The following is a 71,637-nucleotide window of genomic DNA, read 5'->3' as shown; positions in this document are numbered from 1 at the left end:
TGTGTTAGTCCAAATGCCAGAGTTTGATGCTTGATTTGGATTTAGGCTCATGGAAAGGGGAATTTATACTTCCATGTGTTGATACAAGCACACAAATGTGCAATTTGGGAGTCTAACTGAGGCCCTGTTGTTTTCAAATGAGATCTCTTAATTTGGACTAGGACTTGTCTGGAACTATCTTGCCCTAGCCCTTGTACATTCCTTTTGTGTTTGTGTGTGAGGCCCCATCACAGCTGAAGCCCCTCTGAGGGGGGAAAAGAAATCTGTGTTAGAAGAGCCACAGGGAAGCCCATGACTCAGGGAAGCAAAGTGGACTCTAACTTCATCATTTTAGATTCTGTATGTAAATCTGTTTAAATATAAGCAAATCAACCAATACTGACATCTTAATGGGAACATCATAGATATGGGGGAATATACATAACCAGCAGAAATGGGCTGCAAAACTAAAGGGATGATAGAAGTTGCTTCATTTCTTGCACATACAGAATTGAACTGGGGCCCTCCAGGTGTAGAGAGGCCTACACAGAATGAGTGTAGAACAGCTGGCCGGCACAAGCCACCCTGCACAGCATGGGGAGGTTTTTGTACTAGCCTGTATTGCTGTGAGAGGATAGCAGTTATACTGCTGACCGTAATAATCTACAGCATCTTCAACTTCAACTTTGTTGTTCACTGCCATTGAGCCAGGCTGAGACACCATTAGGCTGAGAAGAAGCTTCCTAGATAATGGGTTTTGGAGCTTTTCCAGATTTCTGATGGTACCAGACTGTGTCATCGGTAATCCCCGAATGGGCCCTACAACTGATAGTAATGCTTTCTCCTACACCGACTGGTAGGGGCGCTGGAGACTGTCCTCAGAATCTCAGTCATCACAATCTCTGCACTGGTGTCTAGGAATGTCACTTCTGTGGAGTCTTTAAATCAGCTGCTCTGTCTCTACATCCAGGGTGCAATTTAAAGCTGACACTCCCTGTCTTCCTCCTTTCATTTTTCTCTCCTTGTTTTCCCTGCAGCTGTCTCTGCAATACCCACTCTATGAACATACCAGGGCATTTGAAAGTGTATGGACTCAATTCTGGAATCAGACGTTGTTTCAGGCCCTTAGAAAAGAGCCCATCTTACTTCCCTGCACCACTTTAATATTTTTACCATCAATTGTATCAAACGTGCTGCACTTTTATGTAGAACTCAAAAAAGAACTGAGGTTCTAGCTCTCGTCTCTGAACTGTTGGACTCTAGTCCACTAGTATGATGCCGAAGCAAGAGGAACAGATGATTGGATGATTCCAGATACCAAACATGTTTTAATGAGCACAACTAACTGACCTGAAGGGGCTGGATCAGATAGTGTCTTTTACTCTGAGCACAGTTTGTTTGAATTAGACTGTTGCAGTTTTCCAGTGTGGCTGCTTTAGAAAGGCGAGGGGTAGTTCTCCCTCTATTTCATCAGTTCAGTAGAAAGGTGCCTGGATTGTAACCTTCTGGCAGTAGGAAGTTGGATGCAGCCCATAAGAGCAAATGTATGTTAGTGGTCAGGGAGCAATTGCTGAGTAAAGAGTGCTGAACCCCTGGTGTGAGCTCCTGAAGGGACCGGAAGTTCTTGAGAGTGGACAGAGGTGACCGAAGTCTGACTCACTCAGCCACCCCACTGCAGGGCAGCAAAGGCAACGATGTAAGGATGCTGCACAGGAAGCAGCTGAAGCATTGAGTGAGAGTCTGAAATGAAACAGAGCAGGGAGGTTTTTGTGCTGGTCTGTATCACTGTGAGAGGGGAGCTGTTATACTGCTGACAGTAATAATCTCCAGCATCGTCTGCTTCAACGCGGCTGATTGTGAATGTGAAATCAGTGCCAGACCCACTGCCGCTGAACCGGTCTGGGACCCCAGAGGGACGGGAGGAAGTACCATAGAACAGGAGCTTAGGAGCTTGTCCTGATTTCTGTTGGTACCAGGCCACCCATCTGCTAGCACTAGAACTGGCTTTGCAGTTGATGGTGACTCTGTCTCCTGGAGACACCAACAGGGATTCTGGAGTCTGGGTCATCACAATCTGCCCACTGGCATCTGCATGTGAGATTAAAGCATAAATCCACGTTTCTGTGTTAGTACATGATAGTGTAAGGATTTAAATTGTCATAGCATGAGTATCAACCAGGATTTTATTTAATATGAAACCATTTCAATTCTGCTGCTTATATAGACAGAGCATATGGAGACATATAAATAAGAATTGACATCTATTTGACATATCATTCCTCATTTTTGTTCTGATGATATTCTATAGCTTATTGTCCATCTCTTTATACATTTTTTTACAATTCTAATCAAATGCACTTACCCTTCATAAAGAAAACTAGCACCCAGATGAGCAGAGCGTGTGACTTCATCTTGAGAGCTCCGGACTGACAGCTGCTGCTCAATGCACCATGATCTGTGACATGGAGCCATTATAACTCCTCTGAGCTACAGGGAAATGCCACTCATGCATGGATATGCAAAATAACCATAGCTATGCAAACTTCCCCTCCGTGTGGCCCACTAGCTGGATTTGGGTGCTTGAAAGCACTGATGTGTGTGGTATTACATTTATCATGAGGGCAGATTCTGATTTTCTTGCCATGGATAGGGTCCTACTCCTCAAACAGTCCTATTGAAATCACTGGGACTGTTCAAAGAATAGCTCACTACTCAATGTGAGTCAAGTTGTCAGAATCTGGCCGTAATTGAGGACTGTTTTCAGGCTCCGTAGTGGGGATGTGGAGACATTTCTCACTGGACATAAAAGGAATCACGCTTGAAAAGATTCTTTAAGGAAAGTGACATTTACAGTTAACAAGTCAGTTTGAATAAATGAGTCTCATTTTTTCCTCCCTGAGCCACCTGCATGGAGCCCTGTGTACTCCGTGGTAAGGTCGACCTGAATTCTGAGGCAGATCCGTGGATTCTGTGGCCAGTGGAAATTCCGTGGCAGATGAAATAAAAAATTTTTAATGTATTAAAAATAAAAATGAATAATGCAGGCAGGACAGTAGCCCCTGGATTAGTTCCCTGGGGGCAGGAACTTGGCTATAAAGGTCTATATAAATAACAGAATAATGGGCCAAATCATGAGTCCGTTTTGGAGAATGGGAGTTTGCCTGAATGAGGACTGAGTAAAAACCTGAATAATGAATAATGTAAACTGTGAGTCAAATCTAAAAGCATCAAATTGGTTTGGCTGTAATTTCTCTAGTCATTTAATCGGTTGCATGTCAAAATCCAGATGGGTGCTGAGTGTTCATGGAAATGTTCACAAATCCTGAAAGTTTCATAGACTTTTAGCATGAAAATTGGCTCATGTAAGTGCCTTATTTCTCAGGGGCTGATCATCACTTGTCATTCACTAATCTCTTATTCGAAGGATACAGCCATCTGTACAGCAAGCAGAGAAAATAGCCCATGATTCACATGACCACTCACCATGAAAAAAGTAGTGCAGGGGAACAGTTTTGTATGATCCATAGGCTAAAACTTGTTTGCAGAAATCATTTGGAAGACTCAAGAACAATGAATAACTCACAAAAGCCAGCACAGGAATAAATGAACAGGCTCTGGGTGAAATTCACCCTGAGCTGGGGTCCAGCCCAAGGCCTATGAGCCATTACACCTTCACTTAAGCCCTGAAAATGCTGCTTATGTTGCATTGTGCCTGGGAGAATTTTACCCCAAATTTGCAATAAATAATATTCACCATGAATAATGTGAATAGCTCTCGTAAATGCCGGGGAAGAAAGGATCTAAGGAGTTATTCCAGCAGTAGGAAGTGTATGAGAAATTCTTACAAACAGCTCAGCTATAATACTTTGCTGTGGGCTGTAATAGTTTGATCTCATTTGGTTGTTGGTTTAGTGTGTGGGTGCTGGGTGGGTGTCAGACTGGATTATTTGGTGGTCCCTTCTTGCCTTAAACTCTGACTATGACAGCTGTATCTACACACACAGCAGGCCAGGCTGCTGTAGGACTTTACTTTGCCCTTGTTCCCATTGAGCAGTGACACTGTTCAGAGAGCATGTCATGCTTTTTCGCTCTTTTTAATTGCGGAATCAGTCAGTGACCTTCCTGTTTTGATTTGCCATGAAGGTGGCAATGGCTGGACACCTGGTTGTGACACATACAGTGGTGAGCCCAAAGCGCTCCATGGAGAATAGGGAAGTTATCGTATTCATCTGTATCACTGTGACAGTGGCCAGTCCAAGCTTTGCTGACATTAAATGATCTCCATCACTGACCGCTTCAACAGCGCTTACTGTGAGTGGGAAATTACTCCCAGACCCACTGCCACTAAGCTGGGGGAGGCCAGGGGCGCTGGAACAATTTGTATAGTGGGGATAGTGAGAGCCATTGAACCAAACTTTAAGCCCTGTATATGATAGAACCACTCCAAGCCAGGGGATGCGGCAGCATCCCACCTCCCCCAGTTCCAGCACCTATGGGGGAAGCTGCAGCTTGGGGACATGTCTGTAGGGTCTAACACCCATTGATGTCAGTGGCAACACACCATTCATGTCTCTAGGCCTCAGATCAGTCTCAAAGAAGCAGATTTTCAAAAAAGCTCAGCTCCCATTTGGGCACCTAAATATGGGCCACCCAGCCACTCCTATTGAGACAGGTATGGACAGGCTTCCAACAGACCTCGACATCCAACCTGCTGAGCTCTGTGGAATATTTATTTTGTGCCTAAATGGGAGATGATTTCTTTGGAAAAAACTGCCTTGTATTTCTTAATCACTGTCACCTTAATTAGCTTTCTTCAGGGAGGCCCTCCCAGCTGGGATGCTGAAAGCCTGGTGAGGATTTATTTCCTCAACTCCTAAAAGTACCCCCAAACCAACCCACAACACAGCAAAACCAAACCATGCTGTGGCTGACTGAGCAAAGCCCCCTCCTATGGGAATGGTGGGGATGGGTTGCTGCAGATCTGAATGAACACTTGAAGGGGGCACCAAGTCACTTGGATTTGATCCTGATCTCAGCTGTTTCTGTACTTTCAGGGAACTCTGCTCTGCAAGGATCAGCCCAGCTAGACATGTGGGGCCAAATCCCTCCTTGGTGTAACTACAGTGAAGTGAGCAGTTACCTCAGGGATGAAATTGATCTATATTGTGTGTTTGTGTGACTTCCTTTTGTTGGCTCTAAGCAGCTGTCAGGCGCCTCCTTGGGCGTTTAGATCATGTGGAGATGGCTGCTGGTGAGGGTACAGGAGAGATGAGGTTAATTAGAGCTCCAGCTCTGAGGAATCTGATAGGTGAGAATTTTCAGAGGGGAGAGACCGGGGAGCAGCAGGGCCGGTGGATGCTCAGGGTTGGCTGAGGTGGTTTCTGCAGGTTTTCATTAGGGTAGAGCTCAGTGTGGGCTGAATGGTGGCTTTGGAAATACAAGGTGACCCCACCCAGTGCAGGCTGACGGAGTCTAACAAACGGTAACCATTGTGGGTTGTAAGAGGATGCATCTCGCCCTTCAGACAACACAGGAGAGATCTGCAGAGTCTCAGGCCTTCCAACTTGGAAGCTTCTCAACTTGGGCCCCGCTCTAGTTATAATTAGTTGTAATATCTTTGTGATTCAGATACTCCTCTACCTGGGTTGGGGCTTATGATAAGGAGGTATGTCTTCTGGTATTCTTCATCTGTCGATAGCCATTGAAAGTCACTTTGATGCTTTGATTAGTTTCATTTAATTCTAATGATTTCTGAGAAGCCTTCAATACAGAATGATCCAAAGGGCTCATTGAAATCAATGGAGAGTTTAAAGTTCCTCTCTGACTGTGTTTAGACAGAACAATGTCACGGGGGTTGAAGAAAGGATGGGAAGCAGATAGTTGGTGTGGTTTGTGATATAACTAAAGACTGTTCTGTCTCTGCAAAAAGAACAGAAGTACTTGTGGCACCTTAGAGACTAACTAATTTATTTGAGCATGAGCTTTCTTAGGCTACAGCCTACTTCATCAGATGCATAGAATGGAACACACAGGAAGAAGATATTTATACATACAGAGAACATGAAAAGGTGGGAGTAGCCATACCAACTGTAAGAGGCCAATCAATTGAGATGAGCTATCATCAGCAGGAGAGAGAAATACCTTATCACATCATCCACTCCAAAGAGAAACTGCTGAACTTGAATTAATATGCAAATTAGATACAATTAACTTAGGTTTGAACAGAGACTGGGAATGGTTGGGTCATTACACTAATTGAATCTATTTCCTCATCTTAAAATATGTTAAAATATCGTCACACCTTCTATGGGTCATCTCGATTATCACTTTACTTTGTGCTCTTCAGAGACGATACAAATAATGTTAATGTTCCTCCACCTGCAGCCATTAGAAGTGATAATCAAGATGACCCATAGAAGATCTCTATCAAGCATTCTTAAATGGGGTCCAGAGAAGAGCAACAAGAATGATTAAAGGTCTTGAATCAGAGGGGTAGCCATGTTAGTCTGAATCTGTAAAAAGCAACAGAGGGTTCTGTGGCACCTTTAAGACTAACAGAAGTATTGGAGCATAAGCTTTCGTGGGTGAATGCTCACTTCATCAGATGCAAGCTTATGCTCCGATACTTCTGTTAGTCTTAAAGGTGCCACAGGACCCTCTGTTGCTTTTTAAAGGTCTTGAGAAAATGACCTATGAAGGAAGGCTGAAAAAATTGGGTTTGTTTAGTTTGGAAAAGAGAAGACTGAGAGGGGACATGATAGCAGTTTTCAGGTATCTAAAAGGGTGTCATAAGGAAGAGGGAGAAAACTTGTTCACCTTAGCCTCTAAGGATAGAACAAGAACAAGATAGAACAAGAAGCAATGGGCTTAAACTGCAGCAAGGGAGGTTTAGGTTGGACATTAGGAAAAAGTTCCTAACTGTCAGGGTGGTTAAACACTGGAATCAACTGCCTAGGGAGGTTGTGGAAATCTCCATCTCTGGAGATATTTAAGAGTAGATTAGATAAATGTCTACCAGGGATGGTCTAGAAAGTATTTGGTCCTGCCATGCGGGCTGGGGGCTGGACTCGATGACCTCTCGAGGTCCCTTCTAGTCCTAGAACCTATGAATCTATGAAAAACTACAATATGATGGTTTGGGGATGTTTGGTGCTGTATAAAATGTCAGGTGTATTTTGAGTTACTTCCTCTTTTTCATTTGCATTAAATGATACAATGCACCATCTTGGTCACAGCTGTGACAAACAAGCACCTGCGTGCTCTGTGCACAGGGAGGTTTTCGTAATGGTCTGTATCACGATGATAGGGAAGCTGTTGGGATGCATTGCCGGCAGGCAGGCAGGGTATTGCAGTAGAGTCCAGACTGATTTCTTTCACAAGGGCACTGCTATCGGCCACTTATGGAAAGCTGCCCTCAGAATTTCTGGAACTGATAACGTGTATTACTGTCCTAACCCCCATCACCATTGCTTCAATCTGAGTCCCCAAAGCACTTACTGTACGGGACTTGAGTGTTTCCATGTGTATCATTCCAGATATGCTATTTCATGTCCCGGAGAAACAAAAAATGACTTCAAATTACGGTTGCTCATTCATTCCCCGACTTACACACCAGCTGTGAAAGAACGCGGGAGCTAAAACCTGAAGGGCCTGATCTCAAAGCTCATTGAAGTCTATGGGAGATTTTCCTCTGACTCCAGTGGGCTTTGGCTCAGGCCCATAATTCATAAAACTGTGGAGACTCTCAGTTAAGATTGTCAACGAACATGAACTCTCATTACCTGATGGTTAATTAGTAGGTGCCCTAACTGAACAGAGACTCTGTGGAACACTTGTGTATTCACTGCGAATTAGAGCACTTTGATGATCTTTGGAGATCCTCCGTTTGCCATGGATTGCAATTAAGTGGCTGTTGTGGACGCCCCATTGACGATGTGTCTGTGACTTCTTTTGTTTGAACTAGGGCTGTGCTGCAATTCAGTTGTCAGATCTTGATATTTGGCTACTTCCCAGTAACTCTTCCAGCATCTGTCAGAAGTGGATGGTTAGGAGGTGGCACCTGCCTGTCCCTGGGATAGCTGTGGCATGGCCAGTGTGGTCACTGTCTTTCACTTCTTCCTCCTGGCCTGACCTTGTGGTAGCCCAGCCCGCACTGGAGAAGGATGGGAATTTACAAGAAGGCTCCTCTTCTTTCTGGTCTGTCCCTGTGACACCAGCTTCTTCTTGTTCTCCAGGCTCTCCTCCTTGTGGGCTGTTTTATTCACACCCTTTCCCAGCTGTTCAATTGTTACCTGCCTCTCCAGTAACTAACCAGCCACTTGCTCCTGCGTGAACCCAAGACCCCTGGAACATGGTAGCTTGTTGGAGAGCCTGTAGGGGGTCCAATCCTACACCCATAGACGTCAGTGGGAACACTCCTGTTAACTTCACTGGGGCTAGGGTCGGCTCCAAGACACAGATTTTTCAAAAGAGCTCAGTTCCCATTTAGGCATCTAAATATTGGCTACTCAGCTGCTTCTGTTAAGATACGTATGGGCAGATTTTTAACAGACCTCAATACAGATGCCCCCCGACCTACGTAATTGTTCCATTCCGGAAAGCCTTGCGTGACTTGAATTTTGCGTAATTCGGAAACGTATACCCGTACGTTGCGCACAAATTTCCGCAACTTGAAAATCCTATTTCTGGTTTATGGAACTTTTTCCGTACGTGCGAATTTGCATATGTCGGGACTTGCATAACCCAGGGAGCGTCTGTATACAACTTTCTGAGCTCTGTGGAACATTTAGCTTGTTCCCAAATAGGAGACGATCTCTTTGGAAACACTGGCCCATATTTGTTAATTATTATCATTGTTATTTGTATTGCTGTTGTGCCTAAGGGCTCCCGTGATGGATCCATTATGCTAGGTGCTGCACAAGAATTGCTTTTCTCGTTCCTCCCTCTTGCATTTTTTTCTTTTAAAAGGATCGCTCCGCCTTTATCAACAAACTTACTTAACAGAGCCATGCAGCCTTAGGTTTTCCCTGAGCTCTCTGCATGGACAGTGGAAATGACAGTGAGAGGAGTTTGCTGCGTTGTTGTGGTAGACAGTGATTTCCTAACTTCCTGTTTCTTGTTTGTTATGAAATCTGTGAAGCTGACTGTCCTCATGCACTGTGAGAAATGCTCAGCACTATGCACTCAGGCAGAGAGGTTTTTGTATTGGGCTGTATCACTGTGAGAGGCCAGCTGTTACCCTGCTGGCAGTAATAATCTCCAGCATCTTCAGCTTCAACCCTGCTGATCGTGAGAGTGAAATCAGTCCCGGACCCACTGCCACTGAACCGGTCTGGGACGCCTGATTGCAGGGTGGTAGCACCATAGATAAGGAGCTTAGGAGCTTGTCCTGATTTCTGTTGGTGCCAAGCCAGGTGGGTGCTAACACTTTCACTGGCTCTGCATTTGATAGTGACTGTGTCTCCTGGAGAAACCGATAGAGATTCTGGCGTCTGAGTCAGTATTTTCTGTCCAATGGAATCTAGAAGTAAAAAGGAAATGGAAGAATTTGTAACACACGGATCAAAGAGTTATAGCTTTATTTTGCAACACATTTTTAACTCGCTATCTTATTAAACAGAATTAAATAAAATATCGTATTATCTGTTACAACAATGAATAGATTATATTTACATTGTCATTGATGATATTGTTCATTAAAGCTGAGTCTATTGTTTTTTCTTACCCTGAATCCAAAACACTAGTATCCAGAGAAGCTGAGTGTGGAAGATCATTGTGGCAGTTCTGAGCCAGCAATGCTAACCCGGGCACTGTGCAGTGCAAACAGCTCCATTTATACGAGCTCAGCAGGGCAGGAGGGGAGTGTCGCTCATGTGTGAATTTGCAAAAGGAACAAGCCATGTAAATTCACTTCATGTGAGTGGTTGGGGCAGGATTCTGAACAATTGTGTGTCTGGTTTATAAGACTGGAGCAGCAAGATGGTGCAGATGACACCATATGTGCTGCAGCTGGATATGAGTGGCTAAACCATCCACCCATTATCTAGGTTTTTAACAGCAGTTTGAAGAGCCCAGCTTGTTTCCTTTTTCTAGTTCAATTTTTCTCCTGCCACATGGAAATATAATTGAATTACCCAGGATTTCCTTCTGCAGGAGATAACTGGGTTGGATGCCCTTCAATTACCCGTGGCAAGTAACCACTTTCCTTTCACACTAAGCCAGCAGAATACAGCAAACTAGTAACAGGATCTACTGCACTGGAAACCAACCCTGGTAACAGTGACATGACTGCATGTCAGAGCTGGGCTCACACTGTGTTCCTGGCCAGCATACTCAGCCCTAGGCACTGAAGCGTGTTTCAGAACCTCACCCTGTGTCTATTGTGGGTGAGAAAGGGATCTGGGCAGAAACTAGAACGGGGAGAGATTTTGAGTAACTGGGAGTCGCTCGTATTGCAGACCTTAAACACCACTGGTCCCACTGATGCGCCCGGTGTGTCTTTTGGCTGGAAGGGAGGATATAAAAACTTCTCAGCAGAGGCTGTTTATGGCATTTTAAACACTTTGATGTTGAACTTTAATCTAGATTAATGAATTCTATGTGGGAATAAGGCCATCGTAGACCCACTGTTCAAATTTTATTTCTTATTTATTCTCTGCCGATAAGAAAACAGATTTTAATTTGTTTTTTGTGCTAAAGATTTTCTGCTCTACTCTTTATACTGTTTGCTTCCTAAGCAACATGATCATGGCTTTTCTGTTGCCAGCATTCCCTGCTCTGGCTTGTGAAGAGAGAACCTCTCTCTCTACTTCTCATGAGAACAACTAGCTCCTGTTTAAGGGCTTGATCCATATAGACTGTCTGCACCTTGATTACCTTTCCTCAGCAAGGCCCTCCCAGCTGGGGTACAGAAAGTATGGTGGGGATTTACTGCCTGCCAACCCCTAAATACCCCCAAACCAACCCGCAACAAAACCAAACCGTGCTGTGGCTGATGATGCAGCAGGGCCCCTTCCTTTGGGAATGGTGGGGATGGGTTGCTCCAGATTTGCATCAACACCTGTAAGGGGCACCAAATTCATTGTCCTCCATCATGATGTCATCTTTACCTCCATGGAACCCTATTCTGCAAAGAGCAGCCCAGCTAGACAAATGTGGCTAAAGGCATCTTTTCTGTAACTACAGTGAATTGAGCAGAGTTGCCTCAGGGATGAATTTAATCTATATTGTGCCAGAGGTTTTGATCTTTATTGTGTGACTTCCTTTTGTTGGCTCTAAGCAGCTGTCAGACGCCTCCTTGGGCGTTTAGATCATGTGGAGATGGCTGCTGGTGAGGGTACAGGAGAGATGAGGGTAATTACAGCTCCAGCTCTGTGAGGAATCCCATAGGCCAGAATTTTCAGAGGGGTGAGGCAGGAGAGCAGTGGGGCCGGTGGATGCTCAGGGTTGGCTGAGATGGTTTCTGCAGGGTTTCGTCGGGGTAGAGCTCAGTGAGGGCTGACTGGTGGCTTTGGAAATACAAGGTGACCCCACCCAGTGCAGGCTGATGGGGTCTAGCATACGGTGGCTGGTGTAGGGTGACCAGATAGCAAATGTGAAAAATCGGGACAGGGGGTGGCGGGTTAATAGGTGACCATATAAGAAAAAGCCCTGAATATCGGGACTGTCCCTATAAAATCAGGACATCTGATCACTCTAGGCTGGTGTGGGTTGTAAGAGGACGCACCACAGCCTTCGGACAAAACAGGAGAGCTCTGCAGAGTCTCAGGCCTTCCACTAGTACAGAAACACAGACAGGAAATCATCCGGACGGACAGCAGAGAATTCAGTGGGAAGATTCCAGCCTTGACTCCCTTTCTTACCACAGTTCAGTTGTTACTCTCAAATAACAGGTTCTTGCTCAGAGTGTGTGAGACTCAGTTCTTCTTCGAGTGCTTGCTCATATCCATTCCATTAGGTGTGCGCGCGCCGCGTGCACGATCGTCGGAAGATTTTTACCCTAGCAACACCGGCGGGTCGGCTGTGGAGCCCCCTAGAGTGGCGCCTTCATGGCGCTGAATATATACCCCAGCCGACCCGGCGCCCCCTCAGTTCCTTCTTACCGCCCCTGACGGTCGTTGGAACTGTGGAGCGCGGCATAGCTGTCCTCCACTCTCCCTAGCTTACTTAGTCATTCAAAGTTATAGTTATAGTTGTAGTTCTAGTGTTTATAGTTAAATAGTTTTAAAGTTGTTATAGTTGTTATTGTAGTTCAGGGGGTTAAGGGGGTCGTCTCCCCCTTTCTCCCCCGGCCGCGGGCCCGGGCTCATGCCCAACGCTCCCGGCTTCAAGCAGTGCGCCTCCTGCGCTAAGCCTATGCCAACGAGCGACCCGCACGACTCCTGTTTGAAGTGCCTGGGAGAGTCCCACCAAACAGACAAATGCAAGATCTGTAAGGCCTTCAAACCAAGAACCAAGAAGGAGCGGGACTTTCGGCTCAGGCAACTCCTAATGGAGGCGGCACTTAGCCCGGACACTCCTTCCACGGGCCAGACTCCGACGCCTAGCACTTCGGTGCGCAGTGCCCCGGCGGCACCGGCTATGACGACCACGCGAGTGGCGTCAGACAAGCCTCCCCGGCACCGGACCTCGTCGGCACCGCAAACACAGCAAGTGCCGCGGCGCCGGTCATTATCCCCAGGGCATAAAAAAGCCCATAAGACGGGGACGTCCGTGCCGAAGACGCCGGCTCCCCCAGTGCCGGGGGTAGAGCCGCGTCCGCCGGTGGAGCAACGGAAACAGGCGCCTCCAGCACCGTCGACTCCGGCGCCGAGGCCGTCGAGTCCGGTACAAATAGCGTCTCCACCGAGGCCGGCGGTGATACAGTGTCTCCCGTCGACTCCAGAGACCTTCGCGGCGGCGAGAGACTTGATAGCTCTCACGGAGCCGGCACCGCCTCAACCACCGGCACCGACTGTACCGTTGACTCGCCCGGTACAGTCAAGAGGGAAACCTGCCTTGATGCGCCCTCCATCACAAGGGCTGGAACCTCGGCGCCGATCCAGGTCCCGAAGCAGGTCCCCACGCCGCTCGCAGTCCCGGCACCGAATATCGTCTCGGCACCGGTCGTACTCGCGGCCAAGATCTTCGTCGCGGCACCGGTCTACGTCTCGGCACCGCTATGATCGTCGGCACCGATCAACGTCGAGACGTAGTTCTCGGCACCGCCACGCTCGACGCTCGACGTCGAGAGGCCGCTCCCGGCACCGGGCATACTCTAGGTCCTCGTCGAGGTCCAGATCTGACTCCCGGCACCGACGAGGTCATCGGCACCGGTCGCGGTCCCGGCACCGATCGCCGGCACCGCACAGAGATAGATCATCTCCGGACCGGCACCGTGCGGCACCGCAGACCACGGGGATCGTTTCATCTTTCGCGGCACCGCCATGGCCGTCAAGATCGGCGTCTCGCTCCTCGGAGGACCTGTCGAGATCGGCATACCCCCCTCAGGGGCAGGCCGAGGAACGAGACTTGGGCCATTGGCAGGAGAGGGCAGAGGACCACTCTCATGGACCATCTCACTGGTCGTTTTGGACCCCGTGGGCGTATCACCAGGAGCAAGGGGCTTCATTACCATCGACCTCTCGCTCGGGTCACTCGGTCAGAAGGGCCCCAGAATCCACCATCTCTCGGCCTCCGCCTGGAGGCGTGGAGGCTTCTGTGTCCACACCACCCGACACCGTGGACCCAAGTGCAGGTGACGCTCCGACCCAAGACCAGGGGGACCGGGACCCCCCCTTGGATCCACTACCACCGGAGGCGTCCTCCTCCTCCTCTCCGGATGAGGCAGTGGCGGGCACTTCATGCACGGGTCCCCCTCCGATAGATCTTCGGGCTCACCAGGATCTCCTGCGCAGGATGGCCCGTAATATGGACCTGCAGACGGAGGAGATAGTGGAGGTGCACGACCCGATCGTGAATATCCTTGGATCGGATGCCCCATCGAGGGTGGCGTTACCCTTGATCCGCACGATCCAAACGAACGCGGATACGATATGGCAGACTCCTGCCTCCATTCCACCCACAGCGAGAGGGGTGGAAAGGAAATACTTTGTCCCATCTAAGGACTATGGATACTTGTACACACACCCCCAACCGTGTTCACTGGTGGTGGAATCAGTGAATGCACGAGAGCGCCACGGCCAGCAGGCTGCAGCGCCAAAATCAAAAGAGGCTAAGCGGCTTGATCTGTTTGGCCGTAAGGTTTACTCAGCCGGAGGGCTACAACTTAGAGCGGCGAATCAACAGGCGCTACTGAGCCGCTACAATTTCAACTCCTGGAACTCTATGGGGAAGTTTAAGGAGTTGATTCCCCAAGAGTCCAGGGAAGAGTTTGGAGCCATGGTTGAGGAGGGTAAGAAGGTGGCTCGGACCTCCTTACAGGCCTCCCTGGACATAGCGGACTCGGCCGCAAGGACCCTGGCCGCAGGTATCGCTATGCGCAGGACCTCCTGGCTCCAAGTTTCGGGTTTGCCCCCTGAATTACAGCAGACCCTACAGGATTTGCCCTTTGAAGGACAGGGGCTGTTCTCGGAGAAGACGGACTCTCGATTGCAGAGCCTCAAAGACTCCAGGACAATCATGCGCTCCTTGGGGATGCATGTTGCGGGTCCCCAGCGCAGACCATTTAGGCCGCAGCCTCAACGTTTTTACCCCCCTCCACCTCGTCAGAGACAGGACCCTGCCAGAAGGCGAGGGCGAGGTGGTAGGAGAAGATGGGCTGGCCCTCAACCCGGTCAGAACCAAGGGCCACCAAGACCACCTTCAGGTCCTAGACAGAACTTTTGAAGGTGCGGTCGAGGACGGCGCCCCAGTCATCCCCCAGGATCCAGCTCCCTCCTTTCGGGATCGCCTCTCCCACTTCCACCGTGCTTGGTCCCTTATAACTTCGGACCGTTGGGTCCTCCGCACGGTGGAGAGGGGATACGCTATCCAGTTTTCTTCTATCCCCCCCTCCCACCCCCTTTCCCCGTCCCTCTTCAGGGACCCTTCTCACGAGCAACTTCTTATACAGGAGGTTTCTACGCTCCTGGCCATGGGGGCCATAGAGGAGGTTCCGATAGACTTAAGGGGCAGGGGATTTTATTCCCGTTACTTCCTGATCCCCAAGTCCAAAGGAGGTCTGCGGCCCATCTTGGACTTGCGCGGACTCAACAAATTCGTAGTAAAGTTGAAGTTCCGCATGGTCTCTTTGGGGGCCATTATCCCTTCCCTCGATCCTGGAGACTGGTTCGCCGCCCTCGACATGAAAGACGCATACTTTCACATCTCAATTTACCCACCTCACAGACGCTTCCTGCGATTCGTGGTAAACACGGTGCACTACCAATTTACAGTCCTTCCCTTCGGCCTATCCTCGGCCCCAAGGGTGTTCACGAAATGTATGGCTGTCGTGGCAGCGTACCTTCGTCGGCAAGGGATACAGGTGTTCCCGTACCTAGACGACTGGCTGGTGCGCGGTCGCACCAAGGAGCAAGTTCAAGCTCACGTCCACAGAATAGTGCACACATTCAACAAGTTGGGCATCCTACTCAACAAGGACAAATCCACTCTAGAACCTACCCAGAGAATAGAATTCATCGGCGCAGTTCTAGACTCCAGACGTGCACAAGCCATCCTGCCAGACAACCGATTTGGCACCATCACGAACCTCATTCAAGGGCTCAAGGCCTTCCCAACTACCACGGTGAGGTCGTGCCTTACCCTGCTGGGTCACATGGCTTCCTGCACGTACGTAACCAGGCATGCCAGACTTCGACTTCACCCGCTTCAAACCTGGGTGTCATCAATATACCGTCCACATCGGGACAGCCTGAACATGGTGGTCACGGTCCCGAACTCGGTCCTGGCCTCCCTCACCTGGTGGCTAGATCACACTGTAGTCTGCGAGGGGATGCCATTTCACGCCCCACAACCCTCCCTGCACCTGGTCACAGACGCGTCATCTCTGGGGTGGGGCGCCCATCTCAACGAACACCATACCCAGGGCCTGTGGACTGCATCCCAGTTAGCCCTACACATCAATGTTCGGGAACTGATGGCGGTACGCCTGGTGTGCCAGGCATTCCTCAATCTCCTACGTGGCCGCTGTGTGTTAGTTCTCATCGACAACACCACGGCCATGTTCTACATCAACAAGCAAGGAGGAGCACGTTCGTCAATTCTATGCCAAGAGGCCATTCGCCTGTGGGGCTTCTGCATCGCCCACTCAATCCATCTCACGGCATCGTTCCTCCCTGGAGTCCAGAACACTCTAGCGGACCGACTCAGCAGGTCCTTCCAAACGCACGAGTGGTCTATCCATCCGGACATTATACATTCCATCTTCCAGAGGTGGGGGTTTCCCCAGATAGACCTGTTTGCATCTCGAGACAACAGGAAGTGCCACGTGTTCTGCTCCCTACAAGGTCGAGCTCCGGGCTCCCTCTCGGACGCCTTTCTGCTTCCCTGGAAAGACCACCTGTTTTATGCCTTCCCTCCGTTTCCTCTGGTCCACAAGGTACTGCTCAAACTGCGCAGAGACCAGGCACAGGTAATTCTGATCGCTCCTGCGTGGCCAAGACAACATTGGTACACCACACTGTTGGAGCTCTCGGTTCAGACACCGATCCCGCTTCCGTTGGATCCGGATCTCATCTCTCAGGACCACGGCCGGTTGCGTCACCCCGACCTCCAATCACTCCACCTCACGGCGTGGCTGCTCCATGGTTCACCCAGGCAGAGCAGCAATGCTCGCACTCTGTACAACAGATTCTACTGAGCAGTAGGAAGCCCTCAACACGGACCACGTACCTGGCCAAATGGAAGCGGTTCTCCTGTTGGTGCGAACAACGAGCCACATCCCCGTTGCAGGCACCCATTCCCCTTATTTTGGAATATCTCCTCTCCCTAAAACAGCAGGGGGTGGCGATATCTTCAATTAGAGTTCACCTGGCCGCTATATCGGCCTTTCACCCAGGGGAACTCGCGTCCTCGGTATTCTCTAACCCGATGGTCGTTAGATTCCTCAAGGGCTTAGACCGGATGTACCCACAACAACGTCAGCCCGTTCAGACGTGGGACCTCAACCTGGTTCTCTCCAAGCTCACAGGTCCTCCATTCGAGCCACTGGCCACCTGTTCTCTTTTGTACCTATCCTGGAAGATAGCCTTCCTTGTAGCCATCACCTCAGCAAGGCGCGTTTCTGAACTCAGGGCGCTTACATCCGAGCCCCCTTATACAGTTTTCCATAAGGATAAAGTGCAGCTTCGTCCACATCCTGCCTTTCTCCCTAAGGTGGTTTCTCCTTTTCATATCAACCAGGACATCTTTCTCCCGGTCTTTCATCCCAAACCACATGCCACTCGCCAGGATCAACGTTTGCATTCCCTGGACGTACGAAGGGCCCTGGCCTTCTATATTGACCGCACAAAGCACTTTAGAAAGACGACGCAACTCTTCGTTGCAGTGGCCGACCGAATGAAAGGCTCACCGGTCTCCTCACAACGCCTATCCTCCTGGATTACGTCTTGCATCCGGACTTGCTATGACCTGGCAGGTGTCTCAGCACCGCACCTCACCGCTCACTCCACGAGGGCCCAGGCTTCCTCGACGGCTTTCCTGGCACAAGTTCCGATTCAGGACATTTGTAGAGCAGCGGTTTGGTCATCAGTCCACACATTTACAGCTCACTATGCACTAGTGCAGCAGTCCAGAGACGATGCTGCTTTCGGATCAGCGGTTTTGCACACAGCAATGTCTCACTCCGACCCCACCACCTAAGTTGGGCTTGGGAGTCACCTAATGGAATGGATATGAGCAAGCACTCGAAGAAGAAAAGACGGTTACTCACCGTTGTAACTGTTGTTCTTCGAGATGTGTTGCTCATATCCATTCCAAACCCGCCCCCCGTCCCCACTGTCGGAGTAGCCGGCAAGAAGGAACTGAGGGGGCGCCGGGTCGGCTGGGGTATATATTCAGCGCCATGAAGGCGCCACTCTAGGGGGCTCCACAGCCGACCCGCCGGTGTTGCTAGGGTAAAAATCTTCCGACGATCGTGCACGCGGCGCGCGCACACCTAATGGAATGGATATGAGCAACACATCTCGAAGAACAACAGTTACAACGGTGAGTAACCGTCTTTTTTCGTTTCCAAAAGTGATTGATGGTTTATAAAGGTCCAGCCACTGCACCCACCCCCTACCGGATAACCCTTTGCCATCCAGGAGGCTGTATCAGGAGCTCATTTTACAGCTAGGCCTTTGGGAAGTAAGAAATGTCATATTGTTCATGGAATGAGCTGAGAAGGTCTGGCGGCCCGTATCACGTGTGACTAGCGACTGTAACCTAGGCGAACTTTGTTCACACAGCTGTAACAAAGTCCTGGTTTTACAGGTCTGTCCTGCTTTGACTCCCCGAACCACCTGTCCTGGTTGAAGTGGTTCCTCTCCCGCATCACTGGCGGGGCTTAGTTCCTTGCTCTGGCCATGCAGATACAGGTTCTAGTACCATGTGCTGTCCTAGCTGGACCAGGGATACGTCTGGTAAGTAACTGAATGGGAGACTGTCTGGGAAAATGGAAATGGTGCTGATGGTTTAGTAGGAGGCATTCATCCCTCTGAGTCTGTACTGAATCGACAATGTCCTGTGTTATGAGGGGGCTGCACTGCAGGGGCTGGTCTTTTGGATGAGATACCAAACTAGAGCCAGGATCACTTGGGGTCTTCAGACATCCCAAGCAAGTTTTGCAATAGCAGGGCTCAGGATTAGTACCAGTGTTGTGGAAGAATATAAATGCGGCCCAATGAAACTACTCCTGGAAGTTCTAATGGTGTACAGTGAACTTTGCATTCAAGTATCTGGTGTTACTCCTTCCACCCCCGTGGAGCTGGGTTTCAGTGGAGGGTGAACTGATCCCTGTACTTTGTTTGTTGATGACTTTGGGATCATTGCTGCTATAAAAGTGTCAGGTGTATTTTGAGTTACTTCCTCTCTTTTATTTGCATGAAATCATAAAATTCACCCTTCTGGTCGCAGCTGTAACAAATGGTAAGCATCAGCTCTCTCTGTGCACAGGGAGGTTTGTGTAATGGACTGTATCACTATGAGAGGGAGGCTCAGGCGTTGCTGACAGTAATAATCTCCAGCATCTTCAGCTTCAACGCTGCTGATTGTGAGAGTGAAATCAGTCCCAGACCCACTGCCGCTGAACCGGTCTGGGATCCCAGAGACACGGTTGGTAGAATCAGAGATAAGGAGCTTAGGCGCTTGTCCTGGTTTCTGTTGGTACCAGCCTAAGTAGTTGCTAATGCTGGTACCGGCTTTGCAGTTGATGGTGACTCTCTGTCCAGGAGACACTGACAGGGATTCTGGAGTCTGAGTCAGAACAATTTGGCCATAGGAGTCTAGATATGGAAAGAAAATTCAGGCAATCATGGCACTTTATCAAAAGTAATTAAAACTGGATATTTAAATACATTTTGCTTTGAATCATTTATTTAACACTAGTTGCTAAATAAATAACAAAGTATTATTTAAAACCCAACTTGCATTTTATCGCCTATGAAGTTCCCTGTTGATATAATGCTCACCCCGAATCCAAAGCACTAGTATCCAGAGAAGCTGGGCCTGGGAGAGCATCTTGACAGGTCTCCGTGGGGAAATTTGAACAGCTCATCAGGCAGTGCAAACGGGACCATTTATGAACGCTCAGCAGCCCAGCCAGGGAACGTCCTTCCTGAGTGAACATGCAAATGACCCATGGCATATATACGTGCCATGTTTTAGTTACGGGGCATTTCCTGTTGCTCTTGTGCAGTGTTGGTCTCTGTAACCTGGTGACAGCGACGTATGAGGTAAAAATGCAAGACTGGAGGTTTAATAAATGGAATAACAGACGGTGCTCTATGCAGAGGGCACCAGAAATATTGCATGTGACCTGGAATTTTAGCAGTTAAAATCTTCCAGACATTTTTACAGCATTTTTCGCATCCGTTTACCTCAATTTACCTTTGCATTATTCTCCCTGCCATGAAAATATTCATAGATTCTCCCTAGTGTCCTTGTCCATGGAGATAGTTGGGCTCAGGGCTGGCTCCAAGTTTTTTGCTGTCCCAAGCAAAAAAATTTTCCCACGCTCCGTCCCCCCAGCCCTCCCCAACTCCGCCCCTTCCCCGCCCCATTCCAAGCCCTTCCCCAAATCCCCGGCCCCGCCTACTTCCCCGGGCACGCTGCATTTCCCCTCCTACCTGGGAGGGAAGGGGGAGGAGCCAGGGGCGGGCTCAGGGGAGCAGGCGGAGGTGGAGCAGTGGTGAGCCAGGGAGAGGGGGAACGGTTCCTCGCCCCCCCCTCCAGGTTTACCTTCTGTGGCCCTCCCCGCGACCCCACCACTGCAGCTCACCTCCACTCAGGGCCGGCTCCCGGCTTTTTGCGCCACAAGGAAAAAAAAAAAAAAGGAGCCGGAATTATTGCCTCTTGGAAAGTGCCGCCCCAAACACATGCTTGGAGCACTGGTGCCTAGAGCCGGCCCTGGTTGGGCTGATGCCCAGTCTAGATTCTATTTACCGTAAGGCCCTTCCTTCGGGACAGAGGTTACTGGTGTCTCCATGGGTGTGCAAGGATGGGGGTGTGCTAGGAGCCCTCCCATATAGGGGCTAGACACATTGCAGTCCTTGCACTCACACAAACCCAAGGGATGTCTGGAGCTAGCACCGCTAACCACCCCAGAAGTGACTGCACCAGCCATAGAGATGGCCAGCTGTAGAAGGGAGGGTGTATGCAGCGCCCTCTTCAGGAGCAGAACAGCAGCTGCATTCCCCCTGCTTGTCAAGCAGCTCAGAAGAACGCTGATTATTTCCTTGTGAAGCTGCTTCTTCTTGGCCGTGCTCCCAGTACAGATCTGTGCAAACTGGCTTGTGTGGGCCCTTTCACTGGAGAAAGCAGGATAGAGTGTAGACCTCACTAGAGAGTGTGGATCTTTGTCCCCCTCCATTGACTCTGTAAGAGATTTGTGTTCTTGAGTCCCACTATGCCATAAAAATGCTTAACTCCCTTTGATTTCAGTGGGAGTTAGGTGTGTAAATAGCTTTGCGGATCTGGATCTAAGTGCCAAAATCATGTCTGAAAATGAGAAACTTAAGTCAGTTAGATGTTGGAAAATTGAGAGGAACCACACCTAAATATCCTTAAAAATCTGAGCTCCAGTGCTCTGGTAAAGTCACAGCTGAGAACAGTAATCCCCTAGCTCCACAAATAGTTTCATCTTGATCAAGGTTCTCTTTCTGTTTTGAACGGTTGCTTTGCGCTCTAATGAATGCTGACTTCCCCCCAGACGAGGATGCCTGGTGATGTTGCAGCCGTTTCTTAAGTTTATTGAGAGCTTTGCAATCTGTGGCTGAAAGGTGTTTTTGTTTGGCATGAAAGTTTTATATCTCTCTGCCTCACTCTCATTTACTATTTTTTTAAAATGTCATGCTTATATTACAGACAGCGCCATCCAGTGGCTCCAGTCAGGACCCATTGTGCTTGGTGCTGTACAACCAGAGAGGAAAACACAGTCCCTGCCCTGAGGAGTTTACACACTAAGGATCTGATCCTACCAACCCCTGCAGACATATGTAACTTTACTGATGTGAGCAGCTCCATAGACATCAATGGGAGAAGTGCTGTGAATGATGCGATGTGTGTGTGTAAAGGTTTGCAGGTCTAGGTCTATTTAATTACCATATGCAACAAGTGAATATTTGGAAATTACAATAGGAGAGTAAGGTGGGAGAAGCCAAAGATAACAGTGAAAAGATCGCGCAGTTACATAGGCTGACAGGCATGGCACACTCTGTGCAGCACCGAAAGGGTTTTGCATTGGCCTGTGTCACTGGGAGAGGCCGGTCAGTGTACAGCTCATAATAATAATCCCCAGCATCATCAGCTTCCGCACTGCTGACAGTGAGAGTGTAATCAGTGTCTCCATTGCCAGCACCACTAGAACTGAACCAGGCTGGGAGCCGAGAGGCCAGGGTAAGAGCACTATGAATGAGACGCTCCGGAGCTTGTCCTGGTTGCTTTGGGTATGAGGCTAAGTTGTTGCTGGGCTCACCCTGGCTTTGCAGTTGATAGTGGCTGTGTCCCCTGCAAACACTGACAGGGTTCTGGAGTCTGAGTCAGCACTTTCTGCCCAATGGAATCTAGATATAGAAAAAAGAGAGGCAGAGAGAGGATGGGGTAAGCAGGATGACAGCATCACAATCATTCAAAATTTACACTGAAAAACTGTTTACATTTCACTTAAAGAGTAGAAATTAACTTGCCATACAATAGATTCAATACATGAATGCAATGACTGTTACATTTGTATCATTTCTAACCTTGAAGCCAGACATCACATAGCATCCAGGAAGGGGAGTCTGAGAGTCTACTTTGCTTATCTATTATGGGAAATGCTTGTCAATAAGCACAATTTCCAGGGAGTGGAATTCAACACATTTATAAGTGCTCAGAAAAGGAAAATCACTCTAGTGTGAATACACAAAAGGGTCAAATGCTGGAGGTCAACAGGATAATAGCCCCAGGAGAACTGTTGTGAAATATTTGAATTGTCTGTCTGATCCTGCCGTTACGTGTTATAACTATTCGTATTACTCACTGTTCCGGTGTTCAGGTGCCCAGACTGAGGCTTACATGGCATAAGGCGGGTATGGTGGTGGATTTATTATTTAATGAGGAGACTCTACCAATGGGTAGCAGAACAGGCTGCAGATGTCCATTCATTTCCCAATTTCCATACAGTTAAACACAAGCCCATCTATACCTATTTTTAGTGATTTAGGGTGAAGTCTTCAGCCTGTTACTCACAGGTAGGGTTACCATACGTCTGGATTTTCCCAGACATGTCCGGCTTTTGGGGGCTCAAATCCCCGTCCGGGGGGAAATCCCTAAAAGCCGGGCATGTCCGGGAAAATCGGGAGGCTCGGCCGGGGCCTCTTTGTCCGGGGCCGGGGGCATGGTGCCGGGCCGGGCTGGGCGCGGGGCCGGACCCGCGGGGCCGGGAGCCGGGGTCGGGGAGTGAGCCGGGGGGTGTGTCGGGCCGGGAGCCGGGGTCGGGGAGTGAGCCGGGGGGTGCGCCGGGCCGGGAGCCGGGGTCGGGGAGTGAGCCGGGCCGGGAGCCGGGGTCGGGGAGTGAGCCAGGGGGTGCGCCGGGCCGGGAGCCGGGGTCGGGGAGTGAGCCGGGGGGTGCGCCGGGCCGGGAGCCGGGGTCGGGGAGTGAGCCGGGGGGTGCGCCGGGCCGGGAGCCGGGGTCGGGGAGTGAGCCGGGGGGTGTGCCGGGCCGGGAGCCGGGGTCGGGGAGTGAGCCGGGGGGTGCGCTGGGGTCGGGGGGTGCGCCGGGCTTGGAGCCGGGGTCGGGGGGTGCGCCGGGCTGGGAGCCGGGGTCGGGAGCCGGGGTCGGGGAGCCGGGGGGTGCGCTGGGCCGGGAGCCGGGCCCGTGGGGCTGGGAGCCGGGAGCCGGGCCCGCGGGGGGTGGTCGGTCGGGGCCGGCACCCCAGGGCCCGAGCCGACCCAGGCTGGAGCCGCCGGGGGGCCAGCCTGGGCCACGCCTCGTCCCCCCCGCCCCCCTTACCTGCTTCAGGCTTCCCGCGAATTAAATGTTCGTGGGAAGCAGGGGAGGGGGCGGAGACTTTGGGAGGGGGCGGAGTTGGGGCGGGGGCGTGGGTGGGGCTGGGGGCGGGGCCGGGGCCCCGGGGAGTGTCCTCCATTTGGAGGCACAAAATATGGTAACCCTACTCACAGGTAATCCCATTCATTTCACTGGGAGTGCTTGTGTGAGTGCTCAGCTGTGGGGATAAGGGCTCCCAGTCTGGCTTTAAAGCTGTTTTTTTTTCAGTATTATGCTCAGGGAAACACAGTTACTCATTCATTCTCCTTCCTCTGAATCAGATCCTACCAGTGAATCCCTCAGAGTCCAAATAGCCTGTTTGGCCTGAAAACTCCAGCTCTGCAATGTTGTGTCATGATACTGTCACCTAGTGAGCAATGAAGAGTTGTTCACAGAATTGAGAGCATGAACAGCCTGCATAAGCAGATGTTGGAGTGTTCCCCAGGGAGTGTGGTGCTACAAGGCCTGATGCTTCTTTCCCTTTTCATATCTGTGTCCCCTTTTTGCCCCCCAGTCACATGTTTCAAGCTGTGCTTGATGTTGTGGAGATAGTTTCCAAACATGAGGCCTTTTAGATTATGGCAGTACGGCCAGGCCTGGCGATATTTACACCGCGGCCAGAGTTCAGGCTAGGGCGGCATTTATATCTTCTGTGTTATCACTGTAACCCTGAGGTATTCTCTCATCAGACACCAGGAGACCCGTCTAGTGTACAGATAGCACATGAGCTCTTATTAAGGAAGGAAGGGCTTGTTATTAAGACACTGGATCGGTGATGAAGAGATCCAATGTCTCCCTTGTGTGACACAGGACACTTAGTCACATAATCTCGCTGTGTCTCAATTCCCCATTTGTTACATGGGGAACCTAGGCCACCCAGTGAATAGTTTCATGCTTTGAGTCAAGACCATCCTAGAGATGTTCCCTGGCACTCTTGGATCAGGTCTCCCTGCAGTGCACCTTCATTGCAAAGCATAGTTGCGGAAGCAGCGCTATAGGAAACCTTTCGAGCACAGCTGCTAATGCTGGTATGCAGCCATGAAATCATTCAAGAGCATAGACAGTGGGACTCAGGGAGTGGGCTCTCCCTGTTTCTTTCACACAGCACAGGTCTCACTAATAGCCCCCTGAACCAAGAAGTCAGTTACAAATAAAGGGCCAGATTTACCAGGACATTTTGGCTCCTCTGGTGATGCAAACTGGCTGGTTGCTCTGCCTGCCTTGAAGGACAAGTAAATCTATCCTCAGAAATCAAGACTGCAGAGCTTTCTAGATAATATGCTATTGCTCAAACAAAAGTTCTCGGCTTGATGCAGAACGTATTAGGTAGGTTTTATAGCTGGTATTATTCAGGAGATAAGATTAGATCATCATGATGGTCCCTTCTGGTCTATGAATTTAAATAAAATAAAATAAAGACATAAGGTAGATATTACATATCTTCATATCATTAGTATTGTTGTATAGTGGCATTCTCTTTGGGTTTGTGTTAGTTCTTGTGTATGACATTTTGAGAGAGAGTGTGTGTGTTAAGGTTGTTTGGGTGCCTTAAAAGTACTTTTTTATGTTAAAGTGTTCAGGTTTTTGTAAAAAGTGTAAATGTAATCCATTTTGAATTCCCTTAGTTTTGCAGTGCTTCGTTTTGGGATAAGTACAATATCCTTGTAATGTTGTTACTCTTAGATTATTGAGATATATTGACAACCTTAACTCTGTCTTAATGTAGATTTTTGTTTGGAAATTTCCTTATATTTGTTTTTATAAATACAAAAATAATAAGATGGCACTAAAGCTGTGAGTACATATTAGTAATTTAGGATAACATCCATCACCGGGATGTTGTCATTACTCAAACACCAAGAATCATAAACCCAGCAAATTCACAGAGAAGGTCAGACTTTTTTAAACAATGGAACTAATTAGACGCACCATCGTAAGATTTCACCAGTGACCCTCAACTCTTGCTATAACAAACTTCCGTGCATAGCTACCTTCTTGGAATAACAATACAGTGCTAGAGTTTTAGGTTATATAAGTGGATGAGAGAAGTTTCCTTCTAGTTGTCTTTTGGCAGATCATTTAAAAATGTGACCATTGTGCTAGTTGTGTATACATGTGTCTACTGTACTGAAGACTTCATGGAGCAGAGAGATTTTTGTATTGGTCTGTATTACTGTGTGAGAGGGGTGCTGTAATGCTGCTGACAGTAATAATCTCTAGCATCATCTGCTTCAACCCTGCTGATTGTGAATGTGTAGTCAGTGCCCGACCCACTGCCACTGAACCGGTCTGGGATGCCTGTGGGACGTTGCTGGTGTAATAGATAAGAAGCTTGGGAGCCTGTCCAGGTTTCTGTTGGTACCAAGCGATGTTGTTGTTAATGCTTGTGCTGGCTTTGCATTTGATAGTGATGGTCTCTCCCACAGACACTGAGAGAGATTCTGGAGTCTGAGTCATGACAATCTGCCCACTGGAACCTGGAGAGAGAAAATAAAAATTGGCAGGGTTGGAGTTGGGTAAATGGGACAATGACATTAAAAAACTTTATACTCAAAGACTAACAGAAGTTTTGGGAGCATAAGCTTTCATGGGTAAGATCCTCACTTCTTCAGATGCAAGTAATGGAAATCTCCAGAGGCAGGTATAGATCAGTATGGAGATAATGAGGTTAGTTCAATCAGGGAGGGTGAGGTGCTCTGCTAGCAGTTGAGGTGTGAACACCAAGGGAGGAGAAACTGCTTCTGTAGTTGGATAGCCATTCACAGTCTTTGTTTAATCCTGATCTGATGGTGTCAAATTTGCAAATGAACTGGAGCTCAGCAGTTTCTCTTTGGAGTCTTGTCCTGAAGTTTTTTTGCTGTAAGATGGCTACCTTTACATCTGCTATTGTGTGGCCAGCGAGGTTGAAGTGTTCTCCTACAGGTTTTTGTATATTGCCATTCCTGATATCTGACTTGTGTCAATTTATCCTCTTGCGTAGTGACTGTCCAGTTTGGCCAATGTACATAGCAGAGGGGCATTGCTGGCATATGATGGCATATATAACGTTGGTGGACGTGCAGGTGAATGAGTCGGTGATGTTGTAGCTGATCTGGTTAGGTCCTGTGATGGTGTTGCTGGTGTAGATATGTGGGCAGAGTTGGCATCGAGGTTTGTTGCATGGGTTGGTTCCTGAGTTAGGGTTGTTATGGTGCGGTGTGTGGTTGCTGGTGAGAATATGCTTAAGGTTGGCAGGTTGTCTGTGGGCGAGGACTGGCCTGCCTCCCAAGGTCACTTCAACCTCCCTGGCCACACAATAGCAGATGTAAAGGTAGCCATCTTACAGCAAAAAAACTTCAGGACCAGACTCCAAAAAGAAACTGCTGAGCTCCAGTTCATTTGCAAATTTGACACCATCAGATCAGGATTAAACAAAGACTGTGAATGGCTATCCAACTACAGAAGCAGTTTCTCCTCCCTTGGTGTTCACACCTCAACTGCTAGCAGAGCACCTCATCCTCCCTGATTGAACTAACCTCATTATCTCCACACTGATTTATACCTGCCTCTGGAGATTTCCATTACTTGCATCTGAAGAAGTGAGGTTCTTACCCACGAAAGCTTATGCTCCCAATACTTCTGTTAGTCTCAAAGGTGCCACAGGACCCACTGTTGCTTTTTACAGATTCAGACTAACACGGCTACCCCTCTGATACTCAAAGACTTGTAAACTCATGAGTAGAAGTGAATTAGAAAATACCACAAGAACTAGTATTTAAATAAACAAACCACTGCCAATTTTGATGGTTTGTCTCGTTCCTTATTTTTATTATTCCTATAGTCTTTGAACATTGTCTGTTTCTTACCCTGAATCCAGAAAAGCAGCAGCCAGAGAAGGGGAGTCTTTGAGATCATCTTGCTTCTGTGGGGCTGTAAATGTTTGTCAGTGAAGCATGTAGTGGAAATGGAACCATTTATGTGTTCGGCAGCTCAGTGAGGGACCATCAGCCATGTGTGAATATGCAAAAAGAGCCAAATTATGTAAATGACCAGATGTTAATGCCAGGGAGGCGCCTTACACTATCTGATTGAAGGTTTCAGGCTGAAAAGTGGCATCAGTGTGCCAAGCTCCAGAGCTGCTCATTATACCGGTGTCCCTGTTCCCTCAACCTCCATGATATGGCCCACGCCTGAGAGCCTCAGGGGGCTGTGTGAGTGGAGTAGGGGGACCTGCAGACCTCTCTCTCTCCAGCCCTCTACCCGCCTCCCCCAGCAGCTACCTCTTTTCCATGGGTGTGGCCAGCCAAGAAGCCCCCGGGAAGCTGACTGAACATCACCTTCCTTGGCTGCTGCTGGCTTGTGCTAGCCAAACCCAGTCTGAGCATGTGTGCACCCCATGCTATCCTAGAACAGGTGGTGAGCACCCCACTGGTGTGTGGTCTCCCCACTGCCCTGTCCGTTGGGGCACATCCTTCCTCTGGAGCTTCCACACCCTGCCTCTTCCCAGCCCCAACCCTGTTGAAAATTCTACATGTGACTATTAGCTGCTTGTGTCTCAGAGTTCGGGTGCATTCAGGGATTTGCTTCCTTACTGGTCTTGGACAATCTGGACCACAAAGTCCTACCCTACTGTGCAAACAGTAGACCCAGGCATTTACAAATCCCTAGATTAGTATCATTTTCATAGGTTAATAATTACTGAGACCTTCCCAGTGGGATTTTATTGAGGATCTATTCCAATAAAGGAGACAACAAGGCCATTTTAGAAACATATTTACAATAGAAGATCAGGCTGAAATTTTTTTCCAGTGGGACAGCTTTCTTTCAGAAAATGTGGATTTGACAAAATCTAAATGTTCTCTGGGAACGCATCATTTATGTTGAAATTTTCAGGGGAAAATGATCAAAATGATTAATTTTGATAAGATCCGAACATTTCCTTTGAATGTGGTTGAAGTGTTTTGTTTTTGTACTATCTTTTTGACATTATATTATTTTATATTTATAAAATAAAGGTCAAGTTGATAACATTTACATGAACATTTTGACTTTCCCAAAATTACATTTTGGAGTTTTCATATCCAGGAAATTTTGAAATTTCAAATTGTCATGCCAATTCGGAACAAGCCCACTCTACTCCTCTGCTCCCAGTTTTAGAATTTCTGACAATATGAGAATTCCTGTTTCTGATCAGCTCTCTGTAATAATATTAAGTCAGTTTGCTGTAAGAAGGAAACATTCTAGACTGAAAGATAGAAGGTGTAATAGCTGTTTGGAATTATTTGTATTATAACACAAGTAAGTGTGTGTGGTGCACTGGGCTTCAAGACTGGGAAAAGAGCAGAGAAAACTGCAGTGAACCTCAGGTCTCTGTGTATATTCTAGTATCTATGTGATTATCCAAATGCTTTTGGCTGTATGTTCAGAGATGGAAAATGTTTTCCTCTTCCTTCGCATTTGACAGAACATGTGTAAACTAGACAGTTGTATCTGCAGGAAGCAGTAACTGTGTTGCATACAGCAGAGAGGTTTTTGTACTGGTCTGTATCACTGTGAGAGGGAAGCTGTTACTCTGCTGGCAGTAATAATCTCCAGCATCATCAGCTTCTACGCTGCTGATTGTGAATGTGAAATCAGTGCCATACCCACTGCCACTGAACCGGGCTGGGACCCCCGACTGGAGGCTGCTAGCGTAGGCAATAAGAAGTTTGGGAGCTTGTCCGGGTTTCTGTTGGTACCAGTGTATGTCATTGGTAATACTCGTACTGGCTTTGCAATTGATAGAGACTCTCCCTCCCACTGGCAGTGCCAGAGATTCCGGGGACTGAGTCATCACAGTTTGCCCAGAGGAATCTGGATAGACAGAGAAGATGGGAAGGGAATTAATAGTGATATAATACTGAATATGGCAAGCATTCAGATGCTGAAACACAGTGTGAATTTTCCAGTGTGAATTTATACTAAAATACAACAGTAGAATATTAATTAAATAAGTCTGACTGGCAGCATTTGTCATCTTCTGTCACACTGATGTGTGACATTTTCAAATTTTTTATGTATTGATTTCTTACCCTGAATCCAGAGAACCAGCAGCCAGAGAAGGGGCGTGTGTGAGATCATCTTGCCTGACCGTGGTTGGAAAAGCTCGTTCATAAGTGAGCCGTGGAAAATAAAATGTTTATATGTGCTCAGCAGCTCAGTGAGGACACCTCACCCCTAGGCAAAATGCATGCAAATTTACTGCATTTTTAGTTTCAGCCCAGAGATGTGAAATGTTCATATTTGGCTTATTTCCTGCTGCTCTTCTGTGTTGAAATGATATTGTGGTTTCTCAGATTCAGATGCTATATATACAGATGTCTTTGCAGATCTTATGTATATTTGAGCAGATCTGGCATGTCTCTCCTAAATATTCACTCTGGATGTGCCACCAGTGTCTGGGCATGAGCCTTCATTTCAACCCTATTCATCTGAACACACTCTGGATGTCACTGATTTCATGCCCTAGGAAGGCACCTTGTCCTTCTTAAACAAAGCAGTAATTCCCAGAGTATTCCCCACAAATCACCCCCAAGATTTGTCTAATCACCTGAGAGCTCTAGCAATAGACGTACTAAAGAACCTTGGGCCTCATTTACAGATGTACTAATGAATAGATGCTGTGGGTGCTTGGCACCTACATAAGAACAGCCATATGGGATCAGATGAATGGTCCATCCAGCCCAGTATCTTGTCTTCCAACAGCGGCCAGTGCCAGATGCTTCAGCGGTCAGGAACAGAACAGAGTAATTATCAAGTGATTCCTGTCTCCCAGTCCCAGCACCTGGCAGTCAGAGGATTAGGGACACCAGAACATGGGGTTGCATCCCTGACCATCTTGGTTATTAGCCATTCATGGACCTATCCTCCATGAACTTATCTAATTCTTTTTTGAACCCAGTTATAGTTTTGGCCTTTACTACATCCCCTGGCAATGAGTTCCACAGGCTGACTGTGCATTGTATGAACCGCGGCCACTGTGGGCAGCCGTGCCTGCGGACGGTCAATGTAAACAAACCATCTTGCAGCCTACCAGCGGATTACCCTGATGGGCCACAGTTTCCCCATCAGTGCTCTATAGCCTCTGCTTGTAACACTGGCCACTCGGCGTGTTTAACAAAGGTCTCTTTCCTACAGCTCTGCCTGCCTATTGCAGCACATACTGCCGACGAGTGTTAACAGCAGAGGATCCTGCTTTTTGGTCAACCACTTACAGAGTTCACTTGACTTCACCAAATAACCCATGCCCTCTAAGTGCCTCCCAATCTCCTGCCTTTTCACTGTTAGGCGAAATATTGTGGCAATATAGCACAAAACTATCCTCTGATCCAGTGAGAGCGATTCTATCATAGGTCCTGCCTTAGACTGTTATGCACCCTCCCAGCTGTTATCCCATTGGATGGTATATTCACTCCTGAAACTGCTTTTTTGGACTAAGATTTCCCTACTCGGAGAATAGTGTTGGCTTAATTTAGTGTGTGTGAGTATGTAAGTCTTCAGCTGTGCTGAATGGGTTCAATTATAAGAATATCCCTACAGAACATGAGCTGATGCAGGGGCTGGGATCTAGCTCTCTGCTTTGAATCAGGAAACACTCATTGATTGTTTAAAGGGAAAATTACATGCATGACACAAGGGAAGATATGTCTAGTCAATAAGGGATCAGAGTTTTCACCAGGGCTTTGGAGCAGAGCCCGGAGCTGGAGCGTGGAGCAGCTCCGGAGCAGTGGAGCTGCAGGTTTTTGCCTGGAGCTGGAGCAGAGCTGGAGCACAGCTCCAAAGCCCTGGTTTTCACTGATAATTGTGTGATTTGTTTGTTGTCAGTTATATAATTAAAAATGATTAGTCACAACTGGAATGTTATTCACCAAGGACGGGTGGGACAGGCATCTCCAATGACTGGCCATCGTGGGCCCTTTACTGACCCAAGATTTTTTCACCAGAACAGAAAAAGAACCTTGGGAAAGATCCATTCACCTTGGCTAGAGATAGGAATAATTTGTGCTCTCTCTCCGTGAATTTTGAATGACTCACAGCTTCAGTGACATGGACCATATTGCACAAGGGGAACTGGAGTAGGACAATAATAGTGTTCTTAGGAAGGAGAGACAATCAAACTGTCCCAACTCCAAATGCTTCCGGGACAGCCTCTTTTCTCACCAGACACCATTAGTTTAATGTTGTCCGGCTGAGTTAATGTCAGACTAACTCCAGCTTGCTGATTGTCTGAAATCTCTGTTCCTGCATGACATCTTTCCAGTGCCATCTAGTGGCTGCTGCCAGAATTCCCCACAGTTTAATCCATCAAAGACTGCCCAAGCAAGTATTAGCGCAGGGATTCTCAAACTGGAGGTCATGACCCCTCAGGGGGTCACGAGGTTATTACATGGGGAGTTGTGAGCTGTCAGCCTCCACCCTAAACCCCGTTTTGCCTCCAGCATGTACAATGGTATTAAATATATTTAAGTGTTTTTAATCTATAAGGGATTAAAGTAACTGGATTTGGGTGCTTGAAAGCACTGATGTCTGTGATAGTACATTTACCATGAGAGCAGATTCTGATTTACTTGTCCTGTCTAGGGCTCTACTCCTCAAAAAATCCTATTAAAATCATTGGGACAGTTTTAAAAGTAAGACTCAACGTGAGTCAGGCTGTCAGAATCTGGCCCTAATTGAGGCCTGTGTTCAGGCTCCATAGTGGGGATGTGGAGACATTTCTCACTGAATATAAAGGAAACACGCTTGAAAAGATTCTTTAAGGAAAGTGACATTTACAGTTAAAAAGTCAGTTTGAATAAATAAGTATCATTTTCTCCTCCCTGAGTCATCTGCATGAAGCCCTGGGAACTCTGTGGTAAAGTCGACCTGGACTCTAAGGCAGATCCCTGGATTCTGTGGCACTCTAGTAGAAATGTTGTTGCTGGTGGCTGGTGAAATAAGAGATGTTCAGTGTATTAAATATAAAAATGAATAATGCAGTCAGGACAGTAGCTCCTGGAATACTTGCCTGGGGGCAGGAACTTGGCTATAAAGTTCTATATAAATAACAGAATAATGGGCCAAATCATGAGTCAGTTTTGGAGAATGGGAGTTTGCCTGAATGAAGACTGAGTAAAAATTAGAATAATGAATAATGTAAACTGTGAGTCATGTCTAAAAGCAGCAAATTGGGTTGGCTGTAATTTGTGGGGTCATTTCATCGATTGCATGTGAGAATCCAGGTGGGTGCTGGGTGTTCATGGAAATGTTTGTAAATCCTGAAAGTTTCGTAGATTTTAGCATGAAAATTGCTCATTGAAAGTGCCTTATTCCGCAGGGGCTGATCATCACTTGTCATTCACTAATCTCCTGTTCGAAGGATACAGCCGTCTGTACAGCGAGCAGAGAAAATATCCCATAAGTCATGTGACCACTCACCATGAAGAGCAAATAGTGCAGGGGGAAAGCTTTTATATGACCCATAGGCTAAAACTTGTCTGCAGAAATCATTTGGAAAAGCCTCAACAATGAATAACTCACAAAAAACAGCACAGCAACAACAAAAGGCCTATGAACCACTGAAGCTTCATTTAAGCCCTGAAAATACTGCTTATGCTGCCTTGTGTCTGGGCAAATTTTACCCCAAATTTGCAATAAATAAAATTCCCCGTGGATAATGTGTCTAGCTCCCGTAAATGGTGGGGAAGGAAGGACCTGAGGAGTGGCCCAGCATTAGGACGTGTATGAGAATTTCTTACAAACAGCTCAGCTGTAATACCCAGCTGTGGGCTGTAATACTTTGGGCTCAATTCGGTTGTTGGTTTAGTGTGCGGGTGCTGGGTGAGTGTTGGTGGCTTGTGATATATAGGAGGTCAGACTGGAGGATCTGGTGCTCCTTTCTGGCCTTAGAATCTGACTCTGACAGCTGTATCTACACACATAGCAGGCGAGGCTGCTGTATGACTTTACTTTGCTCTTGTTCCAATTAAGCAGTGACACCGTTCAGAGAGAGTGTCATGCTTTCTCACCGTTTTCAATTTCGGAATCAGTCAGTGACCCAAGATGCTTCCTGATTTGATTTGCCGTGAAGGTGGCGATGGTTGGACACCCGACTGTGACACCTGCGGTGAGGAGCTCAATGTGGTCCATGGAGAACAGGGAGGTTTTTGTTTTGGTCTGTATCACTGTGACAGTGGCCAATCCCAGCCTTGCTGACAGTAATGATCTCCAGCGCTGACTGTTTCAACATCGCTTACTGTGAGTGGGAAATTACTCCCAGAACTGAACTGGGGGAAGCTGCAGTTTGGAGACATGCCTGTAGGGTCTGATCCAACACCCACTGAAGTCAGTGGCAACCCTTCGCTAAAGTCTCTAGGCCTTGGATAGAGCTCAAAGAAGCAGATTTTCAAAAAAAGCACAGTTCCAATTTAGGCACCTAATAGGAGTGGCTGGGTGGCCCATATTGTGTGGCTAGGTTTCCAACAGACCTCAACATCTAACATGCTGAACTCTTTTGAACACTTATTTTGTGCCTAAATGGGAGATGATCTCTTAGGTTTTCTCTTCACCCTCTGTGTCCAGACTAGAAATGACAGTGGGAGTAGTGGCAGAGTTGTGTAATTGATTTCCTGTTTCTTGTTTGTTATGAAATCTGTGAAGAACATGCTGCAGTGACAAACACTCAGCACTGTGCACTCACTCAGGGAGCAGGGGCGCCCAGAGGATTCAGGGGGCCTGGGGCAAAGCAATTTCAGGGGCCCCTTCCATAAAAAAAAAAGTTGCAATACTATAGAATACTATATTCTCATGGGGGCCCCTGCAGGTCCCAGGGCAAATTATCCCACTTGCTCGCCCCCTCTCCCCCCGACCCGCCAGCGGCCCCTGGGAAAAATAAACATTTAAAAACCTTCTGCATCTTGGCACAAACCCAGTTTTGAGAAAACTTCTTTTCAAGTCACCTTTACAAGGTATCACTGGTTCTCAACATCAGCTAGTGCTAAAAGGCACTAAAGCTCATTAAAAGGGTTGGACAAATATTTTCCGTCAAAACTTTTTTTGTATCGAAAACTAGGGGTTTTTAAAAAGCAGAAAAAATCACAGACAATGTCTGCTTTCTTTCAAAATTTGTTTTTTTTTTTTTTTAATTGAACGGGGAGGACAACACAGGAGATCTCTGCAGAGTCTCAGGCCTTCCACTATTACAGAAACACAGACAGAAATCATCCAGATGGACAGCAGAGAATTCAGTGGGAAGATTCCAGCCTTGACTCCCTTTCTTACCACAGTTCAGTTGTTACCCTCAAATAACAGGTTCTTGCTCAGATTGTGTGAGACTCAGTTTTTGTTTGCAAATGTGATTGATGGTTTATAAACATCCAGCCACTGCACCCACCCCTCCCGGATAACCCTTTGCCATCCAGAAGGCTGTATCAGGAGCTCATTTTACAGCTAGGCCTTTGGGAAGTAAGAAACGTCATATTGTTCATGGAATGAGCTGAGAAAATCTGGCAGCCCGTATCACATGTGACTAGCTGACTGTAATAGGGTTACCATATTTCCACAAGCAAAATTGAGGACACGGGGGGGGGGGGGGAAGGAGCCCCGCTCTAGCCCTGCCCCTGCCCTGCCCCCATCCACTCCCTCCCACTTCCCACCCGATTGCCCCCCTCAGAACTCCCCAACCCGCCCCCCGCTCCTTGTCCCCTGACTGCCCCCTCCTGGGACCCCTGCCACTAACTGCCCCCTCGGACCCCACCCCCCTATCTAAGCCGCCCTGCTTCTTTTCCCCTGACTACCCCCTCCTGAGAACCTCCTATGACCCTATCTGTCCCCTGAGTGCCCCGATCCTTATCCACACCCCCACCCCATATTCACACTCCTGCCCCCAGACAGACCGCCGGGGACTCCCATGCCCTATCCAACTGCTCTCCGCCCCCTGACAGGACCCCCAGAACTCCTGACCCATCCAACCCCCTCTGCTACCTGCCTGCCTCGACCCCTCTCCACACCTCTGCCCCCCTGACAGTCCCCCCAGAACCCCCGACCTATCTAACCCCCCCACTCCCTGTCCCTAACTGTCCCAACCCCTATCCACACCCCTGCCACCCTGACAGCCCCCCCAGAACCTCCGACCTATCTAACCCCCCCGCTCCCTGTCCCTAACTGTCCCAACCCCTATCCACACCCCTGCCACCCTGACAGACCCCCTGACAGCTCCCCCCCCAAACTCCTGACCCATCCAACCCCCTCCCCCCCCGTCCCCTGACCAGGACGGGCTTTAAAGAGCCCAGGAATCGGGCTGCACTCCGGCCGGGGTTGCGGGGCTTGGGGCCGGGCCGGAGGTGCTGGGCTGGCGCGCTTGGCCGGAACCAGGGCCGGCGCTGCTGGGGGCCGGGCCAGGCCGGCTCGGCCGGAACCGGGGTCGCCGCCCTGGGGCCGGAGCCGCTGGGGCCCAAGTTGGGCCGGAGCTGCTGGGGCCGCCGAGTGACGCTCAACCCGGGATGGAGAGAGCTGCTCGGCAAGGGCCGTGCCTTCCCGGAGCTCTCCTCCTTGCGCCCCCCCCCGGACCCAGCTTACCTGCTGCTGCCTCCCGTTTGCCCCTGCTTGTTCTCAGACTTCCCTCGAAGATCTGATTTGCAGGAAGCAGGGGAGGGGGAGGAGTAAGGGGGCGGAGCGTTCAGGAGAGGGGAGGAGGGGGAAGACAGCTGCTGGGCCGGACAGCGTGGTAAGGCTGCAGGGGATGGGGGGAGCCGGGAAGGGGCTTTGGGTACCCAGCGGCGCTTGGCTGCCGCTTTTCTGTCTATAAATAGCCGACCGGTGGGAAATCCCAGACATTTTTAGATTTTTAAAAATCCCCCCTGGACGGCTATTTATAGACCGAAAAGTCGGACATGTCCGGGGAAATCCGGACATATGGTAGCCCTAGACTGTAACCTACGTAAACTTTGTTCACACAGCTGTAACAAAGTCCTAGTTTTAAGGGTCTGTCCTGCTTTGACTCCACGAACCACCTGTCCTGGTTGAAGTGGTTCCTTTCCCGCATCGCTGGCTGGGCTTAGCTCCCTGCTCTGGCCATGCAGTTACAGGTTCTAGTACCATGTGCTGTCCTAGCTGGACCAGGGATGGGTCTGGTAAGTAAATGAATGGGAGACTGTCTGGGAAAATGGAAATGGTGCTGATGGTTTATTAGGAGGCGTCCATCCCTCTGAGTCTGTACTGAATCCACAGTCTCCTGTGTTATGAGGGGGCTGCACTGCAGGGGCTGGTCTTTTGGATTAGATACCAAACTAGAGTCAGGATCACTTGGGGTCTTCAGACACCCCAAGCAAGTTTTGCAATAGCAGGGCTCAGGATTAGTACCAGTGTTGTGGAAGAATATACATGCGGCCCAATGAAACTATACTGGAAGTTCTAAAGGTGTACAGTGAACTTTGCATTCAAACAACAAGGAGTCTGGTGGCACCTTAAAGACTAACAGATTTATTTGGACATAAGCTTTCGTGAGTAAAAACCTCACTTCTTAGGTTTTTACTCACGAAAGATTATGCCCAAATAAATCTGTTAGTCTTTAAGGTGCCACCAGACTCCTTGTTGTTTTTGTAGATACAGACTAACACGGCTACCCCCTGATACTTTGCATTCAAGTATCTGGTGTTACTCCTTCCACCCCCGTGGAGCTGGGTTTCAGTGGAGGGTGAACTGATCCCTGTACTTTGTTTGTTTATGACTCTGGGATCATTGCTGCTATAAAAGTGTCAGGTGTATTTTGAGTTACTTCCTGTGTTTTATTTGCATGAAATCATAAAATTCACCCTTTTGGTCACAGCTGTAACAAATGATAAGCATCAGCTCTCTCTGTGCACAGGGAGGTTTTTGTAATGGTCTGTATCACCGTGATAGGGTAGCTCTGGCGTTGCTGACAGTAATAATCTCCAGCATCTTCAGCTTCAACGCTGCTGATTGTGAGAGTGAAATCAGTCCCAGACCCACTGCCGCTGAACCGGTCTGGGATCCCAGAGACACGGTTGGTAGAATCATAGATAAGGAGCTTAGGCGCTTGTCCTGGTTTCTGTTGGTACCAGCCTAAGTAGTTGCTAATGCTGGTACCGGCTTTGCAGTTGATGGTGACTCTCTCTCCAGGCGACACTGCCAGGGATTCTGGAGTCTGAGTCAGAACAATTTGGCCATAGGAGTCTAGATATGGAAAGAAAATTCAGGCAATCATGGCACATCTTTAAAAGTAATTAAAACTGGATATTTAAATACACTTTTAATTGAATAATTTATTTAACACTAGTTTGCTAAATAAGTAACATAGTATTATTTTAAATCCAACTTGCATTTTGTTGCCTATGAAGTCTGTTCCCTGTTGATAAAATGCTCACCCTGAATCCAAAGCACTAGTATCCAGAGAAGCTGGGCCTGGGAGAGCATCTTGCCAGGTCTCCGTGGGGAATGCTGAACAGCTCACCAGGCAGTGCAAACGGGACCATTTATGAACTCTCAGCAGCCCAGCCAGGGAACGTCCTTCCTGAGTGAACATGCAAATCACCTGTTCATATAAATGTGCCATGTTTTAGTTACGGGGCATTTCCTGTTACTTTTGTGTAGTGTTGGTCTCTGTAACCTGGTGATAGCGATGTATGAGGTAAAAATGCAAGACTGGAGGTTTAATAAATGGAATAACAGTAGGTGCTCTATGGAGAGGGCACTAGAAATATTGCATGTGACCTGGAATTTTAGCGGTTAAAATCTTCCCAGCCATTTTTACAGCATTTTTCGTATCTGTTTACCTCAATTTACATTTGCGTTATTCTCTCTTCCATGAAAATATTCATGGATTCTCCCCAGTGTCCTTGTCCGAGGAGACAGTTGGGCTCAGGGCCGGCTCCAAGTTTTTTGCTGCCTCAAGCATAAAAAACTTTCCCACGCCCTCCCCCCCCCAGCCCCACACCAACTCCTCCCCTTACCCGCCCCATTCCAAGTCCTTCCCCAAATCACCGGCCCCGCATCCTTCCCCGGGCGCACCGCATTTCCCCTCCTATCCCTCCCTCCCAGGCTTGCCTGGGAGGGAGGGGGGATAAGTGGAGCGGGGGCGGGCTCGGGGGAGCAGGCGGAGGTGAGCGGGGGAGAGGGGAAGAGGTTCCTCTGCCCCCTCCCGCCAGGGTTACTTCCTGCGGCCCTCACCGCGCCCCCCACCACCGCAGCTCACCTCCGCTCAGGGTCGGCTCCCGGCTTTTTGAGCCCCAAGGAAAATAAAAAAAAAAAAGGAGCCGGAATGCCGCCCCTTGGAAAGTGCCGCCCCAAGCACATGCTTGGAGCACTGGTGCCTAGAGCCGGCCCTGGTTGGGCTGATGTCCAGTCTAGATTCTATTTACTGTAAGGCCCTTCCTTCGGGACAGATGTTACTGGTGCCTGGGTGTGCAAGGATGGGGGTGTGCTAGGAGCCCTCCCATACAGGGGCTAGACACATTGCAGTCCTTGCACTCACACAAACCCAAGGGATGTCTGGAGCTAGCACCGCTAACCAGCCCAGAAGTGACTGCACCAGCCATAGAGATGGCCAGCTGTAGAAGGGAGGGTGTATGCAGCGCCCTCTTCAGGAGCAGAACAGCAGCTGCATTCCCCCTGCTTGTCAAGCGGCTCAGAAGAACTGACTAATTCCTTGTGAAGCTGCTGCTTTGTGGCCGTGCTCCCAGTACAGATCTGTGCAAACTGGCTTGTGTGGGCCCTTCCTTTGGAGAAAGCAGGATAGAGTGTAGACCTCACTAGAGAGTGTGGATCTTTGTCCCCCTCCAGTGACTCTGTAAGAGATTTGTGTTCTTGAGTCCCACTATGCCATAAAAATGCTTAACTCCCTTTGATTTCAGTGGGAGTTAGCTGTGTAAATAGCTTTGCGGATCTGGATCTAAGTGCCAAAATCATGTCTGAAAATGAGGAACTTAAGTCAGTTAGATATTGGAAAATTGAGAGGAACCACACCTAAATAGCCTTAAAAATCTGAGCTCCAGTGTTCTGGTAAAGTCACAGCTGAGAACAGTGACCCCCTAGCTCCACACATAGTTTCATCTTGATAAAGGTTCTCTTTCTGTTTTGAACGGTTGCTTTGCACTCTAATGAATGCTGACTTCCCCCCAGACGAGGATGCCTGGTGATGTTGCAGCCATTTCTTAAGTTTATTGAGAGCTTTGCAATCTGTGGCTGAAAGGTGTTTTTGTTTGGCATGAAAGTTTTATATCTCTCTGCCTCACTCTCATTTACTATTTTTTTAAAATGTCATGCTTATATTACAGACAGCGCCATCCAGTGGCTCCAGTCAGGACCCATTGTGCTTGGTGCTGTACAACCAGAGAGGAAAACACAGTCCCTGCCCTGAGGAGTTTACACACTAAGGATCTGATCCTGCCAACCCCTGCAGACATACGTAACTTTACTGATGTGAGCAATTCCATTGACATCAATGGGAGAAGTGCTGTGAATGATGCGATGTGTGTGTGTAAAGGTTTGCAGGTTTAGGTCTATTTAATTACCATATGCAACAAGTGAATATTTGGAAATTACAATAGGAGAGTAAGGTGAGAGAAGCCAAAGATAACAGTGAAAAGATCAGGAGGTAGCCGTGTTAGTCTGTATCTACAAAAACAACAAGGAGTATGGTGGCACCTTAAAGACTAACGGATTTATTTGGGTATAAGCTTTCGTGGGTAAAACCCCCCGTGGGGTGTCCTCTTTTTTAATGTTTAAATATGGTAACCTTAATCAAACATGTATTCCTTTTTAACTAGTTTGTACCAGTGAATCTGGAGTGCAAATGGCCTGTTTGGCATGAAATCTTCATCTCTGCAATGTTGTGTCATAATACTGCCACCTACTGGCCAATGGAAGAGTTGACCACAGAATTTAGGGCATGAACAGCCTGCACAAGCAGATGTTGTAGCGTTCCCAGGGAGTGTGGTGCTACACGGCCTGATGCTTCTTTCCCTTCTCGTATCTGTGTCCCCTTTCTGCCCCCCAGTCACATGTTTCAAGCTGTGCTTGATGTTGTGGAGCCAGTTTTCAAACATGAGGCCTTTCAGACTATGGCAGTACGGCCAGGCCCGGTGATATTTACACCGCGGCCAAAGTTCAGGTTGATTCGGCATTGTATCCTCTGTGTGATCACTGTAACCTGAGGTATTATCTCATCCTATACCAGGTTACCCGTATAGTGTATAGATAGCACATGAGCCTTATTAAGGCAGGACAGGCTTGTTATTAAAGTACTGGATCGGTGGTTAGGAGATAAATGTTGAGTTCCTGGCTCTGCTATAGTCTCCCTGTGTCTCAGTTCCTCACTTGTTACATGGGGAACCCAGATCACCCAGTGACTAGTTTTATGCTTTGAGTCAAGACCATCGTTAGGGCCCTACCAAATTCTCGGCCATGAAAAATGTGTCACGGACTGTGAAATCTTGTCTTTTGTGTAATTTTACCCTATACTATACAGATTTCATGGGGGAGACTAGCCTTTCTCAAACTGGGAGTCCTGACCCAAAAGAGGGCTATGGGGGGGTCGCAAGGCTATTGTATGGTCGTCACGGTATTGTCACCCTTACTTCTGCACTGCCTTCGGAGCTGGGTGGTCAGAGAGCGGCAGTTGTTGGCCAGATGCCCAGCTCTGAAGGCAGAGCCCCACCAGCAGCAGTGCAGAAGTAAGGGTGGCAACACCATACCATGCCACTCTTACTTCTGCGCTGTTGCCTTCAGAACAGGGCAGCCGGAGAGGGGCGGCTGCTGGCTGAAGGCCCAGCTCTGCAGACAGCAATACAGAAGTAAGGTTGCAATACCGTACCATGCCACCCTTAATTCTGCGCTGCCACTCTCCAGCTGCCCAGCTCTGAAGGCAGCACCGCCACCAGTAGCAGCGCAGAAGTAAGGGTAGAAGTTTTGCAACCCCCCTACACTAACCTTGTGACAACCCCTTTTTGGGTCAGGACCCCTACAATTACAACACCGTGAAATTTCAGATTTAAATAGCCAAAATCATCACATTTACGGTTTTTAAAATCCCATGACCATGAAATTGACCAAAATGGACTGTGAATTTGGTAGGGCCCTACCCATCCTACAGACGTTCCCTGGCACTCTTGGATCAGGTCCCCCAGGAGTGCAACTGCACTGCGCAGTACAGTTGAGGAAGCAACACCACGGGGAACCTTTCAAACACTGAGGCTCACGCTGGTATGCAGCCATGAAATCTTTCAGGAGCACAGATGGTGAGACTGCAGAATTGGGCTCTCTCTGCCTCTTTCATACAGCCCCCGACTCACTAACAGCCTCCTGAACCAATGTCAGTTACAAACCAAGGGCTAGGGTTACCAGGATATTTTGGCTGCTCTGGTGATGCAAACTGGCTGGTGTATTCTGACTTCTTTGGTGTACAAGTAAAAGAACATATTAGGTAGGTTCTGTAGCCGGTGTTATTCAGGAGATCAGACGAGATCATCATGATGGTCCCTTCTGGTCTTAAAAAATCTATTATTTTAAATAACATAAAATGAAGACATAAGGTAGATATTACCTATCTGCATATCATTAGTACGGTTGTACAGTGGCATTCTCTTGGGGTTTGTGTTAATGCTCATGTGAGACATTTTTACAGAGAAAGAGAGAGTGTGTGTGTGAGTGTGTGTGTGTGTGTGTGTAGGTTGTTTGGGTACCTTAGCAGTACTTTTTTTTTTTTTACTTTAAAGCGTTTAGGGTATTTTTTAAAGTGTCAGTGTAATTCATTCTGAATTACCCGGTTTTCCAATGCTTGGTTTTGGGATAAGTACAACATTCTTGTAATGTTGTTACTCTTAGAATTAAGGTTGTCAGTACTTCTCAACAACCTATCTGGGAATTTCTATGTTTGTTTTTATAAATATATATATAAAAAAATAAGATGGCGCTAATGCAGAGAATATATATTGGAAATTTAGGATAAAATCCATTACAGGAATGTTGTCATTACCTAAATTCCAAGCATCATAAATCCAGACAATTCACCAAGAAGGTTGGATTTCTAAAAATGATGGAACGAATTAGAAATACCATTGTGAGATTTCACCAATGACCCTCAGCTCTTGCTATAACCAACTTCCCTGCATAGCTAAGCTCTCAGGATGGCAATACAGTGCTAGAATTTTAGATTATTTAAGTGGATATGAGAAATTTTCCTTCTAGTTGTCTTTTGGCAGAACATCTGAAAACTTGACTGTGGTGCTACTTGACTGTGGTGTACTAGTGTCTATTACACTGCACACTTCATAGAGCAGGGAGGTTTTTGTGCTGGTCTGTATCACTGTGAGAGGGAAGTTATACTGCTGACAGTAATAATCTCCAGCATCATCAGCTTCAACCCTGCTGATTGTGAATGTGTAGTCAGTGCCCGACCCACTGCCACTGAACCAGTCTGGGATGCCAGTGGGACGGTTGCTGGCGTAATAGATAAGAAGCTTGGGAGCCTGTCCAGATTTCTGTTGGTACCAAGCGATGTAGTAGCTAATGCTTGTACTGGCTTTGCATTTGATAGTGACGGTCTCTCCCACAGACACTGAGAGAGATTCTGGTGTCTGAGTCATGACAATCTGCCCACTGGAACCTGGAGAGAGAAATAAAAATTGGCAGGGTTGGATAAGTGAGACATTATAAGGCTTGTAAACTCAAGAGTAGAAGTGAACTAGAAAGTACCCAGGAACTAGTATTTCAACAAACAAACCACTGCCGTTTCGGATGGTTTGTCTCATTCCTTATTAACTTTTTGAACATTGTCTGTTTCTTACCCTGAATCCAGAAAAGCAGCAGCCAGAGAAGGGGAGTCTTGGAGCTCATCTTGCTTCTGTGTGGTAGGAAATGCTCCTCAGTCAGGCACGTAGTGGAAATGGAATCATTTATGTGTTCGGCAGCTGAGTGAGGGACCATCAGCCATGTGTGAATATGCAAAAAGAGCCCAATTATGTAAATGATCAGATGTTAATGCCAGGGAGGAGCTTTGAGGGATCCCATTGATGGTTTCAGGCTGTCATTGGCTGCATTAACTCTAACATATTTGCATGGTTCAGATGGTAAAGCAGCCAGAGTTCGCTTTCCAAGCAGGGGGGTAAGAACAGCTGTTTGATTAATGATGAGTAACCAGGAGGGCTGCAGATTGAAACACGACTAAGAAGAGCTAAAATCAGTCAGTCGTTGTGTGGGGGTTTAAATCCAATCAGCTGAGTTTGTTTGAATTTATTCATTTCCCAACACTTTTTCCTTTTATTTAAGGGCCAGGTTTTTAAGGAAGCAGCACTACCAGGGGCTCCGTACGTCTCTGCAGCGGCACCAGTGGCTGTAGGCATTTTGCACCTCCAGAAGGACGGCTCTTCTAGAAGGCTTGAAGGGTGAACACAGGCAGGATGAAAATGAGGTCTGGGAAGAGCACACCCAAGGTGTGAGCATGCTCAGATATTGGGTGTATGCACAGCACTGAACAGTTGAAAAGTGGCATCAGTGTGCCAGGCTCCATCACTGCCCATTGCGTCAGTGCCCCATTCCCTTGACCTCTGTCACCTGGAAGGTGCCCAAGCCTGAGAGCCGCAGGGGGTTGTGTGAATAGAGCAGGGGAATCTCCAGACCTCTCTCCCTTCAGCCTTGTTTATCCCACCCTGCCAGCTGCTGCCTGTATTGGGTGGGTGTGGCCAGCCCAGCAGCCCCCAGGAAGCTGACTGAACACCTCCTCCATCAGCTCCTGCCGGCTTGTGCTAGCCAGGCCCAGTCTGAGCGTGTGTGTGCCCTTTTCTATTCTGGAACAGGTGGTGAGCACCCAGCGGTGTGGCCACCCCCCTACCCTGTCCATTGGGGCACAGTGCGTCTCTGGTGCATCCACAACCAGCCTCTGCCCCACCCCAATCCTGTTGAAAATCCTGTGTGTGCCTATTAACTGCTTATGTCTCGGGGTTCGTGTGCATTCGGGGATTTGTTCCCGCACAGGCCTTTGAGAACCTGGATACTCGGCAAACAGGCACCTGATCTTAACACAGCCATTTACAAATTCCTAAATTAGTCCAGTTTTCCTAGATTAATAATGACTGAGACTTTCCCAGTGGGATTTAATTGAGGATCTATTCCAATGAAAGGAGATACCCAGGCCATTTTAGAAATATATTTATAAAAATAGAGCAGGTTGAATTTTTTCTGATGGGACAGCTTTACTTCAGAAAATGTAGATTTGACAAAATCTAAACATCCTCTGGGAAGACATCAATTATGCTGAAATGTTCAGGGGAAAATGATCACAGTGATTAATATTAATAATTTCCTTTGAATGTGGTACAAGTGTTTTAGTTTTGTAATCGTTTTGATATATTGTATTTTATATTTATAGCATAAAGGTCAAGTAGATGAAGTTTAAATCAAAATGAAACGTTGCTTTTGGAAATTTTCATATCACAGGAAATTTTGAAATTTCAAATTGTCATGCTGATTCACAACAAGCCCCCCTCCACCTTCTCCAAATTTGGAATTTCTCCCAATATGAGAATTCCTGTTTCTGATCGGCTCTCTGTAACGGAATTAAGTCAGTTTGCTATAGGATGTAAACATTCTAGGCTGAGCGATAGAAGGCGTAACAGCTGTTTGGAATGATTTGTATTGGAACACAAGTAAGTGTGTCCGCCGCACTAGGATTCAAGATTGGGAATAAAGCAGAGAAAACTGTAGTGAGTCTCAGGCCTCTGTGTATATTCTAGTAGTTATGTGATTATTCAAACACTTTTGGTCTTTCAGTGTTCTCTTATTCACTGTATGTTCACAGATGGAAAATGTTACCCTCTTTCACGTTTGACAGAACATGTGAAAACTAGACAGTTGTATCTGCAGGAAGCAGTAACTGCAATGTGTGCTGCAGAGAGGTTTTTGTACTGGTCTGTATCACTGTGCGAGGTGAGCTATAACCTTGCTGACAGTAATAATCTCCAGCATCTTCTGCTTCTACGCTGCTGATTGTGAATGTGAAATCAGTGCCAGATCCACTGCCGCTGAACCGGGCTGGGACCCCCGACTGGAGGGTGCTAGCGTAGGCGATAAGAAGTTTGGGAGCTTGTCCAGGTTTCTGTTGGTACCAGTGTAAGTTATTGCTAATGCTCGTACTGGCTTTGCAGTTGATAGAGACTCTCCCTCCCACTGGCACTGCCAGAGATTCCGGGGACTGAGTCATCACAGTTTGCCCAGAGGAGTCTGGATAAAGAGAAAAGGTGGGAAGGGAATGAACAATGAGACAATGCTGGAGATGACAAGTGTTCAAACGCTGAAACACAGTTTCAATTCTCCAGGGTGAATTTATCGTAAATACAACACTAGAATATTAATTAAATAAGTCTGAATGGCAGCATTTCTTATCTTCTGTCACAATGATGTTTCACATTTTACTGTTTTTATTGATTGATTTCTTACCCTGAATCCAGAGAACCAGCAGCCAGAGAAGGGGCGTGCGTGCGATCATCTTGCCTGACCGTGGTTGGAAAAGCTTATGCATAAGTGAGTCGTGGAAAATGAAATGTTTATATGTGTTCAGCAGAGCAGGGAGGACACCTCATCCCTATGTAAAATGCATGCAAATTTACTGCACTTTTAGTTTCAGCCCAGAGATGTGAAATCTTCATATTTGTCTTATTTCCTGCTGCTCTTCTACGTTACAATGATGATGTGTGTTTTTTACCTCGATTCAGATGCTAGATATACAAATGTCTTTGCAGATCTTACGTATATTTGAGCAGATCTGACATGTCTCCCCTAAATATCCACTCTGGATGTGCCACCAGTGTCTGGAGATGAGCCTTCATTTCAGCCCTGGTCATCTGAACACACTCTGGATGTCACTGATTTCAAGCCCTTGAAAGGCACCTTGTCCTCCTTAGACAAAGCAGTGATTCCCAATGTCTGGCCTTCCCATCAGAGTATTCACAACATCACCTCCACGGCGTGTCTGTTAGCCAAAGAGCACTCGCTTGGGCCTCATTTATACTTGTACAAGTGAATATAAGCTGTAGGTGCTTGACACCTACATAAGAACGGCCATATGGGGTCAGACCAACAGTCCATCCAGCCCAGTATCTTGTCTTCCGACAGTGACCAATGCCAGATGCTTCAGTGGCTATGAACAGAACAGAGCAATTATCAAATTATCTATCTGCTGTCATTCAGTCCCAGCATCTGACAGTCAGAGGCTTCGGGACACACAGAGCATGGAGTTTCATCCCTGACCCCATCTTGGCTAATAGCCATTGTTGAACCTGTCCTCCATGAACTTAACTCATTCTTTTTTGAACCCAGTTATAGTTTTGGCCCTGGCAATGAGTTCCACAGGTTGCTGTGGGTTGAGGGATGAAGTGCTTCCTTATGTTTGTTTTAAACCTGCTGCCTATTCATTTCTTTGGGTGATCCCTGGTTCTTGTATTATGTGAAGGGGTAAATAACACTTCCCTATTCACTTTCTCCACACCAGTCATGATTTTATAGACCTCTATCATAGTTGCCCTCTGATAATCAGGCTCTATATCAGATGCATTCACATTCGATCCAGGTTGGATTGAATAGTCTTGGTGCTAGTCAATTTGGATTTGACAATCCCTCTTCTCCTATCTCTTCCTCCCCCCCCCCTTTTAAAAATGTAATCTCTGTCAATGAATATCTTTCCTCTTCAACCCAAGGGTCATTGTGGAATTACTAGTATCAGTATTACGCAGATGAAAAAGTGTGAGGCACAGAGGTTTAGTGACCCACCCCCTATTGGCCAGTAGTAGAGCCAGGATTAGAACCCAGCTCTTTTGACTCACAGTGTTCCATTAGCCACATGATATACTCCTCTCCTGGGTTTCCATTTGTGCGCTCTTGGGAACTCGAGGGAGACTCTTAATTACGAATGTATAATGGCTGACTCTGAGAGCGCATGGGTAGAGAGCCACAAAATGTATCCTGTGGCCACCCGACATGGCGGGGCTGGCCATGGCACAAGGACTGGAGTTTGACAGGGAGAGACCCAAGTTCACAGGATGTGATGTGAGCCAGGTGCTCGCTTCTCCGCTGTGTGGTGGTTTCCTCACCTATATATGTTCAGCAGAGTTCCTAATTGTTGTATGATGAGAGGAACTGGAGACAGGGGCTTTTTAATGAGATCAGGGTTTGGGAAAGCAAACAGAGGAAAGGCTGCTAAGGGACAAACTAGCCTCTGCATGTAACACTGGGCAGTCAGCGTGTTTAACAAAGGTCTCTTTCCTACAGTTCTGCCTGGCTGGCAGGGGATTAATAACAGGGGATCCTGCTTTGTGGTCAAGTACCTACAGAGTTCACTTGGCTTCACCAAATAATTCTCGCCCTCCAAGTGCCTCCCAGTCTCCTACCTTTTCATTGTTAGGCAGAGATGTTGTAGCAATATGGCACAACTATCCTGTGATCCAGTGAGAGCGATTCTATCACATGTCCTGCCTCGGCTGTTACGCAGCTCCACACCTGTTGTCCCATCGGATGGTATATTCACTTCTGAAATTGCTCTGTTAGACTAAGATCTCCCTATTCGGGGAATAGTGTTGGCTTATTTAGTGTGAGTGGGTGTGTGGCTCTGCAGCTGTGCTGAGTGGGTTCAGTTATAAGAAAATCCCTACAGAAAATGTGTTGATGCAGGGGCTGGGATCTAACTCTCTGCTTTGAATCAGGCAACCCTAATTGATTGTTTAAAGGGAAAATTGCATGCATGCCACCACGGAAGCTATGTCTCGTCAATAAGGGATCAAAGTTTTTACTGATAATTGTGTGGTTTGTTTGTTGACAGTTACATAGCGAAAATGATTAGTCACAATGAGGGTGTTATTGAGCAGGGTGTGTGGGACAGGCATCCCCAAAGACTGGCCATATGGGCCCTTTCCTGACCCACACTTTTTTTTCACCAACAGAAGAATCATAGAATCATAGAATCATAGAATATCAGAGTTGGAAGGGACCTCAAGACGTCATCTAGTCCAACCCCCTGCTCAAAGCAGGACCAATTCCCAGCTAAATCATCCCAGCCAGGGCTTTGTCAAGCCGGGCCTTAAAAACCTCCAAGGAAGGAGACTCCACCACCTCCCTAGGTAACGCATTCCAGTGTTTCACCACCCTCCTAGTGAAATAGTTTTTCCTGATATCCAACCTGGACCTCCCCCACTGCAACTTGAGACCATTGCTCCTTGTTCTGTCGTCTGCCACCACTGAGAACAGCCGAGCTCCATCTTCTTTGGAACCCCCCTTCAGGTAGTTGAAGGCTGCTATCAAATCCCCCCTCATTCTTCTCTTCTGGAGACTAAACAATCCCAGTTCCCTCAGCCTCTCCTCATAAGTCATGTGCTCCAGACCCCTAATCATTTTTGTTGCCCTCCGCTGGACTCTTTCCAATTTTTCCACTTCCTTCTTGTAGTGTGGGGCCCAAAACTGGACACAGTATTCCAGATGAGGCCTCACCAATGTCGAATAAAGGGGAACGATCACGTCCCTCGATCTGCTGGCAATGCCCCTACTTATACAGCCCAAAATGCCGTTAGCCTTCTTGGCAACAAGAGCACACTGTTGACTCATATCCAGCTTCTCGTCCACTGTGACCCCTAGGTCCTTTTCTGCAGAACTGCTACCTAGCCATTCGGTCCCTAGTCTGTAGCAGTGCATGGGATTCTTCCGTCCTAAGTGCAGGACTCTGCACTTGTCCTTGTTGAACCTCATCAGGTTTTTTTCGGCCCAATCTTCTAATTTGTCTAGGTCCCTCTGTATCCGATCCCTACCCTCTAGTGTATCTACCACGCCTCCTAGTTTAGTGTCATCTGCAAACTTGCTGACAGTGCAGTCCACACCATCCTCCAGATCATTAATAAAGATATTAAACAAAACCGGCCCCAGGACCGACCCTTGGGGCACTCCGCTTGAAACCAGCTGCCAACTAGACATGGAGCCATTGATCACTACCCATTGAGCCCGACGATCTAGCCAGCTTTCTATCCACCTTACAGTCCATTCATCCAGCCCATACTTCTTTAACTTGGCGGCAAGAATACTGTGGGAGACCGTATCAAAAGCTTTGCTAAAGTCAAGGAATAACACATCCACTGCTTTCCCCTCATCCACAGAGCCAGTTATCTCATCATAGAAGGCAATTAGGTTAGTCAGGCACGACTTCCCCTTCGTGAATCCATGCTGACTGTTCCTGATCACTTTCCTCTCCTCTAAATGTTTCATAATTGATTCCTTGAGGACCTGCTCCATGATTTTTCCAGGGACTGAGGTGAGGCTGACTGGCCTGTAGTTCCCCGGATCCTCCTTCTTCTCTTTTTTAAAGATGGGCACTACATTAGCCTTTTTCCAGTCATCTGGGACCTCCCCCGATCGCCATGAGTTTTCAAAAATAATGGCTAATGGCTCTGCAATCTCACCCGCCAACTCCTTTAGCACCCTCGGATGCAGCGCATCCGGTCCCATGGACTTGTGCACGTCCAGTTTTTCTAAATAGTCCCGAACCACTTCTTTCTCCACAGAGGGTTGGTCACCTTCTCCCCATGCTGTACAGAGAGAAAGAATCTTGGAGAAGGTCCATTCACCTTGGCCAGAGACAAGAACAATGTGCTTTCTTTTGCTCTCTCGCTGTGAAGTTTGAATCCCTCACAGCTTCAGTGCCATGGACATTACTGCAAAAGAGGAACTGGAGCAGTTATTATTAAAGAGAGCAAATCACACTGTTCCAACCCCAAATGCTTCAGCAGCAGCTTCTTTTCTCACCAGACACCGTTAATTTAATATTATCCTGCTGAGTTAATGTCAGACTAACTCTACCCTTTGATTGACTGAAATCTCTGTTCCTGCAGTCCCGTCTTTCTAGTACCATCTAGTGGCTGGTTCTGGTGCCAGAATTCCTCACAGTTTAACTCATCAAAGGACTGCCCAAGCAAATATTGGTGCATTCCCCCACAGAGTGCAGTATTGTACAGTCATCTTTATAGTGATGCATGTTTCCCCTTTTAGTTCTCTAGTTGTACATTTCAATATGCAATTGATACTGTGGGGCAATTTTCCACCGCGGAGCTGTGTTAGTCCAAATGCCAGAGTTTGATTCTTGATTTGAATTTAGGCTCATGGAAAGGGGAATTTATGTTTCCATGTGTTGCTACAAGCACACAAATGTGCAATTTGGGAGTCTAACCGAGGCCCTGTTGTTTTCAAATGGGGTCTCTTAATTTGGGCCAGGAAGTGTCTGGAGCTATCTTGCCCTAACCCTTGTATATTCTTTTATGTTTGTGTGTGAGGTCTCAGTCCCGCTGAATCCCCTCTGAAGGGTAAGATGAATCTGTGTTAGAAGAGCCACAGGGGAGCCCCTTTGAAGAGCACTTCACGTTCAGCCTGGCCCAGCCTTGTCCCCTTATTTCAACAGCAGAGCTGACAGGGTGGGAGGGGTGGGATGATGTGAGCCCCGTAGAACAGGGATGTGTCAGTAACTATATCATATTTCTAACCCCAGATTGTCTGATTCAGCAAAATCAGGCAGCATTATAATGGCTCTAAAAATTTCCAATATAATCTGGCTGTGCTATAGACTGATTATTAAGCAAAGTGGACTCTAACTTCATCATTTTAGATTTTGTATGTAAATCTTTTTATATATAAGCAAATCAATCAATACTGAAATCATAGATATGGGGGAATATACATAATCAGCAGAAATGGGCTGCAAAACTAAAGGGTTGATAGAAGTTGCTTCATTTCTTGCACATACAGAACTGAACTGGGAATATGATACAACAGCTACAGGGGCCCTCCAGGTGTAGAGAGGCCTACACAGAATGAGTGTAGAACAGCTGGCCGGAACAAGCCACCATGCAAAGGATGGGGAGGTGTTTGTACTAGCCTGCATTGCTGTGGGAGGATAGCAGTTATGTTGCTAAAACTAATAATCTCCAGCATCTTCAGCTTCAACACTGCTGATGGTGAATGTGAAATCAGTGCCAGATTCACTGCCACTGAACTGGGCTGAGACACCACGAGGCTGAGAAGAAGCTTCCTAGATAATGGGTTTTGGAGCTTTTCCAGATTTCTGATGGTACCAGACTATGTCATCGGTAATCCCAGAATGGGACGTGCAACTGATAGCAATGCTTTCTCCTATCCCGACTGATGGGGCACTGGAGACTTTCATCAGAATCTCTGCACTGGTGTCTAGAAACAGAAAGAAAATTCGGTGGATGCCACAACATTTTTAAAATGTACATTTTCACATGATTAAATGTATTAGGAACTAAACATACTAGGAATGGCATCCCATACCAGATAAACCACCAAAGCTTTTTTAAATTTGCATCTTTTTGTTTGTTCTTACCCTGAACACACACAAAAAACACACACAGACACAAAAAAACCCATCATTGAGAAAAGCCGTGTGTGTGAAATCATCTTGACTCTTCTGGGTGACAAGAAGCTCAGAGCCTGAAGTGAAATGTAAAATGCAACCTGGTAGAGTTATAATTCCTGCTCAGAGCAGTGAGGAAATGGCACTGGGGTGTGAAAATGCAAAGAGGCCAAGCTAGAGTCTGGAAATATTCCTTTCCTTAGATCATCCACTCCCATGGGTGTCTGTTTTAAGAGAAGCAAAGCCATTGACAACCCAGAAAAATTACACCACCATCCTAGGAAAGGACATGAAAGTCCTTTTAGATGTAGCTTGGCGTGTTTCTAATCAGATGGGTCCTCCAAACAGCCAAGTTCATTCATTAATGTGTACATGTTATTAAAGACATTGTACACATCAAAACATTCAGCTCCCCCCCAGCAGCCCCAGGATAGTAAAATCATAGAAGTAAAAGGTAGAAATTTCCAGTAGAAAATTTAACCTCTTCTATGTCTTTGCATGGTCTCCAGTGCTCTGTCCCATCCAATTTTGAATAGTGGTAGTGATGCATCTGGTTTAGCTCTAGGGCAGTAAACTCTGTTGAATATCTCCATTAATGGGTTGAAGTACGTTATTGTTATGATTTCATATGTAAGAAGAAATAAAATAAAATAAAAAGTTGTATTTCATTTAATAAGCCTTTGCACCGTGTACTAAAATTTCAAAAATGCTTTAAAAACGTCAACTAATCAAGTCTTCTAACAAGGGAGGAAAATGTATATATCTGTTTTTTTTTTAAAGATGGAAAAGCAAGGCATGTAGAAGTCGTGTCTTGGCCGAAGTTAGTGAGTGAGTTAGAGACCAGGCTGGGGTTAGATCCCAGTTCTCCTGACTCTCAGTTCTTTCATTAACCACCAGACCATGCCATCTCCCTGGGATCCCATTTTGGGGATCCCCTGGATTCCTGAATAGCCCATAATCAGCTATCACCACAATGATGTGTGTTCCCTTAGGAAGGAGCCCGTCTTACTTCCCTGCACTGCTTTAATATTTTTACCATCAATTGTATCAAACGTGCTGCACTTTTATGTAGAATTCAAAAAAGAACAGGTTCTAGCTCTCTTCTCTGAACTGTTGGACTCTAGTCCACTAGTTTGATGCCAAAGCAGGAATAACAGATGTTTGGATGATTCCAGATACCAAACATGTTTTAATGAGCTGAACTGAAGTTGGCTAAATGTTTTCCGCTCTGGTCTTTTTGCTGTTTGCTCCCTAAGCAACATGACCTTTTCTTGCCGCCTATTCTGAAAGGTCAAATACCATCATTATGGTGCTTACTAGGACTGTGGCCAAGCCAGGGTCTGAGCATAAGAACGGCCACACTGGGTCAGACCAGAGGTCCATCTAACCCAGTATCCTGCCTCTAACAGTGGCCAATGCCAGGTGCCCCAGAGGGAATGCACAGAAAAGGTAAATTTCAAGTGATCTATCCCCTGTTGCCCATTCCCGGAGACTTCTCTGTTGCCATTATTCCTTGCTCTGGCTGACCAGAAAACTTGTCTCTGCTTCCCATGGGAATAGCTAACTCCAGTTTGAAGGGCTTTATACAGATAGACTGGCCACACCTTGATTATCTTTCCTCAGGGAGGCCTTCCCAGCTGGGGTGCTGAAAGACTAGTGGGGATTTATTCCCTACTATGCCCTAAAAATAGCCCCAACCAACCCACAACACAGCAAACCCAAACCATGCTGTGGCTGACTATAGGAATGGCGAGGATGGGTTACTGCAGATCTTACTAAAAACAACAAGGAGTCAGGTGGCGCCTTAAAGAATAACAGATTTATTTAGGCATAAGCTTTTGTAGGTAAAAAACTCACTTCTTCTGAATGAACACCTGTAGGGGTCACCAAATCCTTGGGAATCCATCGTGATCTCAGCTGTCTCTTCTACTGTCATGGAGTGGAACCCTGCTAATTGTGTGATTTGTTTGTTGTCAGTTACATAGTGAAAATGATTAGTCACAATGAGGGTGTTGTTGACCAGGGGTGGGTAGGACAGGCATCCCCAATGACTCGCCATATGGACCCTTTACTGACCCACATTTTTTTTTCACCAACAGAAGAGAGAAAGAACCTTGGAGAAGGTCCATTCACCTTGGCCAGAGACAAGGACAATGTGCTCTCTTTTGCTCCCTCTCTGTGAAGTTTGAATCCCTCACAGCTTCAGTGCCATGGACATTACTGCAAAAGAGGGACTGGAGCAGTTCTTAGGAAAGAGAGCAAATCACACTGTTCTAACCCTAAATGCTTCAGGAGCAGCTACTTTTAGATGTAGCTTGGCATGTTTCTAATCAGAGGGCTCCTTTATACAAACAGCCAAGTCCATTCATTAATGTGTACATAATAAGACTCTGTACACATGAAAACATTCAGCTCCCACCAGCAGCCCCATAATAATAGAATCATAGGAGTGGAAGGCAGAAAATCCCAGTAGGAGTTCTAGCCTCTTCTATGCCTTTGCATGGTCTCCAGTGCTCTGTCCAATCCAATTTTGAATAGTGGTAGTGATGGATCTGGTTTAGCGCAAGGGCAATAAACTCTGTAGAATATTTCCATTAATGTTCTATATGTAGGAAGCAAAAAAAATGCATTTCATTTAATAATCCCTTGCACCGTGTACTATAATTTCAAAAATGCTTTATAAACATCAACTAATTAAGTCTTCTAACGAGGGAGGAAATTTAACATATCTGTTTTTTATAGATGAAAAACCAAGGCATGTAGAAGTGTCTCTTGCCCAACGTTAGTGAATCAGTGTGAGACCAGGCCGGGGAACCACAGTTCTCCTGACTCTCCGTTCTGGCATTAACCACTAGGCCATGCCATCACCCTGGGATCCCATATTGGGGATCTCCTAGATTCCTGAAGAGCCCATAATCAGATATCACCACAATGATGTGTGTTCTTACCTGACATGGTGGTGCTGGCCATGGGGCAGGGATTATTTGGGGGATGTCTGTATGACATGAGATCAAAAACACGTTCTCTGAGCCAGGTGGTTGCTTAATTTTTTTAAATGATGTGATTAGATCCCCACTCTGTTGAATGAATTACACACACAGCTGTGGAAAATGGGTTTTTCAGCTGCTTCTGCTGGCGTGCTCAGTGTGAAGATTGCCTGCAACTTCGTTAGTGGGGTTTACAAGAAAAGTCAGCTAAAAGAAATGGTAAGTACATGGGATATTGTTACAGGTAGACATTTTGTGAACTGGGTTACTCTGTGTTTGACTGGTGAGAGACCTTTGGATGCTGGAAGGAAATGATGCTCCAAAGAGAGTCACTGTTCATGAATACACAGGGCCAGACCCGTTGATTTAGGTCAGTGAAAGTCCACTGCACTCAGTAGAGCTCTGCTGATTTGCACCAGCTGGGATCTGGACAGTAAATCCACCTGGGTATGTTCAGATTAGAATGTCACTTCTGTGGAGTCTTTAAATCAGCTGCTCTGTCTCTACATCCAGGGTGCAATTTAAAGCTGACACTCCCTGTCTTCCTCCTTTCATTTTTCTCTCCTTGTTTTCCCTGCAGCTGTCTCTGCAATGCCCACTTTATGGGCATACCAGGGCATTTGAAAGTGTATGGACTCAGTTCTGGAATCAAATGTTGTTATTGGCCCTTAGAAAAGAGCCCATCTTACTTCCCTGCACCGCTTTAATATTTTTACCATCAATTGTATCAAACGTGCTGCACTTTTATGTAGAACTCAAAAAAGAACTGAGGTTCTAGCTCTCTTCTCTGAACTGTTGGACTCTAGTCCACTAGTATGATGCCGAAGCAAGAGGAACAGATGATTGGATGATTCCAGATACCAAACATGTTTTAATGAGCACAACTAACTGACCTGAAGGGGCTGGATCAGATAGTGGCTTTTACTCCGAGCACAGGTTTTTTTGGATTAGACTGTTGCAGTTTTCCAGTGTGGCTGCTTTACAAAGCCGAGGTGTAGTTCTCCCTCCATTTTGTCAGCTCAGTAGAACGGTGTTTGGATTGTAACCTGCTGTCAGTAGGAAGTTGGATGCAACTCATAAGAGCAAATCCATGTTAGTTGTTGGGGAGCAATTGCTGAGTAAAGAGTGTGAACCCCTGGTGTGAGCTCCTGAAGGAACTGGAAGTTCTTCAGTGTGGAGGGAGGTGACTGAAGTCTCACTCAGCCACCCCACTGCAGGGCAGCAGAGGCAATGATCTAAGGATGCTGCACAGGAAGCAGCTGAAACATTGAGTGAGAGTCTGAAACTTAACAGAACAGGGAGGTTTTTGTGCTGGTCTGTATCACTGTGTGAGAGGGGAGCTGGCATACTGCTGACAATAATAATCTCCAGCATCATCTGCTTCAACCCGGCTGATTGTGAATGTGAAATCAGTGCCAGAGCCACTGCCGCTGAACCGGTCTGGGACCCCAGAGGGACGGGTGGAAGCGCTGCGGATAAGGAGCTTAGGAGCTTGTCCTGATTTCTGTTGGTACCAGGCCATAAAGCTATAAGCATTGGCACTGGCTTTGCAGTTGATGGTGACTCTGTCTCCGGGAGACACCAACAGGGATTCTGGACTCTGAGTCAGCACAATCTGCCCACTGGCATCTGTATGTGAGATTAAAGCATAAATTCATGTTTCTGTATTAGTACATGATAGTGCAAGGATTTAAATTGTCAGAGCATTGTTATCATCCAGGATTTCATTTAATATGAAACCATTTCAATTCTGCTGTTTATATAGACAGAGCATATAAATAAGAATTGACATCTATTTGATAAATCATTCCTCATTTTTGTTCTGATGATATTCTATAGCTTATTGTCCATCTCTATATACATTTTTCTATGATTCTAATCTAATACACTTACCCTTCATAAAGAAAACTAGCACACAGAGGAGCAGAGCGTGTGACCTCATCTTGAGAGCTCCGGACTGACAGCTGCTGCTCAATGCACCATGATCTGTGACATGGAGCCGTTATAACCCCTCTGAATTACAGGGAAATGCCTGGATATGCAAAATAAATATAAATATGCAAACTTCCCCTCTGTGTGGCCCATTAGCTGGATTTGGGTGCTTGAAAGCACTGATGTCTGTGGTATTACATTTACCATGAGGGCGGATTCTGATTTACTTGTCCTGAACAGGGTCCTACTCCTCAAACAGTCCTACTGAAATCATTGGGACTGTTCAAAGAATAGCTCAACATCAGCCAGTTTGTCAGAATCTGGCCCTAATTGAGGCCTGTGTTCAGGCTCCATAGTGGGGATGTGGAGACATTTCTCACTGAATGTAAAAGGAAACACGCTTGAAAAGATTCTTTAAGGAAAGTGACATTTACAGTTAAAAAGTCAGTTTGTATAAATGAGTCTTATTTTCTCCTCCCTGAGTCATCTGCATAGAGCCCTCTTTACTCCATGGTAAGGTGGACCTGAATTCTGAGGCAGATCCGTGGATTCTGGGCCGGTGGAAATTCCGTGGCAGGTGAAATAAAACATTGATTTTTAATGTATTAAAAATAAAAATGAATAATGCAGGCAGGACAGTAGCCCCTGGATTAGTTCCCTGGGGGCAGGAACTTGGCTATAAAGTTCTATATAAATAACTGAATAATGGGCCAAATCATGAGTCCGTTTTGGAGAATGGGAGTTTGCCTGAATGAGGACTGAGTAAAAACCTGAATAATGTAAACTGTAAGTCAAATCTAAAAGCAGCAAATTGGGTTGGCTGTAATTTCTGGAGTCATCTCATCAGTTGCATGTGAAAATCTGGATAGGTCCTGGGTGTTCATGGAAATGTTCACAAATCCTGAAAGTTTCATAGACTTTTAGCATGAAAATTGGCTCATGTAAGTGCCTTATTCCTCAGGGGCTGATCACCACTTGCTATTCACTAATCTCCTATTTGAAGGATACAGCCATCTGTACAGCAAGCAGAGAAAATACCCCATGATTCACATGACCACTCACCACAAAAAATGTAGTGCAGGGGAACCGTTTTGTATGATCCATAGGCTAAAACCTGTCTGCAGAAATCATTTGGAAAAGACTCAGGAACAATGAAAAACTCACAAAAGCCAGCACAGGAATAAATGAACAGGCTCTGGGTGAAATTCCCCCTGAGCTGGGGTCCAGCCCAAGGCCTATGAACCATTAAAGCTTCGCTTAAGCCCTGAAAATGCTGGTTATGCTGCCTTGTGCCTGGGAGAATTTTACCCCAAATTTGCAAAAAATAATATTCCCCATGAATAATGTGACTAGCTCTCGTAAATGCCGGGGAAGGAAGGATCTGAGGAGTTGGCCCAGCAGTAGGACGTGTGTGGGAAATTCTTACAAACAGCTCAGCTGTAATACTCCGCTGTGGGCTATAATACTTCGATCTCATTTGGTTGTTAGCTTAGTGTGTGGGTGCTGGGTGGGTGTCAGACTGGAGGGCCTGGTGGTCCCTTCTGGCATTAGACTCTGACTCTGACAGCTGTATCTACACACACAGCAGGCCAGGCTGCTGTAGGACTTTACTTTGCCCTTGTTCCCATTGAGCAGTGACACCGTCCGGAGAGCATGTCATGCTTTCTCACTCTTTTCAATTGCGGAATCAGTCAGTGACCTTCCTGTTTTGATTTGCCATGAAGGTGACAATGGCTGGACACCTGGCTGTGACACATACAGTGGTGAGCCCAAAGCGCTCCATGGAGAACAGGGCAGTTATTGTGTTGGTTTGTATCACTGTGACAGTGGCCAGTCACAGCCTTGCTAACATTAAATGATTTCCAGCACTGACTGCTTCAACAGCGCTTACTGTGAGTGGGAAATTACTCCCAGACCCACTGCCACTAAGCTGGGGGAGGCCAGGGGCGCTGGAACAATTTGTATAGTGGGGGGAGCCATTGAACCAAACTATAAGCCCTGTATATGATAGAACCACTCCAAGCCAGGGGACGCGGCAGCATCCCAGCTCCCCCAGTTCGAGCACCTATGGGGGAAGCTGCAGCTTGGGGACATGCCTGAAGGGTCTAACACCCATTGACATCAGTGGCAACACTCGGTTAATGTCTCTAGGCCTCGGCTCAGGCTCAAAGAAGCAGATTTCCAAAAAAGCTCAGCTCGCATTTGGGCACCTAAATATGGGCTACCCAGCCACTCCTATTGACACAGGTATGGACAGGCTTCCAACAGACCTCGACATCCAACCTGCTGAGCAATGTGGAATATTTATTTTGTGCCTAAATGGGAGATGATTTCTTCGGAAAAAACTGCCCCGTATTTCTTAATCACTATCATTATTTGTATTCCTGTCGTGCCTCCTGGGGACTCCAGCCATGGATCAAGGTACTGCACAAACAGTGCTATTCCCGTTCCTCCCCGTGCAATTTCTGTTGTAAAAGGGTCACTCTGCCTCTGTCACTAGCCTTTGCTTAAAAGAGCCATGTGGAGTTAGGTTTTCTCTTCGCCCTCTGTGTCCAGACTAGAAATCACAGTGGGAGTAGTGGCAGAGAGTTGTGTAATTAACTTCCTCTTTCTTGTTTGTTCTGAAATCTGTGAAGCTGGTGTTGCACATGCAGCTGTGACAAACGCTCAGGACTGTGCCCTCGCTCAGGGAGGTTTTTGTATTGGTCTGTATCACTGTGAGAGGGGTGTAGCCTTGTTGGCAGTAATAATGTCCAGCATCTTCAGCTTCAACCCTGCTGATTGCGAGAGTGAAATCAGTCCCAGACCCACTGCCTGTGAACCGGTCTGGGATCCCAGAGGGACGGGTGGTAGCACCATAGATAAGGAGCTTAGGAGCTTGTCCGGATTTCTGTTGGTACCAAGCTAGGTAACTGCTAACACTTTCACTGGCTCTGCATTTGATAGTGACTGTGTCTCCTGGAGAGACCGATAGAGATTCTGGAGTCTGGGTCAGCACTTTCTGCCCAGTGGAGTCTAGATGTAAAAAGAAAATACAGGAACTTGTGATATATTAATCAGAGTTATAGCTTTATATTGAATACATTTTTAACTTTATAGGTTATTAAATAGAAACAAATAAAATAACATATCTGTTGCAACAAATAGAATATATTCGCATTGTCTCTGCTGCTGCTGTTCATTAAAGCTGGGTCTATTGTTTTTTCTTACCCTGAATCCAAAAAACTAGTATCCAGAGAAGCTGAGTGTGGGAGATCATTGTGAAAGTTCTCAGCCGCCAATACTGACCAGGGCACTATGCAGTGCAAACAGCTCCATTTATACGAGCTCAGCAGGGCAGGAAGGGAGTGTCGCTCATGTGTGAATTTGCAAAAGGAACAAGTCATGTAAATTCACCTCACTTAAATGGCAGAAGCAGGATTCTGAACTGTCTTGTTGGTCATGTGGTTTATAAGAGTGGAGTAGCAAGATGGTTGAGGGGACACCCTACATGCTGCAACTACATATAAGTAGCCAAACCATCCACCCATATTCTTTAGCAGCCTGGCCTGTCATCATTTTATCTTCTAGTTTTTCTCCTTCCCCATGAACATATAATTGAATAGCCAAGTATCTCCTTATGTAGGAAATTAAAGACCATCTGCCAAGTTGTTACCCTTGGAAAGTTATGGCTTTGCTTTCTAACAGAGTCTCAGAATACAGCAAACTAAATAACATGATCTACAGCACTGCAACACCTGGGCTCAAACTGTTTCTGGTTGGCATACTCAGCCCCAGGTACTGAGGTGTGTTTCAGAACCTCACTTCCTACCCTGTGTCTGTTGTTCAAAGGGATTTGCGCAGGAACCAGAGAGGGGGAGAGATTTTGAGTAACTGAGAGTCCACAGAGAATGTTCCTGGTGTGTCTTTTGGGCTGGAGAGATGCTAGAAAGCTGCTCAGCAGAGGCTGTTTATGGCATTTTAAACAGTTTTTATGTTGAATTTTAATCTTGATCATGTAATTACATGGCTTAACCCGACCATTGCAGCCCTGTTCTGCTCCAAAAGCCTGGTTAATGGAGCAATGGAGGAAATGTTGTAGATATGCAGTAATGCCTGGTGCACATCATGGGATGTGTATGTGTGTGTGTATATTACAGATATAATCCAGGTGGCTTTTCTTTTAAAGTGTAGCTTTTATTGCAAAGTGCAATAATAGAAACCCATTGTTGTAATTGTATTTTGTATTTTTTTCTACCTATAAGGAAAACAAAAATTCTTGGCTAAATGTTTTCTGCTCTACTCTTTATGCTGTTTGCTTCCCAATCAACATGACCTTTCATTGTTGCCTATCCTGAATGGTCAGATACTATCATTATGGTGTTTACTAGGACAGTGGCCAAGCCAGGTGCTCCAGAGGGAATGAACAGAAAAGGTAATTATCAAGTGATCCATCCCCTGTCGCCCATTCCCAGCTTCTGGCAAACAGAGGCTAGGGAGCATCAGGAAAGGAAGCTCACAGGTGGCCCAGGTGAAGCAACTAACCAAGCTCATTGTAGTTTCTGATTCATTTGCAGGGTTTGTCTTCAAGTATAAACCCCAAACCAGCCAACACTCTGCCCCCATCCTTTCCTGCAGCTTAGTAGCCTAGAAACTGCAGCCCAGCAGTACGAACCCACGCAAAATAACACAGACCAGCAGACTTCTGTGTTGTCCTCATTCCCTGCTCTGGCTGACCAGAAAACCTGTCTCTGCTTCTCATGAGATTAGCTAACTCCAGTTTGAAGGGCTTGACACAGATAGATTGGCTACACCTTGATTATCTTTCCTCAGGGAGGCCCTGCAGGCTGGGGTGCTGGAAGCCCGGTGGGGATTTATTCCCTACTATCTCCCCAAACCAACCCACAACACAGCAAACCCAAACCATGCTGTGGCTGACTCAGCAGAGCCCCCTCCTGTGGGAATGGGGGGATGGGTTGCTGCAGATCTGAACAAACACCTGTAGGGGGAACCAAATCCTTTGGACTCCATCATTATCTCAGCTGTCTCTTCTACTTTCATGGAGTAGAACCAGCCCAGCTAGACGTGCGGCGCCAAATCCAGTGAATTGAGCAGAGTTGCTTCAGGGATGAATTTATTCTATATTGTGCCAGAGGTTTTGATTTTTATTGTGTGACTTCCTTTTGTTGGCTCAAAGCAGCTGTCAGGCGCCTCCTTGTGCGTTTGGATCATGTGGAGATGGCTGCTGGTGAGGGTACAGGAGAGATGAGGGTAATTACAGCTCCAGCTCTGTGAGGAATCCCATAGGCCAGAATTTTCAGAGGGGTGAGACGGGGAGCAGCAGGGCCGGTGGATGCTCAGGGTTGGCTGAGCTGGTTTCTGCAGGGTTTCGTCGGGGTAGAGCTCAGTGTGGGCTGAATGGTGGCTTTGGAAATACAAGTAGGGTTACCATTCGTCCGGATTTACCCGGACATGTCCTCCTTTTTGTTCTAAAAATAGCGTCCGGGGGGAATTTGTAAAACACTCAAAATGTCCGGGATTCCCCCCCTCCCCCGGCAGAGCAGAGCGAGCGGCTGGGAGGGCTGCAGGGAAGTCCCGGGCTGGACTCTGGAGCAGCTGTAGAGGAGCCGGATCCGCCCTGCATTCTGAGCCGGCAGCTCCCTTGCAGCCCAGTCCAGCAGCACTGTGCAGGGCCAGACCGGGTTTTGTTGTGCTGGGGAGCGCAGCTATGTGTCCGGCTCGGCTCGCACAGAGCCCAACACCCTGTTCTGAGCAGCAGGGTAAGGGGGACAGGGAGGTTCTGGAGGGGGCAGTCAAGAAACAGGGGGGGGGCTTTTTGGGGAGAGTGGAGAAAGTTTTGGGCAGTCAGGGTACAGGTAGGGGGTAGGGTCCTGGGGGGCAGTTGGGGGGGGTCTTAGGAGGGGGCAGTTAGGGGACAAGGAACAGGGAGTCTTAGGTAGGGGGTGGGGTTCTGGAGGGCAGTTAGGAGCAGGGGTCCCAGGAGGGGGCAGTCAGGGGACAAGGAGCGGGGGGGTGGGGAGCTGGGAGTTCTGGGGGGGGGCTGTCAGGGGGCAGGAGTGGGGAGAGGGATCGGAGCAGTCAGGGGACAGGGAGCAGAGGGGTTTAGATGGGTTGGGAGTTCTCGGGGGGGCTGTCAGGGGGCAGGAGTGCGGAGAGGGATCGGAGCAGTCAGGGGACAGGGAGCAGAGGGGTTTAGATGGGTTGGGAGTTCTGGGGGGGGGGCTGTCAGGGGGTGGGGAGTGGTTGGATGGGGCGTGGGAGTCCCAGGGGTCTGTCTGGGGGTGGGGGTGGGGATAAGGGTTGGGGCAGTCAGGGGACAAGAGGCAGGGAGGCTTAGATAGGGAGTGGAGTCCCGGGGGGCAGTTAGGAGCAGGGGTCCCAGGAGGGGGCAGTCAGGGGACAAGGAGCGGGGGGGTGGGGAGCTGGGAGTTCTGGGGGGGGGCTGTCAGGGGGCAGGAGTGGGGAGAGGGATCGGAGCAGTCAGGGGACAGGGAGCAGAGGGGTTTAGATGGGTTGGGAGTTCTCGGGGGGGCTGTCAGGGGGCAGGAGTGCGGAGAGGGATCGGAGCAGTCAGGGGACAGGGAGCAGAGGGGTTTAGATGGGTTGGGAGTTCTGGGGGGGGGGGCTGTCAGGGGGTGGGGAGTGGTTGGATGGGGCGTGGGAGTCCCAGGGGTCTGTCTGGGGGTGGGGGTGGGGATAAGGGTTGGGGCAGTCAGGGGACAAGAGGCAGGGAGGCTTAGATAGGGAGTGGAGTCCCGGGGGGCAGTTAGGAGCAGGGGTCCCAGGAGGGGGCAGTCAGGGGACAAGGAGCGGGGGGGTGGGGAGCTGGGAGTTCTGGGGGGGGGCTGTCAGGGGGCAGGAGTGGGGAGAGGGATCGGAGCAGTCAGGGGACAGGGAGCAGAGGGGTTTAGATGGGTTGGGAGTTCTCGGGGGGGCTGTCAGGGGGCAGGAGTGCGGAGAGGGATCGGAGCAGTCAGGGGACAGGGAGCAGAGGGGTTTAGATGGGTTGGGAGTTCTGGGGGGGGGCTGTCAGGGGGTGGGGAGTGGTTGGATGGGGCGTGGGAGTCCCAGGGGTCTGTCTGGGGGTGGGGGTGTGGATAAGGGTTGGGGCAGTCAGGGGACAAGAGGCAGGGAGGCTTAGATAGGGAGTGGAGTCCTGGGGGGCAGTTAGGGGCAGGGGTCCCAGGAGGGGGCAGTCAGGGGACAAGGAACGGGGGGAGGGTTGGGGGTTCTGGGGGGGCGGGAAGTGGGAGGGGCAGGGGCGGGGCTAGGGCGGGGCTCCTCCCGTCCTCTTTTTTGCTTGCTGAAATATGGTAACCCTAAATACAAGGTGACCCCACCCAGTGCAGGCTGATGGGGTCTAACACACAACGGCTGGTGTGGGTTGTAAGGGGATGCACCTCGCCCTTCAGACAACACAGGAGAGCTCTCAGAGTCTTAGCTGTTTTACTAGTACAGAAGCACACACAGGAAATCATCTGGATGGACAGCAGAGAACTAAGTGGGAAAGTTACAAACCCTGACTCGTTTTCTTACCACAGTTCAACTGTTACTCTGAAAAAACTGGTTCTAGCTCAGAGTTTGAGAGACTCAGTTTTTGTTTGAAAAATCGACTGATGGTGTGGAATGGACCAGCCACTTTGCCCACCCCCTCCCTGATTGATAACCCTCTGCCATCCAGGAGGCTGTAATAGAAGCTCATTTTATATCTCAGCTTTTGGGAATTATTGACATCATATTGCTCATGGAAAGCACTGAGAAGGGGTGTCATCCTGTTTGATGTGTGACTGACTGACAGGAAATTTTGCAAGCTTTGTTGACACAAAGGCAACCAACCGCCTTGCACACTAGAGACATGGCAAAGGGTTTTGTATTGGTCTGTACAGCGTTAGGGATGCTGTAGGTGGACTGCTGACAGTAATAATCTCCAGCATCATCGGCTTCAACTCCATTGATGGTGAGAGTGAAATCGGTGCCAGACCCACTGCCGCTGAACCGGGCTGGGATCCCAGATGGGCGGCTGCTAGCGCTGTAGATAAGAAGCTTTGGAGATTGCCCAGATTTCTGTTGGTACCAGTGTGCGTAGGTACCAATGCTTGAACTGGCTTGGCATTTGATAGTTACTGTTTCCCCCACGGACGCAGATAGAGATTCTGGAGTCTGAGTCATCACGATCTGCCCACTTGAACCTAGATGGAAAATTGGTGGTGGTAATGAGAGCAGCAAGAGGATAATTGCCCAATGACATAATATATGACTCAAGGCTTTGCACTGCAGCACATCTTACATTGAAATGTAACAGGTGTTATTTAATCAAAAATCAGGCCAACAAATAAGAATGAATTAAATCAAATATTGCAGCATTTCCTGCATTTTATTACATTGGTTAATAGCCCTGCAGACTCTTGTGCTGCTTCTTCCCATGAACCCAGAGAACCAGCAGCCAGAGAAAGTGACTCTGGGAGATCATCTTGGCAGGCGGTGGCTGGAAATGCTTGTCACTGAGCCTTGTAGGGGAAAGCGAAAAGTTTATAATTTTTCAGCAGCTCACAGGGGAAATGTCACTCGTGTGAATATGCAAAATGTATGGAAATGTTCTGTGCTTTAGTTCCAGGCAGAGATTTACAGTGATCGCAGGTGGGTTCTATGTTTCATGCTGCGTGTGCTCAGTCTCATTAGAGATGGGCATGAGCCAGAACACTGGTCTGATACCCTCTACTGCTTAGAGGATCCAGATCTTGTTCTGAACGTCTCCACTGGGGCCCCGCTCTGGTTATAATTAGGTGTAATATCTTTGTGATTCAAATACTCCTCTACCCGGATTGGGGCTTCAGTGACATCAAAGTGTAAAAGGGATGAGCTGTAGGGACTGAGTTGTTTTGGAAACCAGCTAAGGTCACATTTGACCCTTCTTGTCAATTTTAAGCATGTACTTCTGCAGTTTCTCTCCCTGGGTCACCAAAGGAGCAGTGGATTTGAACACATGGAACAACCACTGAGAGCGTAGAATGATTTTATTTTCACCTGCCGTCATTAGAGCCCTGCAAACATTCAACTTTTTTCCCCCCTTTTCCTTCCACAAAACATGATAGTGAATCCCTCGGTGTTCCCATTGGTGTGTCTTTCTGCAGAGCCTGGCATGGAAGGAAACGTGTTTTGCTGCACCTAGTTTAAATGTGACAAAGAGTCCTGTGGCACCTTATATCTAATGAAGTGGGTATTCACCCACGAAAGCTCATGCTCCAATACTTCTGTTAGTCTATAAGGTGCCACAGGACTCTTTGTCACTTTTTACAGATCCAGACTAACACGGCTACCCCTCTGATAGTTTAAATGTGTGATTTGCTATTTGTCCTCATTATCATGGTGACTAATGTGCAGTTATTAACTTTAGAACCATATGACAAGGAGGCACATCTTCTGGAATTCATCTGTCAATAGTCACGAAAAGTCACCTTGATGCTTTGGTAGCTGATGTAGGTTCATTTAATTCTAATTATTTCTGAGATGCTTTCCCTACAGAATTGAATCCAAAGGGAAATCAATAGAGAGTTTAAAGTCCTACTCCGAGTGTGTTTAGGTAGAACAAAGGCACCTGGATTGAAAAAAGAATGGGAAGCAGATAGTTGGTGTGGTTTGTGATATAACAGAAGTCTACCCCGGAAACATGGGTCCTCCAGGGAGGAGATTAAAGAGAGGGAAACTCAGAGGGATTCTTAACACCCTGCAGGGATGTTGTGACGTTCCCCTGGTGTTATCTGCTTGGTCACTCTAATCCTGTACTCTGGGAGCCAGCCTTACCCTGCTCCGCTGTGAGAACCCCCCCTCTTGGGCTGTTCACGCACAGCCTCTGGCATGTAAGCTGCTCCTTGGATCATGCCACCGAATGACACTAGACAATATCTCTGGTCCCAGACACAACCCTAGGCAGCTCCATCTTGCAATGTCCAGTTATGCCCACTGGACGCTGCAAGCTGATATGAGTTCATCAGTTTAATAAAGAAATGGATATGTACCAGGCTTGTTATCCCAAGGGGAGTCTCTGACACGCTTGAAACCAAACACGCTGCTTCAGGTAGAATAAACAAACAAATGTATTAACTACAAAGATAGATTTTAAGCGATTATAAGTCAAATCACAACAAGTCGGATTTGGTCAAATGAAATAAAAGCAAAACACACCTCATGGCAAGTTTTGCAATAATAGGGATGAATATTAGCACATGTATTGTGGAAGAAGAGACCTATCAAATACGCCCTGTAGTTCTAATGGGACACAATAATCTTGGGATCCAGTTGCAGAGTATTGCTCCTTTCACCCCAGTGGAGCTGAGCTTCAGCGGAGGGTGCTCTGATCCTTGTATTTCTTTGATGGTTTGGGGATGTTTGGTGCTGTATAAAATGTCAGGTGTATTTGGAGTCACTCACTGGTTTTTATTTGAATTAATTCATAAAATTCACTATCTTGGTTGCAGCTGTAACAAACAGTAACCACAGAGCACGCTCTGTCCACAGGGAGGTTTTTGTAATGGTCTGTATTACCGTGACAGGGTAACTGAGGCTGTCATAACTATAAAGGGAAGGGTAACAGCTGTCCTGTGTACAGTACTATAAAATCCCTCCTGGCCAGAGACTCCAAAATCCTTTTACCTGTAAAGGGTTAAGAAGCTCAGGTAACCTGGCTGACACCTGACCCAAAGGACCAATAAGGGGACAAGATACTTTCAAATCGTGTGTGGGGGGGGGAAGGCTTTTGTTTGTGCTCTTTGTTTGGGAAGTTGTTCGTTCCTGGACTGACAGGGACCAGACGTCAATCCAGGTTCTCCAAATCTTTCTGAACAAGTCTCTCATATTTCAAACTTGTAAGTAAACAGCCAGGCAAGGCGTGTTAGTTTATCTTTGTTTTCTCAACTTGTAAATGTACCTTTTGCTAGAGTGTTTATCTCTGTTTGCTGTACTTTGAACCTAAGACTAGAGGGGGGTCCTCTGAGCTCTTTAAGTTTGATTACCCTGTAAAGTTATTTTTCCATCCTGATTTTACAGAGAGGATTTTTACCTTTTTCTTTAATTAAAAGCCTTCTTTTTAAGAACCTGATTGATTTTTCCTTGTTTTTAGATCCAAGGGGGTTGGATCTTGATCCACCAGGAGTTGGTGGGACAAAGGACGGGGATGGTTAATTTCTCCTTGTTTTAATATCCAAGGGGTTTGGATCTGTATTCACCAGGGAATTGGTGAAGGTCTGTCAAGGCTACCCAGGGAAGAGAATTAGCTTTGGGATGGTGGCAGCGGACCAGATCTAGGCTGGTAGTTAAGCTTTGAAGTTTTCATGCAGGGCCCCACATTTGTACCCTAAAGTTCAGAGTGGGGAAGCAGCCTTGACAGAGGCATTGATGACAGTAATAATCTCCAGCATCTTCAGTTTCAAAGCTGCTGATTGTGAGAGTGAAATCAGTCCCAGACCCACTGCCGCTGAACCGGTCTGGGATCCCAGAAACACGGTTGGTAGAATCAGAGATAAGGAGCTTAGGTGCTTGTCCTGGTTTCTGTTGGTACCAGCCTAAGAAGTTGCTAATGCTGGTACTGGCTTTGCAGTTGATGATGACTCTCTCTCCAGGCGACACTGACAGGGATTCTGGAGTCTGAGTCAGAACAATTTGGCCATAGGAGTCTAGATATGGAAAGAAAATTCATGCAATCATGGCATGTTATTAAAATTGGTATTTAAATTCATTTTTCATTTAAGAATTTATTAAACACTAGATTGCAAAGTAAGTAAGCAATATTATTTTAAGCTTAGCTAGTATTTTATTGCCTATGAAGTCTGTTCCATCTTGATATAATGCTCACCCTGAATCCAAAGCACTAGTATCCAGAGAAGCTGGGCCTGTGAGCGCTTCTTGCCAGGTCTCCGTGGGGAATGCTGAACAGCTCACCAGGCAGTGCAAATGGGGCCATTTATGAACGCTTGGCAGCCCAGCCAGGGAACGTCCCTGCAGAGTGAACATGCAAATAACTCATTCAATAAACGAGATGCGTTTTAGATCCAAGGGCATTTCCTGTTACTCTTGTGTGGTGTTGGTCTCTGTAACCTGATGATAGTGACTTATGAGGTAAAGTTGCAACACTGATGGTTTTATGAGTGGAATGTCTGAAGGGCTCTATGGGGAGGGCACCGGGAATTTTTTATGTGACCTTGTATCTAAGCGGTTAAAATCTCCCAGCCATTTTTACAGCAGTTTTCAGATCCGTTTACCTCCCTTTACCTTGTTTATTCTCCTTGCCATGAAAATATTCATGAATGTCTCCAGTGTCCTTGCCCAAGGAGATAGTTGTGCTGATGTTCTGTCCAGATTCTCCTGACAGTAAGGCGCTTCCTTTGGGAGAGAATGCTGCTGGTGTCTCCATGGGTGTGCAAGGATGCGGTTGTGCTAGGAGCTCTTCCATGCAGGGTCTAGATAGAGTGGAATCTTTGTACCCATGCAAACCCAAGCAATATATATAGCCAGCACCACTAACCACCCCAGAAGTGGCTGTGAGCCATGATCTCCACCCCCTGCACTGGCCATCGAGATGGCCAGCTCTGGAAGATGTTGTGTATGCAGTGCCCACTCCAGGAACAGAGCTGCAGCTACATTCTCCTTGCTTGCTGTGGGGTTCAGAGAAGCATTGAATAATTCTTCTGCTCAGCTGTGCTCCCAGTGCAGACTTGTGTAAATTGCTTTGTGTGAGCCCTTTATTTGGAGAAAGCAAGATAATGTACCTCCCTCCTCTCTCCCCCCATCCCAAGGAGAGTGTGGGTCTTTGTTCCCGTTTAGTGGCTGGTCTCCATGACATACTTGCTCTCCTAAGATCCACTATACAAAGCTTTTTTGATACCTAACTCCCACTGATTTCAATACAAATTAGGCACCTAAATATCTTCAAAGATCTCTTAAGTGCGCATCTCTGTGTAGAAAAAAGGAGGTTTTTGCACTGGCCTGTATCACTGGGAAAGGCCAGTTGACAATCATATTCTCCAGTATGATGAGCTTTAATGCTGCTGATGGTGTGAGTGTAATCAGTAGGTATGTCTCCACTGCAATAAAGCAAAGCAAACCAAAACCACAACAGTGAGTCTCAGATCCTATGTGTCTAAATATGGCAGCATAGACATAGCCTCTTGGGCTGGAGCCCAGGTTTTGAAACCTGGTGAGTGAGGAGGGTTTCAGATTAGTGTAGTGCATGTAAAGTCTATATATAGAGAGATCTAGTCTGTGATTGGAAATGTTTGTTGAAAAGCACACAGTGGAAATCAACACATTTGTAAGTGCTCAGAAAGGGGAAAATCACTTGTGTGAATATGCAAAAAGATAAAATCCTGGAAGTCACCAGCATTATAGCCCCAGGAAAGCTGTTCTGAAATATTTGGCTTGTCTATTTCATGCCTCTGTTGCCTGTAATAACTATTTATAGTTACTCACTTGTGGGGTGTTCAAGTGCTCAGACTGAGGCTTACGTGGCATAAGATGGTTACAGTGGTGGATTCGTTATTTAACAAGGACACTCTTCAGTGGGTAGCAGAGCAGGCTGCAGATTTCCATACATTTACACACAAGACCATCTATAACAACTTAGTGATATAGGGCCAATCATGCTCCTGTTACTTACATGGTGAGCAGTTATTCTCATAAGTAATCCCATGTCTTTCATGGAGACTGCTCATGTGAGTGAGGACTTAGCTGTGGGTTTAAGGGGCTCACAGTTAGCTATGTTGTTTTTTTAAAAGATTGTGATCAGCGAAGCCCATTAACTCAATTACTTCTCTCCCTCTTTAATCAGACCATATCAGTAAAGAAACCTTCAGAAACCAACTGGTCTGTTAGGCCGGAAATCGCAAACTCTGCAAAGCAGTATCAAAATACTGCCATCTACTGGCCAATGGCATAGTTGTCCACAGATTGTAGTCTATGAATGAAGCAACAAAGAGCCTTGTGGCACCTTAAAGACTAACAGATGTATTGGAGCATAAGCTTTCGTGGGTGAATACCCACTTCGTCAGAGGCATGTAAAGTCTATGAATGGAGTGCCCAAACAGATGTGGTAGCATTCCCCATGGGTGCTACACAGCCTGATGATTCTTTGCCTTCTCATATCTGGGTCCCCTTTTCTCCCCCCAGTTACACGTTTCAAGATGTAATTGATGTTGTGGAGCCAGTTTTCAAACATGAGCCCTTTCAATCTATGGCAGTAGGGCCAGTCACAGTGATATTTACCCCATAGCCAGAATTTAGGCTAGGATGTATCCTCTGTGTTATCCCTGTCACCCTGAGGAATTATCTCATCAGACAGCAGAAGGCCCGTGTAGTGAGTAGGTAGCACATGGGGCCCTTATTAAGGAGGAATGGTGTTATTATTAAGGTACTGGACTGGTGTTTAAGAAATCTGAGTTCAGCTCCTGGTTCTGCCTTTGTCTTCTTGTGTGACATGTGACAAGTCACTTATGCTTTGTTTCAGATCCCCGTCTGTGAGATGGGGAACCCCCGCCACCCGGTGAATAGTTTCATGCTTTGAATCAAGACCATCCTACAGTCCCCGCCACCCTCCATGCTCCTGGATTAGATCCCCCCAGCAGTGCAACTTCAGCATGCTGTGTAGTTGAGGAAGCAGCGCCCTGAGGAACCTGTCA

The 71,637-nt window shown here is 47.4% G+C and overlaps 1 protein-coding gene, 1 pseudogene and 1 gene segment (V, D, J or C); all 3 read right to left on the bottom strand.

Annotated features, from left to right (window-relative positions):
• Positions 1-25,814: 25,814 nt before the first annotated feature.
• On the bottom strand, positions 25,815-27,538 carry LOC128838306 (immunoglobulin kappa variable 4-1-like; annotated as a pseudogene).
• Positions 27,539-37,460: 9,922 nt separating this feature from the next.
• On the bottom strand, positions 37,461-43,492 carry LOC128837966 (uncharacterized). Its single transcript, XM_054029671.1, has 4 exons — positions 43,444-43,492; positions 42,916-43,262; positions 38,026-38,098; positions 37,461-37,834 (listed from the first exon to the last, which is right to left on the bottom strand). The coding sequence occupies exons 1-4, from the start codon at positions 43,490-43,492 to the stop codon at positions 37,461-37,463; spliced, it is 843 nt and encodes a 280-aa protein (XP_053885646.1).
• A 12,868-nt stretch (positions 43,493-56,360) lies between these two features.
• LOC128837920 (immunoglobulin kappa variable 3-20-like) lies at positions 56,361-56,991 on the bottom strand. The segment is given in 2 exon segments: positions 56,361-56,668; positions 56,933-56,991. Coding segments are annotated over 2 exon segments (357 nt in total).
• Between the last annotated feature and the right edge of the window lie 14,646 nt (positions 56,992-71,637).

This window comes from Malaclemys terrapin, chromosome 5 (genome assembly GCF_027887155.1).
Source record: "Malaclemys terrapin pileata isolate rMalTer1 chromosome 5, rMalTer1.hap1, whole genome shotgun sequence".
NCBI classification, from domain to species: Eukaryota; Metazoa; Chordata; order Testudines; family Emydidae; genus Malaclemys; species Malaclemys terrapin.
This window is presented reverse-complemented; position numbering and strand designations above follow the sequence as displayed.

Excerpts from the sequence above, each read along its gene's own strand:
- LOC128837966 (XM_054029671.1), bottom strand. The coding sequence starts at position 43,492 with ATGAGCTCCAAGACTCCCCTTCTCTGGCTGCTGCTTTTCTGGATTCAG. Across the intron at positions 43,263-43,443 it reads GCTGCTTTTCTGGATTCAGG|GTTCCAGTGGGCAGATTGTC; the intron begins GTAAGAAACAGA and ends TTCTCTCTCCAG. Across the intron at positions 37,835-38,025 it reads ACTAGTGCTTTGGATTCAGG|ACTCCTATGGCCAAATTGTT; the intron begins GTGAGCATTTTA and ends TTCCATATCTAG.